Below are 72,089 nucleotides of genomic sequence, written 5' to 3' on the forward strand. Positions count from 1 at the left end.
CGGCAGCATTTAAAAGTTGTGAGTTTGCTGTTTGACTGAAGGCAGCAGTGTTAATGGACATTTGCTTCACCATCTTGTAAGGTTGCATATATAGCTACTCTTTGAATATTAATATTTGTTCCTTACAGGTAGCGGCCTAGAGCATCAGCACTGCCACCTAACGGACGTCCAATGATCGAGAAGACTGGTTTGGCGCCAACCATTACTGGGGGAGCAGTGGGGTGTCGGTTGGTTGTCAGTCATAGCTGGACGGTACATGGCCACGTGCCGTGAGAAGTACTGTGCCTTGTAATGTAGACAATAAACCTTTCAGTTGTGTGAAGTGTTTGCTTTCGACTCCTTTTCATATGTAGTATAACTGAAGGTGAAGATTTTTTATGGCAAGTGTGATGATTTTGATACGGCATTTACCAGTAGGAACACGGTATCTTTTTTAGTCTTCAGATGCATGTTCCTTTGGAGTAAGATGTCTGCACTAAGCTGTGCAGCGTAAACATTGGTTCTATTACTGTGGTTATTTCAATAGAGCTGGCTTAGGCAAAAACTTTCTCGCAAGAGGTACGTTTAAGGGATCAAGAATATTACAATCTGTTACACCTAATTTATTATTCCGAAGGTGAAAATGAAATTCACAAACTGAAGAACTATTTCCTTCAGCATAAATAGCACTGATGTGGCACTCACAGCTTGGAGAGTTGCAATAAGGGGTGTAAAATATCCACACATCAGATTTTTCAAACCGACAACGAACTAACCACCAGCCCGCTAATGAAATTTTTTTTTTGTATGAAGATGGTATCTGTTCTTTCGGACATTTGCGGTATAACAGGTACCATCTTCATATACATATAGTTAAGGCTCACCGAACTCTTACGGGAATCGGCAAAAAGCCGCGAGTAATGAGTATAATGGGCACTATGAATGTAGTGCGGGACAGTAAGTTGAGGCCGGCCGAAGTGGCCGTGCGGTTCTAGGCGCTGCAGTCTGGAACCGCGAGACCGCTACGGTCGGAGGTTCGAATCCTGCCTCGGGCATGGATGTGTGTGATGTCCTTAGGTTAGTTAGGTTTAAGTAGTTCTAACTTCTAGGGGACTGATGACCTCAGAAGTTAAGTCCCATAGTGCTCAGAGCCATTTTTTGAATTAGTTGAGAATGTGGTTGTCACAGGAGGCTTGCCAGAGATAAGTCCTTGCTGTCGCACTATCCTCTGTGTTCTCGGTGGCTAAGATGGATAAAGCGTCTGCCATGTAAGCAGGAAATCCCGGGTTCGAGTCCCGATCGGGACACGCATTTTCAACTGTAACGCCGGTATGCAGCTAGGGATATTCATTTCACTGTAACAAATATTTTTGGCCCTGTGAATGTGATTCCACGTAGATCAGCGTGAATTGTAAGTCATACTGTCCACTAGCATTACCTTCATGTCAACGAACTTCAAGAGTTCTGCAGTCGGGTTGTTGGTATAAGTGAATGAAGCCCAATCAATAAGTTGGAGACGTATGATAAATCTAATATTTTGCCTGCAGTAAAAGTGGTACAATACTGGCGGTGGCAGTGACGAATATTTTCCCGATTACTAACTAAGGTTCTTGAAGTTACGTGCTGGAAATGAAACTGCGAAGAATAATGAGGGGTGTGGTATTTCCGAAGAATGTCCATCAAACTTAGTATGGGCAGAGGTCATTGTTGGCAACCATAATAAAATAATAATTGGTTTCTATTACCGACCTCCCAATTCAGAGGATATAGTTGCTGAAAGGTTCAAAGAAAACTTGAGTTTGATTTCAGGCACCTACCCTACTCATACGATAATAGTTGGTGGTAACTTTAATTTATTCTTAATATGTTGGTGAAAATGCATGTTTAATTCCGGAGGTACGCATAAAATATCATCGAAAATTGTGCTAAACGCACTCTCTGAAAATTATTTCGAGCAGTTAGTTCATGAGCCCACGCGAATAGTAAACGCTTGTGGAAACAGACTTGACCTCTTAGTAACAAATAATTCTGAGTTAATAACGAGCATCAAAACCGTTTCAGGGATTAGTGCCTAAAGAGTTGTCGTAGCGAGATAGGATATTATATCCCCAAATCCCCGAAAAATAAGCGAAAAGTATAGCTGTTCAAAAAAGCAGATAAACATTCAAATGGTTAAAATGGCTCTAAACACTATCGGACTTACCTTCTGAAGTCATCAGTCCCCTAGAACCCTAGAACTTAGAACTGCTTAAACTTAACTAACCTAAGGACATCAGTCACATCCATGCCCGAGGCAGGATTCGAACCTGCGACCGTAGCGGTCGCGCGGTTCCAGACTGAAGTGCCTAGAACCGCTCGGCAATTCTGGCCGCCGATAAAAATTCACTTGACGCCTTCCTGAGAGACAATCTCCACTCATTCCAAAATTATAATATAAGTGTAGACCAGATGTGATTTAAATTCAAAGAAATAGAATCGGCAGCAATTAAGAAGGAGCTAATCATCCTTGGTACATAAAACGGGTTAGAACACTGTTGCAGCCAGCCGGCGTGGCCTAGCGGTTTTAGGCGCTAAAGTCAGGAACCCCGCGACCACGACGGTCGCACGTTCGAATCCTGCCTCGGGCATGGGTGTGTGTGATGTCCTTAGTTTGGTTAGGTTTAAGTAGCTCTAAGTTCTAGGGAACTGATGACCTCAGAAGCTAAGTCACATAGTGCTCAAAGCCATTTGAACACTGTTGCAGAACCAACGAAACAAACATGCCAAATTTAAACAGACGCAAAATCCCCAAGATTGACGATCTTTTACAGAAGCTCGAAATTTGGAGCGGACTTCAATGCGAGATGCTTATAACAGTTTCCACAACGAAACTTTGTTTCCATACCTGGCAGAAAATCCAAAGAGATTCTGGTCGTATGTGAAGTATGTTAGCGGCAAGAAGCAATCAAAGGCTTCTCTGCGCGATAGCAATGAAGATACTATCGAAGACAGTGCTCCCAAAGCAGAGTTACTAAACGCGGCCTTACGAAATCCCTTCACAAAAGAAGACCAATTAAATGTTCCAGAATTCTAATCGAGAACAGTTGCCAACATGAGTAACGCAGAGGTAAATATCCTCGGAGTAGTGAAGCAATTTAAATCACTTAACAAAAGCTAGTCTACTGGTCCTGACTGTGTACCAATTAGGTCCCTTACGGAGTACGCTGATGCATTAGCTCCATACTTAACAATCATATACAACCGTTCGCTCGACGAAAGAACCCCACCCAAAGATTGGAAACTTGCGCAGGTCACACCAACATTCAAGAAAGGTAGTAGGAATAATCCACTAAATTACAGGCCCATATCGTTAACGTCGATATGCAGCGGGAATTTAGAATATATATTGTGTTCAAACATTATAAATTACCTTGAAGGGAACGGTCTACTGACAACCTGTCAACATAGGTTTGGAAAACATTGTTCCTGTGAAACACTACTAGCTCTTTACTCGCATGAAGTGTTGAGTGTTATTGACAAGGGAGTTCAGATCGATTCCGTATTTCTGGATTTCCGGAAGGCTTTTGACACTGTTCCACACAAGCCGCTCGTAGTGAAATTGCGTGCTTATGGAATATCGTCTCAGTTATGTGAGTGGATTTGTGATTTCCTATCAGAGAGGTCACAGTTCGTAATAACTAACGGAAAGTCATCGAGTAAAACAGAAGTGATTTCTGGCGTTCCCCAACGTGGTGTTATAGGCCCTTTGCTGCTCCTAATCTATATAAACAATTTGGGAGACAATCTCAGCAGCCATCTTCGGTTGTTTGCAGATGACGCTCTCATTTAACGACTAATAAAGTCATCATAAGATCAAAAAAAATTGCAAAACGATTTAGAAAAGATATCTGAATGGTGCGGAATTATCAGTTGACCCTAAGTAACGAAAAGTGTGAGGTCATCCAAATGAGTGCTAAAAGGAATCCCTTAAACTTCGGTTACACGATAAATCAGTGTAATCTAAAAGCCTTAAATTCAACTAAATACCTAGGTATTACGATTACGAACAACTTAAATTGGAAGGAACACATAGAAAATGTTGTGGGGAAGGTTAACCAAAGACTGCCTTTTATTGGCAGGACACTTACAAAATGTAACAGATCCAATAAGGAGACTGCCTATACTAAGCTTGTCAGACCTCTTTTAGAATACTGATGCGCGGTGTGGGATCCTTAACAGATAGGAGTGACGGAGTACATAGAAAAAGTTCAAAGAAAGGTAGCACGTTTTTTTGTATTATCGTGAATTATGGGAGAGAGAGTCAGAGAAATGACACATGATTTAGGCTGGAAATCATTAAAAGAAAGGCGATTTCGTGGCGACTGAATCTTTTCGCGAAATTTCAATCACCAACTTTCTCCTCCGAATGCGAAAATATTTTGTTGACATCGGCTTACATACGGAGGAACGGTCACCAAGATAAAACAAGTGAAATCGGAGCTCGTACAGAAAGACATAGGTGTTCGCTCTTTCCGCGCGACGTGCGGGATTGGAATAATACAAAATTGCGGAGGTAGTGCGATGAACCCTCTGCCAGGAACTTAAATGTGATTTGCAGAATACCCATGTAGATGTAGAAGTAGATGTAGGAATTATCCATCTAAAAACAAGTAAATGTTTTTATGTCATATCAAATACGATAAAAGAAAAACGACGAAATAATTTACTCACAAAAAGCGCTAGCAGCTTCAGCCTACGAAAAACCTTCAGGCTTTATTCAAAGATAGTTGGTTTTCCTATTTTAATACATGTTCATTTTCAATGCAATTTTTTGGGGGGGGGGGTGGGGGGCTATCCCTCTGCCTGATTTGCTCTGCCTGATTTGAAACACCCCTCCATGAATTTCTGTCCTGTGGTAACCTCTTCATCTCAGACTAGAACTTGCAACATACGTCCTCAATTACTTGCTGGTTGTATTCCAATCTCTGTCTTTCTCTACAGTTTTTCCCTCTACAGCTCCGTCTATTGCCGCGGAAGTCATCTGATGTCTTAACAGATGTGCTATCATCCTGTCCCTTCTCCTTATCAGTGTTTTTCACATATTCCTTTCCTCTCCGATGCTGTGCAGAAGCTGATGACGCCTTACCTTACCAGCTGAGCTAATTTTCAACATTCGGCTGTAGCACCAAATCTCATATGCTTCGATTCCCTTCTATTCCGGTTTTCCTACAGCCTATGTTTCACTACCATACAATGCTCTACTCCAGACGTATATTGCTAGAAGATTTCTCTTGGATAGGAATACATTTTTTTTGCCAGTGCCAATCTTCTTTGATGTCCTCTTGCTCCGTCCGTCATTGATTGTTTTTCTGCCTAGGTAGTATTATTCTCTAACTTCATCTACTTCGTGATCATCAATTCTGATGTTAAGTTTCTCGCTGTTCACGTTTTTGCAACTTAGTTTCGTCTTCTGCGATTTACTCAATCCATATTCTTTATTCATTAGATTGTTCATTCTATTCAGCAGATCATGTAATTCTTCTTCACTTTCTTTCAGGATAGCAACGTCATCAGTGAATCGCATCGTTGATATCTATCACCTTCAATTTTAATTCCACTCCCGAACTTTTCTTTTATTTCCCTAATTGCTTCTCCGATGCACAGATTGAACAGTACGAGGGAAAGACTACATCCCTGTCTTACTTCCTTTTTTATCCGAGCGCTTCGTTCTTGATCGTTCATTCGCATTATTCCCTCTTGGCTCTTAAACAAGTTGTGTATTACCTGTCTCTCCCTACAGTTAACCCTATTTTTCTCAGAATTTTCAACATCTTGTACCATTTTACATTGTCGAGCGATTTTGCAGGTCAACAAATCCTTTTAACGTGTCTATATATTTCCTTCGTCTTGCTTCCATTATCAGCCTCAACTTCAGAATTACCTCTCTCGTGTATTTGCCTTGTCTAAAGCCACACTGATCGTTATTAGCACATTCTCAATTTTCTTTTTTCTTTTCGCTTTTTCTGTGTATTATTCTTGTCAGCAACTTGGATGAATAGGCTCTTGAGCTGATTGCGCGTTAATTCTCGCACTTGTCAGCTCGTGTAATTCTCGGAATTGTATAGACGATATTTTTTCGAAAGTGACATGGTATGTCACCAGACTCAAACATTTTACAAATCACTGTGAATAGTCGATTCGTAGCCACTTTCCCTAATGATTTTAGAAATTCTGAAGGCATGTTATCTATTACTTTTGCCTTATTCGATATTTAGTCCCTCAAAGGACTCTTAAATTCTGATTCTAATACCCTGTATTCACTGCCTCTTCTAAATCGATCCCTGTTTCTTCTTCTATAACATCACACAAATCTTCCCCCTCATAGAGACCTTAAAAGTACGCTTTCCACCTGTTGGCTCTTTCCTCTGCATTTAACAGAGGAATCTCGTTGCACTGTTAATGTTACCGCCCTTTCTTTGACTTTCCCATATGCCATGTCAGTCCTTCCGACAATCATGTCTTTTTAGATTTCTTCACAGTTTTCATGCAGGCATTTCTTCTCAGCTTCCCAGCACTTCCTATTTATTTCACTTGGATTGCTGTATTCCTGTATTTCCGAGCACTTCCTTCTTTCATCTATCAACTGAAGTATTTCTTCTGTTACCAGTGGTTTCTTCTTATTTACTTTCTTTGTACCCATGTTCTTCTTTCTAGTTTCTGTGATTGCCCTTTTTAGAGATGTGTATTCCTCTCCAACTGTACTGCCAACTGAGCTATACCTTATTGCTCTATCTATAGCCTTAGAGAACTTCAAGCTTGTCTCGTCATCCCTTAGTAACTCTGTATCCAACTTCTTTGCATATTGGTAATTCCTGAGTAATCTCTTGAACTTCAGCCTTCTCTATATCATTATTACATTTGTCCTGAGTCTATATCTACTCCTGGGTACGCCTTACAGTCCAGTATCTGATTTCGGAATCTCTGTCTGACCATAATATAATCTAACTGATATTTTACCGTATCTCTTGGTCTACTACGTTTTGACCTGAGTATATACCTACTCCTGTTTACGCCTTACTGTCCAGTATCTGATTTCGGAATCTCTGTCTGACCATGATGTAATCTACTTGAAATTTTACCGTATCGCTTGGTCTTTCCCAAGTATATCTCCTTCTCTTCTGACTCTCAGTATTTGCTATCACTAGCTGAAATTTATTACAGAACTCAATTAGTCTTTCCCTTCTCGCATTAGTTTTGCCAAGACCATACTTTCCTGTAATCTGTTATTCTACTCTTTCTCCTACAACTGCATTCCAGTGCCCCATAACTATTAGATATCCTCATATAGTTTCTCTGTCTCTTATCATCAGCTTGCGACGTCACATGTATATCTGAACCATCGTTGTCGGTTTTGTTTTGTGGCCGATTCTGACAAGAACAACCCAATCACTCAACTGCTCACTATAGCATCCTCTCTGCCCTACCTTCCTATTCCTAACGAATCCTACTCCCGTTAGACGATAGTCTGCTGCTGTTGATATTACCATATACTCATCTGATCAGAAATCCTTGTCTTCATTCTGTTTCACTTCACTGACCGCTACTATATCCAGATGGACCCTTTGCATTTTCTTTTCCAGATTTTCCCTACGGCATTCAAGCTCCTGACATTCCACGCCCCGACTCGTTGTCCTTTCATTGGTTATTCAGTCTTCTTGACAGGGTCACCTCCCCTTTGGCAGTCGCCTTCCGGAAATGCGAATGTGGGACTATTTCGGGCTCTTTTGCCAATGGAGAGATCATCATCAATCTTTCTCAAATACACCTATCCTGTCGATACACGTTATGTCCCTTTAATGCAGTAGCGTCCAATTCTGTCTGCATCCTCATGCCACTGATCATTATTAAGTCTTCCGCTTTTAGGGGAAGTTTCCCACCCCGGGACAAAAGAGCTCCCTTAACCTCTTTCCGCTCCTCCGCCCTCTTTATCAAGGCCGTGATTTCTTACGTAGGAAGTCTTCGGCAGAGACCGCTGAATATTAATCAAAATTTAAGCGGTGGAGCGTTTCGAACTCGGGCTCGAGGCCGTTTTGATTGTAACAGGAAAACGCTACGACTATACCATTAAATGTACAGGCGTACATTATCAGTTTTATTCCTTTACCTCAGGAAAGATGAGTACTACTGCTATTAATTTCATTCTGATACAGGTATGTAGTGCCTGTTTCTTCGGACGAGCCTAAAAGAACAGGCACGACAATGTATGTCTATGTCAAAAAGGTGACGGTCACCAAAGGTTAATTCTCTCAGTGCGGATGCACACCAAGGCGAATCCTTGCAGGAATAACCTAACCTAACCTAATCTAACCTAACCTAACCAACGATAGGAACTGAGGTCATCTGTCAAAAGGTGGGTTGAAGAATAGACCGATAGAGCAGTCCACAAGAAGGCTATGAGAAGTGATGTACAAAATATTGATGTCGGCATGTTCCTGAATGTTATAACATTTTATGAACTGATACATAATGAGACAGCTGAACAGAATTATCTCAATGAGACGACATACATCGATTCAGAACTCGCATATTTCTCAGATGACAGCAAGGAAGCAGGAGGCTGTAGTATTTGTAGTCTTTGAGAAAACGCTTCATTTGGTCCCTCACAGACGCTTATTAACGATACTAAAACTACATCTGGTTTCCAATGAAATTTGTGTCTAGGCTGAGAATATCTCGATAAGGAGCACGCAGCATGATATCTTGTATGGAGAGTCCTTACAAGACGTAAAAACAGCTTCATTGAGAAAGTTTTTTTTAGAAGAATTACTCTCCATGTTGCCTATTAAAGAAATGGAAAACAATATTAGTAGTAAACACCAACTTTCTGCGTATTATGTAGCTATTTATAATGAAGTTACGCCGGAAAAAGGCTGTCCAATTAGTCAGTCAGATCTTGGTAACCTTTCAGTGCCGTGCAAAGATTAATCACTTTCTTTAAATGTCCGTACATGTAAAGCTATGCCTTCCGTAAAACGAAAAGAAAATGTATTCTATTACTTCAATATTGACGAGTGACAGCTGGAATTAGATGACTCATACTGGAATGTGATAATTTGTGTTGATGTGAAATTGAAAGATGACGAAGCCTCAGTCGTAGATAATGCATACGCCTGCTTAGATTCTTTGCTATGATATTAGGAAAATGCAGTTAGTTTGCAGTGAGGACTACTTACAAGTATTCGTGTGATCTGTTGTAGAATATAACTCAAGTGTGAGGAATCTATACCAGATAACAATGTCAGGGGATACTGAGCGTACACAAAGTGGCACGAAGGGTCACAGATATATTCGACCTGTCTATGAGATGCTGAATGAAACCTGAACTGGGTGTCGCTGGAATACGGAAGGCAAGTATCTCTCTAAAACGTATTCAAACAATTTGAAAAAGCAGTATAGACCGTATGATGTATTGCTCGAATAGGAACCACGAAGTATAGCCTGAAGTCATTTTCAAAATTTTTCTTCTTGCGCGTCTTACGCGAACAGGATACAACTGAACCGTCATACGTATATAATAGGAAGCACTCGCTGCAATTTATTTGACATTAGTTTCCAGAGTATGGTATGGATGAAATTATTCAATAAAGAGATGTTACCTACTAAAAACAACCTGCAAGTTACGTATTACTCATTACAGAGGTGTAATCATAGAGAAAATGTTTGCTTTTTTATAGCATTCGTTCTCCATACTACGTTCCTAGTACATCTTTACTGGACAGCTGAGAAGATACCTTCATAAAAGGCCGCGTGGTTTAGCCTGCTCGTTTACTGTTCTGGTAACTTATATTAAACGAAAATGTAAACATGGAAGCAGAATTAATTGCAGTGCTGAAATCTAGTACAATTTGAAAAACTGTTCGACATGATAACATCAGACCTGAACTATCATATCTGAGGCCAAACTCTTGAATGACGGTCGCTGATTCTATACAGGATATCACAAAAGGAATAGCCAATATTCAAGGATATGACACGAACGATCATTAGAAACAAAAAATGTGTAATATGTAAGTGCTCTAAAATGCATGCCTACCTTAAGAGCTATGAGCAGTTATTCAGTGGAAGAGATGTGTTTCACAGTAGCGTAGATGAACAACGGCTCACAGCTCACAAGGAATGAGTTTTAGAGTCCAAGTTTGCGTGACTTTTCGGCTTCGAATGATCGATCATTCCTCCTGGAACATCCTGCATATAACGCAGACAGTTAAATTTAGCGTAACGATAGAATGAAACAAAATGAAACGCATTTCAGTTGTTAAGATATTTTTAAAATAAGGTGACAAATGTTGTGGAATACTGATTTACTCCTTCATTCTCAAACATGTAAATTTTACATCAGTGAAGATTCGCTGGCGATTTTATAAAGCAGCGTGTTGTACATGCTAAGAATCCAGTATGACATCAAGCACTAAGGTATTGTCATCGTCGCTTTAGCCACTCATAGTCATCGTGGCATGAAATCATGGGGGATTTAGCAGCACATGGAAAACCTTCCTCCTTGTGATCTGGACTGGGTGAAAAGGCATGAGGTGTCTGAAGACCGTAACGAACAAGCTGATTGCCACCAAATGTCAGACTGGCACGAGACGTACAGTTACCTTACTTTCACATTCGTAAAACCGAAAATCATATGTAGGCTATTTAACTAACTTTCTGCAACTTTCAGGGAAAGTTCTGTATGCTACCTGAAAAGTCTCTGATTACTGGAATAATAACAGAAAACGGGTGACAGACAGAAAGAGAAATCTTGTGTCTAATCTGAAATCATGACTCTAGATGACATGTTCCGTAGACGAATATTTCAACAGTCGCTGATAGTGTGGGTAGTGTACTTCACAAACATGTTTACTTCATTGTTAAAATTGTTTGAGTACAGACAGGGAATAATGTGTTATCTTTCTTATAAAATTTAAGCTACTACGCTACTTAACAATCTGTAAACGCGCAGCATGCACACTTACAGACGAACCAATCAGGTATGCGTAAACTGTTAAGTTATTCGTTCCCCAACATTTCGACGGAAAGGGTCAAAATTAAGACAGATGTAAGAAACTAATTATGAATTTTCCATGATTTAACTTATAGCAATCGCGATGTTGCCGATGACTCAAGGGATAGTCCTAATGGCGCTACCTACACATCGCCTCTCTGTTTTCTTAATTATTTATTGCTTTATCAATTCCCTGCGCATGTTCCAAGATCGGTCTCTTTGTGGCAATCCTTTAAATATGTTGCAATGTTTACAAACACTGCTATATTCTCAGCCGACTCTGAAATTTCATCTTGACTTAAAGTTCTCAAGAAAGCACAAGTCTGTGATTATGTAGAAACATTCTAACGGGCAACGTAGTGTTGGCCTATGTGCTACAAATAGACAGGATCATTTATCAGGCTTGCTGAGTTCGTACTTCAAATGGCTGGCTGTTTTTGAAAAAGAAGTCGTTTTATCGGAACAATTATTTTTTGTAACTATACAACCTTCACAGGACTTTAATTGGCACTTTAAATTCCCCCAAATTATCCGTTGTGGGTATATGAGGCAAAAAACGAATGTCATGTCGCGTTCGAAGGAATCTGCAGTGTCAGGGTGACTCGCGCAGTCTTATCAGCTAAGTGTTAGCTGTCCCGGATTAAGATGAAGAGTGAATCGTAGATAATACGTTACAATAAAATGCTCTGCTCCTCTGTATCACACAGAGGATTCTGCTGCCGTACGTTGTGGATCTACTATTGTGACTTGAGGCTGTCATACAATACGACATGCGTTCTCTTTACCGCCGAAGCCTGACTACAATGAACGGTAAGTCACAATTGCTCTCCAGCCTGTGTCTGGTTTGATGTCTTTCATATTTGTTCCTAATCATTTCTGCGTAACTACTACACGCAACAGCTTCTTTAATATGTTTATTATATTCTACCCTGTGTCTCCTCTGCCATATTCGCCGTTTACTACTACTTTTAGCGGATATCGCAGCAGAAATCACGCTAACTTTCCCCTTCCTTTAGCAAGGCCTTACCGCAGACTTTACTCCTTCCTTAATCTGTTTAGTACATTTTCATTATACACCTTATTTGGTCACTCGTTTTTTTGCCTTCTAAAGAAGCACTACGTTTCAAACACTTCGTCTTGTTCTCCGGATTTGAAATTTTCGTCATTTCAATTCCGAACCATGTTACTGCAGACGGTCATTTCGGAAACTTTTTTCTTATGTCTCTATTTATGCTGGCTTCATTGTGTTATAGTATCTATAACTTACTAAAAGTGAAGAGAACCTTCAGTATTTAGGAGATTCGGTATTTTACACGGGTTCAGATAATAATTTACAATATATTCATCTTTTCTCATGCCAATCCGGACGAATTTTGCGATCTGTCCCACTGATAAGTCATAACTACATAAATCTTATCTTTGGACTTCAAATTACAGCAATAGCCTGTTCTTTATTATTATATTTGTTTATTATTGTCTCGATTTTGAAATCTCACAATTAAACAAATCATTATTATACTGAATTTCCTTTATCTTAAAATGCTTGGGCTACCTTGTATAAAATTATGTGACTGAAACAGAAGCTGAATGGAATTAAAATTAACACATAAGAATAACGTAGAATTAACGTACGTGTAAGATGAGTGTGAAATATGGTAACCAATAATGAAGATCTGCTAACGGTTGATGCAGCCTGGGAATCAACGTTTTTAAACCAACACGATAAAAAGTTCCTGCTGCCCCGGGGAATGGATGTCAACCATGACAGCAGTTAACTGCCTAACATTAGACATAGAAGTCAACCATAAAATGTAACTTCGTCATATTAGCTTCAAAACGATGACAGGGAGCGCACAACGATGTCCGCGTAATTTTCAACACCTATTATAGTACCAAATCTCAAAGGCTTCGATTTTTTCATTCCTGGTTTCCCCACAGTCCATGATTCACTGTACTCCGAACATACATTCTCAGAAATTTCTTTTTCAAATTAAGGCCAATGTTAAATAGTACGAGAGTTATTTTGGCCAGAAATTCCCTCTTTTCCCGTGCTAATTGCTTTTTGTGTCGTCTGTTTTCAAGGAAGAAGAAATCCTTCACTTCATCTACTTCTTGGTGCCCAATATTGACGCTAAGTTTATCACTAATTTCATTTACGATACTACTTTCATCACTCTTCCATTTACTCTCAGCCCTTATTCTGAACTCATTATACTATTCATTACATTCAACAGAGCCTGTCATTATTCTTCACGTTCCTGACGACAGCAGTGTCACCTGCGAAACTTATCACAGATATCCTTTCACCCTGAATTTTAATCCCACTCTTGAACCTTTGTTTCATTTCCGTCTGATTCATCTACGTATGGACCAAGCAGTGGCACTGACCGACTGCACCCCCGTCTGGCACCCTTTTTAGTTCGAGAACATCGTTCTTCATCCTATTGTTTTATGGCTGTCTCTTGGTTCTTGTACGTGTTGTGTGTTACCCGTCTTTATCTATAGCTTACTCTTATTTTTCTCAGAATTTCGAGCACGTTGCACTATTTTACATTGTGAACGATTTTTCCAGGTCGACGAATCCTATGAACATACCTTGATTTTCCTTCAGTCTTGCTTCTACTGCCTTTACCTGTCATAATGCCAAATTAATCGTCATGTAATAGATCCTCAGTTTCCTTTTCCATTGTTGTGTGTATTATTTATGTCAGGAGATTGGGCGCAAGACCTGTTGATGTGATTGTCGCGGTTGTTCTGACACTTATTTGCTCCTGCAATCTTCGGAAATGTGTGACTTATATTTTTCCGAAAGTTTACTAGTATGTTGCGAGTCTCTTAGATTCTACACATTAACTGAAAATATCATTTGGCTTGCACTTTCCCAAATGATATAAGAAATGATGGAATGTTTTCTATCCGTTCTGAATTATCCCAAGTTTTCCGAAGCTCTTTTAAATTCTAATTTCCGGTCTTTTCCAGAACAATATGCAGAAGAATAGAAATAAAATTTCAAGACATATTAGACGACAAGCAGTTAAGTTTCACGAAGGGCAAAAAAGCAACAGAACCATTTCAGACAAAGCTCTTAGTAGTGGTAGGCAGATTGAAGAAAATTCGACACCGTACCAGCATTTGTGGACCTGGAAACCGCCTCCAGTAATGTGAAATGGAATTCACAGTCCTTGTAAGATTTTTGATGAAGTACAGAGACACTCTAATAATTTGCAGCATAATCTACCCAACACTCCCGTAAGATCAACGAAGTTAAGCACTGTTGGTCAGGGCTAGGGGTGAGCATCCGGTCTGCCGAGCGCTGTTGGCAAGCTGGGTGCACTGAGCCCTTGTGAGGCAAACTGAGGAGCCACTAGACTGAGAAGTAGCGAATCCAGTCGCGTAAACTGACATACGAGCGGAAGAGTGGTATGCTAACTACATGCCCCTCCATATCCACGTCCAGCGACGCCTGTGGGCTGAGGATGACGCGGCGGCCGGTCGGTACCGTTAGGCCTTCATGTCCTGTTCGGGCAGTGTTCATTTTGTTTTTCTAACCCAAGAGGAATAACAAAAATAGAAGTCAAGAAAGGCAAGTAAGATTAAAGCAGGTGTAAACATAGTTGCACTTTATCATCAACGTTCGGCGTCAAAGAAGCAATGAAGGAATTTAAGAAAAAAAATTCTGATAGAGGGATGAAAGTGCAAGGAGAGCGGATACCATTGACGTGTTTCGCTGGTGACGTGGACCTACTCGCCAGAAATAAAGCAGCTACATTAGTGGTACGAGTGAATGTTTTCTCCTGTCTAGGAAAAAAAAGGTTACTCAGGATGGTCGAAGCAAATAAGACATTCAGTAGCAACAGTTATGAAAGATTTCTTCAAAGAAGAAGCACTGTCGGTATCAAATGTCGAGGTGGAAATGTGCAAGTAAGACCAGACGAATTGTATAAATGTGAAAAGTGGCGTATCTTGAGTCAGAAGTGGAAACTCGAAGCTTTTGGAATTGGGTGCAATGACAGCGTGTTAAAAATTAAGTGAACCGATAAGGTACGAAATAAAGAAGTACTACAACCAATAGGTGAGGATATAAGTCTATGGGAGACCCTTATTAGATGAAGTGGCGCATCTGCCGAGGCACTTCGATATTGTAAATTTGGTGCTGCAAAGCTTAATAGAAGGAAAAATAATAGGGCTAGACGAAAGCTAGAATATGTAATACAGATTGCGGTCAGTGTTGTGTGTTGTAGTTACGTACAGATTAATAACGTGCCGCGGGTTACGAAGGCGAGGAGGTCAGTAGTAAATCTGCTGAAAGACATGGATTAGAGAAAAAAAAGTAATCGCAGGCGAGTTTTCCTCATCAGGTATAAAATAAAGAACATTTATATGTACATGTTTCATCTTGATAAACAGTGTGTTCGTAGAGATTCCGCCATCATGGTAATGTAGTGGGCTTCCGCAGGTGTATACACGTGAATGTGTGAGGTAAAATGTTTTCCTGAAAGCAGTCTTCATTGTTTCATCCGTTACATTACCATCGATTTCAGGCATACAAGTTCCATTCAGCTGGTAGTGGAACTACATATTCCGAAACCAGCGATATTCTTCAGGTGAGATGCTACAGGCATTTAGAAAATAGTTTTTGTGTAACCAAGTTCGTTTACACTCAGTAAACTATATGATGAGAAATGAAATTTTCTGTAAGAGCAAATTCTATGATTGAGAACCAATAAAAAAAATGAAAAAGAAGGAAAAACAGGGACCAATAAGGACTGAATACGTACTTTATGAGACTAGTCTCAATCGCAAAGTGGCTTAACCACCAAAAGAAAAAGATGGACGTGGCTACTTCGTCGTAATTGAGTGTGAGACCTTCTGTACCTTGCTTTGGACTGACTGTCAGGTGATACTGCCATATCAGAATATTGTTTAACTTTTACCTTAGAATAACCTTAAGATTAGCGACAGTTTCGTTTCGGACCAATGTAGTGTATTTGTAGTATTGTTTATAGCTTTTGTCAATAATGGAAAATTGCTGTACTTGTTGCCTGTATCCTGCACGTGTTATTATGATGTGTTTTGAGCTTTTGTGAAGTACTTACGTAATATTTAATCATTAGATGTGCAAAATATGTAATAAATATGGGTTGCATAGTATGTACCGACAACTACAATAAAAAATATAAAAGTAAATGAAATGTTGTTTCAGAGGGTGTGTTTCGTGTAGTTCTCCTATTACTGGTGTCGACAAACATCACATCAGCCTCGAAAATACTAGTGGTGGCTCCAACAGCGTCCATTAGCCACCAGAAGGCCTTCCACGTTGTGACAAAAGCGCTACTAGAGAGGGGTCATGAAGTCACTTTGTTCACATCGGACCCACTCAAGGTGAGATTTCCCAAAAGTTTTCTCAGTAAGTTTAAAGTATACATAAAACGACCAAAAATCAACATCCGGCGTGATTTCCGAATGCATGGATTCAAAACGGAATTATTTCTTTCGATTAAACTACACAAACCAACTTCTTTCTCAAAAAAATTGTCGTATCTGTATTGGGAAAGAACCAGGGCTCCAAGCCCTAATAGAAAGCAGTGAAGCTCAAAAAGTTGTAGGTACAGAGAGCTAGCTAAAGCCGGAAATAAGTTCGGCCGAAATTTTTACAAACGATCTAACAGTGTTCAGAAAAGATAGATTGAATACAGTTGATGGTGGAGTAATTATTGCTGGCAGAGGTAGTTTGCCTTGTAGCGACATTGAAGTAGGTAGTTCGTGTGAAATAGTATGGGAAGAGGCTCTACCTGACAATCGGACTAAACTACTAATTGGATCTTTTTACCGACCCCCCCCCCCCCCCCCCCCGACTCAGAAGATATAGTTGCTGAACAGTTCAAAGAAAACTTGAGTCTCATTTCAAATAAGTACCCCGCTCATACAATTATAGTCGGTGGTGACTTCAATCTTCCCTCGATGTGCTGGAAAAATTATACGTTTAAAGCCGGGGGCAGGTATAAAACATCATCCGAAATTGTACTGGGTGTTTTCTCAGAAAATTACAACTTCATGAGCCCACTCGAAGCGTAAATGGTTGTGAAATCATACTTGACCTTTTAGCAACAAATAATACTGCACAAATAGGGAGTATCGTGACGAATACAGGGATTAGCGACCACAAGGCAGATGCTGCTAGGCTGAATACCGCAACACCTACAACCATCAAAAAGAAACGCAAAGTATATCTATTTAAAAAAATGATAAAAATGCTCTTAACGCCTTTTTAAAAAACAGTCTTCACTCCTTCTGATCTGATCATGTAACTGTAGAAAAGTAGTGGAATGTTTCACAAAGAGATAGTATCGACAGCAATTGAGAGATATATACCACATAAATTAATAAGTGATGGTACTGATCCCCCATGGTACACAAAACCGGTCAGTTCGTTGTTGCAGAAGCAACGAAAAAAGCATGCCAAATTTAAAAGAACGCAAAATCCCCAAGATTGGCAAAGTTTTACAGAAGTTCGAAATTTGGTGCGCACTTCAATGCGAGATGCTTTTAATAGCTTCCACAACGAAATTCTGTCTCGAAATCTGGCAGAAAACCCAAAGAAATTCTGGTCATGCACAAAGCACAGCAGTGGCAAGACACAATCAATAACTTCACAGCGGGATAAGTCACTGATGACAGTGCCACTAAAGCAGAGTTAGTAAACACGGTTTTCCGAAACTCCTTCACAAAGAAGACGAAGTAAATATTCCTGAATTCCAGTTAACAACAACTGCCAAGATGAGAAACGTAGAGGTAGATATCCTCGGAGTAACGAAGCAGCTTAAATCACTTAATAAAACCAACGCCTCCGGTGCAGATAGTATACCAATCAGGTTCCTCTTAGAGTATGCTGATAAAATAGCTCCATATTTAGCAATTATATACAACCACTCGCTCACAGAAAGATCCGTACCTACAGACTGGAAAACTGCTCCAGTCACACCAATACCCAAAAAGGGAGTAATCCGCTGTATTACAGGCCTATATCACTAACGTCGATTTGCAGTAGGGTTTTGGAACATACACTGTATTCTAACATTATGAAGTACCTCGAAGAAAACGATTTATTGACACATGGTCACCACGGTTTCAGAAACTATCTTTCTTGTGAAACACAACTAGCTCTCTATAAACATGAAGTAACAAATACTATCGACAGGGGATGTCAAATTGATTCCATATTTTTAGATTTCCAGAAGCCTTTCGACACCTTTCTTCACAAGCGTCTTCTAAGCAAACTGCGTGCCTAACGGAGTATCGCCCTAGTTGTTTGACTGGATTCGTAATTTCCTGTCAGAAAGGTCACAGTTCGTAGTAATAGATGGAAAGTCACCGAGTTAAACAGAAGTAATATCCGGCGTTCCCCAAGGAAGTGTTATAGGGCCTCTATTGTTCGTTATCTATATTAACGACATACGAGATAATCTGAGTAGCTGTCTTAGATTATTTGCAGACGATGCTGTCATTTACCATCTTGTAAAGTCATCAGATGATCAAAACGACTTGCAAAATGATTTAGATAAGATATCTATATGGTGTGACAAGTGGCAATTGACCCTGAATATGGAAAAGTGTGAAGTTATTCACACGAGTACAAATAGAAATCAGTTAAATTTCAATTACGCGGTAAGTCATACAAATCTGAGGGCTGTAAATTCAACTAAATACTTAGGGATTACAATTACAAATAAATAAAATTGGACGATCACATAGATAGTATTGTGGGTAGAGCAAACCAAAGACTGTGATTCACTGGCAGAACACTAAGAAGGTGCAACAGGTCTACTAATGAGACTGCTTACACCACGCTTGTCCGCCCTCTTCTGGAGTACTGCTGTGACATCGAAAAAGTACAAAGAAGGGCAGCTCGTTTTGTATTATCGAGAAATAAGGGATATAGTGTCACAGGCATGATACGTGAATTAAAGTGGCAACCATTAAAACAAAGGCGTTTTAGAGTGGCAACCATTAAAACAAAGGCGTTTTTCGTTGCGACGGGATCTTCTCATGAAATTTCAATCTCCATTTTCCTCCTCCGATTGTGAGAACATTCTGTTGGTACCCACCTACATAGGGAGCAATGATTATCACGATAAAATAAGAGAAATAAGGGCTCGAACGGAAAAATTTAAGAGCTCGTTTCTCCTGCTGCCGTTCGAGAGTGGAATGGTAGGGAGACAGTTTGAAGGTGGTTCATTAAACCCTCTGCTAGGCACTTTATTGTGAATAGCAGCGTAATCACGTAAATGTATATGTAGAAAGGATGGCAAATATTGAATTTTTCTCTTCAGATTCGAAAGTAGTTCCAAGGTATAATTTGAAGTACAGATCCGATGTCATCTCAACCATATTTATAAGCCGAGATATGCGAATCGGAGTTTAACTGTGTGTTAATTGTTATACCGGCTGATTTTGATGGCATAAAAACATCCTTTGCTTATATGGAATTGTTTATAAAGCTGAGGAACCTTCAGTTCCTTCTGCAGATACTGGTTGCTTGAACAGAGCAATAATGCTGCAAACGACAATTTTAAACAATGATTTTCTCTAAAACCACTGTCCATTTTCTGAAGAACAGTTTCTCAACCGTAGCACAAGTTTTTAGGAATCCGTACCTCAAATGAGTCTATGTAAAGAAGACAGTGTTTACTAACGACGCTCCGTCCCAATTTTACGCATTTGGTCACAGAGATTACACATATGTTTACTCAGACACGCAATTGGAAGCTATGCTCTGAAATGGAAGTAAGATCGAATAAAAATTCTCGGGTTTCCAACGATGTCAAGTAATTAAAACTACGCAAGCTTTCGTCCAAGCACTCCATGGCAATTGCCAATTGGTTTGACTGCCAGTGGGCTGCTGGTATGCCCCTTATATACACTAGCTGTCGTAAGTGACGTCACTGGTGCCCGCCGCTTCATGGTATATTGGTGTACACTGGCTCGGCGTTCGATGCGCCCGCTTCATCGACGCGATCTATGGATCGCACGCCGTACCATGCTGCAGGTCACCGTCTCTATTTAGGGTGTTATTGGTGATTTTTTATTTCAATGACTCCTTTAGTTAATCAATCCCAGAAGCCGTTCGTACGAGCCACTACGGATGGTTCGTCAAATTTTATCCGATGTCCGTGTTCTAAAGCGTACTCAGCTGAAGCAGATTTCTCGGGGTAGCGTAGGCGATAAACCCTCTCATGCTTCTTCCTGTGTTGTTCCACAGCTGGTACTGTTTGATCGACATAAGACTAAACACACTCGCAGCGTATCTTTTAGACCGTAGGTGTTCTGACGTCTACTGCGTCTTTAACTGGTCTCAGTAATGGACGGATTTTCGTCGGAGGCCAGAAAATCGATTCACCTTGCGTCATTTCAGCAGGCGGCTAATCTTGAACGAAACGGTGCCACAGAATGGCAAGAAAGCAAGTTTATTTTCCTGCTGCTAATCGGTGATCTTGTTGTGACTCTTTCTCTAAATCACTTCATTTATTTGACGGACGTTACAGTCGTTGATCCTGAAGATTTCGCATAGGTGGCTCAGGTCAGGGGTCAGGTTATCAGCGTCCTGTATCATTCTTGCACGATGCACCAATGTTTGTGAAACAGTGCGCATGTGTGCCGGGATATAATGACTGATGGTGTCCAATTACAGATCGGTGTTTATATATATATATATATATATATATATATATATATATATATATATATATATATATATATATATATAGACGCTGTGGCCATGGCACCCATTTTGTTTACGGCAGACGACAACGTAAAGGAAGGACAATCCATTGTCTTTTCCTATCTCCATGGTACACTGGATGTTACTGTTAATGCCCTGATGTCCACATCGAGTCTACATCATTCTCCGCAAGCCATCTAATGGTGTGTGGCGGAGGGTACCTTTGGTACCACTATCTGATCCCTCCAATCCTGTTCCACTCGCGAACACTGCGTGGGAAGAATGATTGTCGGTAAGCTTCTTTATTGGCTCTAATTTCTTGAATTTTCTCCTCGTGGTCAATAGGCGAGATGTATATAGGGAGGGGGGGGGGGGGGGTAGCAGTATGTCTCCTCCTGAGGCCAACCGCTGTGGTCGAGAGGTTCCAGGCTCTTCAGTCCGGAACGGCGCCACTGCTACGGTTGCAGGTTCGATTCCTGCCTCGGGCATGGATGTATGTGATGTCCTTAGGCGAGTTACCTCGGGCATGGAAGTGTGATGTCCTTAGGTTAGTTAGGTTTAAGCAGTTCTAAATTCTAGGGGACTGATGACCTCAGATGTTAAGTACCATAGTGCTCAGAGCCATTTGAACCATTTTTTTTTCTCCTCCAGAAGTGCTGTCCCGAAATTTCAATAGTAAATCTCTCCGTGATGCAGAACGTATCTCTTGTAACTTGTGCCAGTGGAGTTTGTTTAGCATCTCCGTTACGCTCTCTCGCCAGCTAAACGATCCCGTGACGAAACGCTCCACTCTTCGTTGGGTCTTCTCCATCTACTCTATCAGTGCTACCTGATAGGGATCCCAGATAGATGAACAATACTAAAAAATCGGGCGAACATGCGCCTTATAAGCCACTTCTTTCGTGAATGAGTTACATTTCCTTAAGATTTTTCCTATGAATCTGAATCTTGTGTCTACTTTCCCCGCTATCTGTTTCATAAAAGGTCGTTCCACTAAAGTTCGCCCTTGATAGTTACGCGTAGATGTTTTACGGCAGACGCTGTCTCCAGCTGTTTGTCGTCAATCGTGTAGCTGTACAGTAGTGGATTTCTTTTCCTATGTCTGCGCGGTATGCTACATTTATTTACGTTCGGGGTCAACTGCCAGAGTCTGCACCGTACATCAATTCTCAGCAGGTCGTTCTGCAAATTCTTACTATCTTGTAACGTTGCTACTTTGGTATAGACAACTGCATCTTCTGCGAATAGCCTTAAAGAGCATTCGAAGCTTTCTAGTAGCTCATTTATATATATAGTAAATAGAATCGGTCCCATCACACTTCCTGTGGTACTCCGGATATTACCTTTACATCTGTCGATTTAGTTACTTTAAGAGCGACATGTTGAGTTCTATCAGCAAGAAAGTCTTACATCTAATCGCACGTCTGGTCCGACACTCCGAAAGCAAATTTTTTTCTTCATTAAACGTCAATGCGGGACGGTGTCAAATGCCTTACTAAAAACAAGGAGGTCTCACGTCCGTGGAGCCAAATGGCGAATGTGTCGTCAAATTTGCCGAACAAAAAACTAGGCTTTAATGGCCCCGTGTCTAAGGCAACATCCTCAAAATTCTCCGTGAACAGGTTTGCAACACCCTAAAGTTTTTCACCACAGTTATCACTGTAATTTCTTCGGCATTGGAGATGAGGCAGTGCACCGGCCCAACTGCTTCTTAAGAAGTGAGTAAAGGTTATAAGTTAACGGCCCTTCTACGGTATGGCCATTCGAGATGGAGCAGGAGCTCTGATGGGAAAGAATGGGAGAAGACATCGTCCATGTCTTTTGCATACGAACCATCGCAGCATTTATCTTAAGCGGTTTCGAAAAATGACATAGAACCAAAATTGGGGTGTTCAAATGGTGTAAAATGTCTTCTCACAGATTAGTATCCATAACGGTCCTCTCTAAAACCACGTGTATTGATATAACTGCGGTGATCGGACTAATGTTTATGAAGCACAGCATAGAGTGGACACCTTGCTCCCAAGGAACATGCACCTGAAGACCAAAAATAGGACCATGTACCTACTGGTAAATGCCCTATCATAATCACCAAACTTGCCATTAAAAATCTTTACATTCCGTTCTAATAGATGTGGTTCAAAAATGGTTCAAATGGCTTTAAGCACTATGCGACTTAACTTCTGATGTCATCAGTCCCCTTAAACGTAGAACTACTTAAACCTAGCTAAACTAACCTAAGGGCATCAAACACATTCATGCCCGAGGGAGGATTCGAACCTGCGACCGTAGCGGTCACGCGGTTCCTGACTGTAGCGCCTAGAACCGCTCGGACATCTCGGTCGGTCTAATAAATATGAAAAGTATTTGAAAGGAGGCACTGATTTCATAGAAATGAATGTTTCTACACGTTCCTAACGTTTCTACCCACACATACTAACGTTCACTCTTTTTTTACCTTGATGTTAATTTTATGATGTAATAATAGCTTCTACCGATCTTTGCTAACGACTCGTTTCTAATATTGATGAGTTCTCAATCCCGTGCACGAAAACTGTAACATTCATCGTTTTAGTGAACTTCTTATGGCACGTGGGCATGTATCCTGCACAAATGTCTGGCCTCCGCCTACAACTACACTGACTTCCGCACCATCCGCAAATCCTGGGGAAAACCGAGCTTTTCGATCTTTGGGGATTCCCCTGCTGACAATGCTACTGCGCTAGGCCGCTGCACATAATATACAGATATCGGTGCTCAAAGAGTAAACTATATCTGTAAGTTTACAACGAGGATTTGACGGACATCACCTGTAATGTAAGTTCTGGCCCTTATACGCTGCACTGCCTCGCTCCGTTCAGTTGTTTCTTGTTTTCTGAGTCACAGCCACAAAACCGCCTCGCCTCAGTGTTTTCTTTTCCAAAAGTTTATTTTTAGGTAATTGTTCCGGTTTGTCTGCAGCGGTAAAATTTCTCACCACATGAACAATGTTTACGAAAAGAATCACTCTCAAGTATACTTGACTGAAACTTCCTCGTTGATGACAGCTGATGAGCTGACTCAGTTGGGACGCCCAGCGGTGGAGACCTTCAAGGAATTCTAACAGCGTTCTCAGCGCCTGCACCCTTCTCCCTTCCCACTCTGGGCCATAAATAGATTTGTACAGACAGCTTGACATAAACACACAGAGATGTCAGGAAGTAAAGGGTTCAGCAACCAGTCGCAAATAGTGTATATTGTGTATCCAGATTTGAGTCACTGTGTGGCCTTCTTCAGTGCTAAAAGACATAAAAAATCAGTTACAATAACTTAATAAGTGTGCCTTATTAAATGTACAGTTTTACATGTTAGTCAGTCATCAAATACATATCAATAAATGTAACCATTCAAACCCCATACATGCACAAAGGTTCAACTCGACTATTCACGTCGTAGGTTGAGTTTCCGAAGAGGCCACAGTTTACGATTAGAACACAACTGTTTGCAGTGTACGTCATGCCAATCTACAGTGCCCTAATTAAACGTGCGATGCGTTGACATCATGGTTTAACTTTATTTTACAATTAGTATATATCATTAGTTTTTCTTTTTAAAATTTAAATACGCAAAACGAAAATGAGGGTTGTAACTACGTGTAACAGAAGTGACTAATGTGTCACGGTTATCCATGGTGGTAGTTGTGTGAATTAGTGGCGTCCGTTATTGCTGCATACTTTACAACTGAACTTAGCTTTAAAAAATACAAAACATCTTCTCCAAAACACCTAAGTTACAATGTTTATTAAAATTGTGTGACATAGTAAGCGCAGCTAAGGGAGCTGGAACAGTCAAGATGGGTGTTGTAAGTTATCGTACCAGCTGCGATTTATCAAAAGGACCAGAAATCTTTTCGCTTAAATATTACCTCCTAAATTACATATAAAAATACATTGTAATTTACACGTCTTCGTGTTTCAACTAGTAAACTTTCAACTACATCATGCAATAATGTCGACAATACATCGTGTTTGTCTCCAGAAGCTTCGTACTCATAAGAGACCTGAAGGAGTGTAGTCATATCTAGATTGTTATTATCATTTCAGTGTGTCTGTTAGGACCCGACCGATGTGGACGAATACCGTAACTGGGTGTTTCTCGTGGCCATAGTCTGGAACCACGCGAATCCTGCCTCGGGCATGGGTGTGTGTGATGTCCTTAAGTTAGTTAGGTTTAAGTAGTTCTACATTCTAGGAGACTGATGCCCTCAGAAGTTAAGTCACATACTGCTCAGAGCCATTTGAGCCATTTGGCTGTTGACAAAAGGCTTCCAATTCCTCCAAGAGGTCCATACGCCTTTATCGCATTAATGGACCATCTCCATGTATGAGAACAAAACTGGTGCACTAGACCCACTTTCAAGATGGTGGACACCGAGAATAGATCTCTCTCTAACTTCATTGCACACTTTATTGAAATAGAGCATAGTGTACCAATTTCATCCTCAAACGGTTTTAATGAAAATTTTGTTGACTTAGGTAGTTTGAACAAGATTTCTTGTGTTGTTATACACTGTGCTTAGTTGTAAAATGTGCAGCAGCAACGGATGCCTCTGGTTATTTCTGACAACTACCAACATGTATAATAGTAAAATACTGGTCACTGTTGTCAGTTACAACCACCGTGTTTGTTTTATGTACTTAAGTTCTACAAATTGTAAACCAGAGAAATACGCGAATGCCAAAACAAAGTTAATCCACGTCGTCGACGCATCACACTTTTTATGAGGGCGCTGCAGACTGGTATGACGTACACTGAAACCAGTGTGTTGTATCTGCAGACAACGGTCCCAGTCGGAACTCATCTACATCTACATCCATACTCCACAAGCCACCTGACGGTGTGTGGCGGAGGGTACCCTGAGTACCTCTATCGGTTCTCCCTTCTATTCCAGTCTCGTATTGTTCGTGGAAAGAAGGGTTGTCGGTATGCTTCTGTGTGGGCTCTAATCTCTTTGATTTTATCCTCATTGTCTCTTCGCTACATATACGTAGGAGGGAGCAATATACTGCTTGACTCTTCGGTGAAGATAAGTTCTCGAAACTTTAACAAAAGCCCGTACCGAGCTACTGAGCGTCTCTCCTGCAGAGTCTTCCACTGGAGTTTATCTATCATTTCAGTAACGCTTTCGCGATTACTAAATGATCCTGTAACGAAGCGCGCTGCTCTCCGTTGGATCTTCTCTATCTCTTCTATCAACCCTATCTGGTACGGATCCCACACTGTTGAGCAGTATTCAAACAGTGGGCGAACAAGCATACTGTAACCTACTTCCTTTGTTTCCGGATTGCATTTCCTTAATATTCTTCCAATGAATCTCAGTCTGGCATCTACTTTACCGACGATCAACTTTATATGATCATTCCATTTTAAATCACTCCTAATGCGTACTCCCAGATAATTTATGGAATTAACTGCTTCCAGTTCCTGACCCGCTATTTTGTAGCTAAATGATAAGGGATCTATCTTTCTATGTATTCGCAGCACATTACACTTGTCTACATTGAGATTCAATTGCCATTCCGTGCACCATGCGTCAATTCGCTGCAGATCCTCCTGCATTTCAGTACAATTTTCCATTGTTGCAACCTCTCGATACACCACAGCATCATCTGCAAAAAGCCTCAGTGAACTTCCGATGTCATCCACCAGGTCATTTATGTATATTGTGAATAGCAACGGTCCTATGACACTCCCCTGCGGCACACCTGAAATCACTCTTACTTCGGAAGACTTCTCTCCATTGAGAATGACATGCTGCGTTCTGTTATCTAGGAACTCCTCAATCCAATCACACAATTGGTCTGATAGTCCGTATGCTCTTACTTTGTTCATTAAACTACTGTGGGGAACTGTGTCAAACGCTTTGCGGAAGTCAAGAAACAAGGCATCTACCTGTGAATCCGTGTCTATGGCCCTCTGAGTCTCGTGGACGAATAGCGCGAGCTGGGTTTCACACGACCGTCTTTTTCGAAACCCATGCTGATTCCTACAGAGTAGATTTCTAGTCTCCAGAAAAATAATTATACTCGAACATAATACGTGTTCCAAAATTCTACAACTGATCGACGTTAGAGATATAGGTCCATAGTTCTGCACATCTGTTCGACGTCCCGTCTTGAAAACGGGGATGACCTGTACCCTTTGCCAATCCTTTGGAACGTTTCGCTCTTCTAGAGACCTACGGTACACCGCTGCTCATCGTCCGGCATGAGTAATCTAGTTTGGACATTTCACATGTATTTGCTTGTAACGTCTTGGTACATTTAGCGGCATGTATTTTATGATTAACTCACATTTAAAGCTGGTACAACTTCACGTTTAAGAAGGCATCCACGATACCTTACTGTAACCGGTTCTGTACGTCTTTTAGCATTGTAAGAGGCCGCAGAGTGACCGAAATCTGGGTATGCAGTAAGCATTATTTGCCACTGACTGCTCTGCCGTTTACTGGTTGATGTAAACAATGTCGGTGGGCACATCTGCTTCCCAAAGGAATCAATCCTGACAACACAGAGATACAGCCGTCTTTTAGTTACATTTGACGTGTAGTGATCCAAACAGGTCAATAAATAAACTTAAAACAGGCGCTCGCGAAACAACTATTGCACGTTGTTGTTGTTGTTTCTGTTGTAGTTGTGGTCTTCAGTCCTGAGACTGGTTTGATGCAGCTCTCCATGCTACTCTATCCTGTGCAAGCTTCTTCATCTCCCAGTACATACTGTAGCCTACATCCTTCTGAATCTGCTTAGTATTTCATCTCTTGGTCTCCCTCTACGATTTTTACCCTCCACGCTGCCCTCCAGCACTAAATTGGTGATCCCTTGATGTCTCAGAACATGTCCTACGATCCGATCCCATCTCCTAGTGACGCTGTGCCACAAACTCTCTTCTCCCCAATTATATTCAATACCTCCTCATTAGTTACGTGATCTACCCATCTAATCTTCAGCATTCTTCTGTAGCATCACAATTCGAAAGCTTCTATTCTCTTCTTGTCTAAACTATCTATCGTCCACGTTTCACTTCCATAAATGGCTACACGCCATACAAATACTTTCAGAAAAGACATCCTAACACTTAAATCAATACTCGATGTTAACAAATTTCTCTTCTTCAGAAACGCTACCCTTGCCATTGCCAGCCTACATTTTAGATCTTCTCTACTTCAACCATCATCAGTTATTTTGCTCCCCAAATAGCAAAACTTCTTTACTACTTTAAGCGTGTCATTTCCTAATCTAATTCCTTCAGCATTACCCGACTTAATTCGACTACATTCCATTATCCTTGTTTTGCTTTTGTTGATGTTCATCTTATACCCTCTTTTCAAGACACTGTCCATTCCGTTCAACGGCTCTTCCAAGTCCTTTGCTGTTTCTGACAGAATTACAATGTCATTGGCGAACTTCAAAGTTTTTATTTCTACTCCATGGATTTTAATGCCTACTCCGGACTTTTCTTTTGTTTCCTTTACTGCTTGCTCAATATGCAGATTGAGTAGCATCGGGGAGAGGCTACAACCCTGTCTCACTCCCTTCCCAACCTCTGCTTCCCTTTCATGTCCCTCGACTCTTATAACTGCCATCTGGCTTCTGCACAAATTGTAAATAGCCTTTCGCTCCCTGTATTTTATTCCTGCCACCTTCAGAATTTTAAAGAGAGTATTCCAGTCAACATTGTCAAAAGATTTCTCTAAGTCTACAAGTGCTAAAAACGTAGGTTTGCCATTCCTTAATCTTTCTTCTAAGGTAAGTTGTAGGGTCAGCATTGCCTCACGTGTTCCAACATTTCTACGGAATCCAAACTGATCTTCAACGAGGTCGGCTTCTACCAGTTCTTCCATTCGTCTGTAAAGAATTCGCGTTAGTATTTTGCACCTGTGAGTTACTACACTGATAGTTCGGTAATTTTCATATCTGTCAGCACCTGCTTTCTTTGGGACTGGAATTATTATATTCTTCTTCAAATCTGAGGGAATTTCGCCTGTCTCATACATCTTGCCAGGACGCTCTCCCAAGGCTGTCAGTAGTTCTAATGGAATGTTGTCTACTCCCGGGGCCTTGTTTCAACTTAGGTCTTTCAGTGCTCTGTCAAACTCTTCACGCAGTATTATATCTCCCATTTCATCTTCATCTACATCCTCTTCCATTTCCATAATATTGTCCTCAAGAACATCGCCCCTGTACAGACCCTCTATATACTCCTTCCACCTTTCTGCTTTCCCTTCTTTGCTTAGAGCTGGGTTTCCATCTTGATATTCATACAAGTGTTCTCTTTTGTCCAAAGGTGTCTTCAATTTTCCTGTAGGCTGTATCTATCTTACCCCTAGTGAGATAACCCTCTACATCCTTACGTTTGTCCTCTAGCCATCCCTGCTTAGCCATTTTGTCCATCCTGTCAATCTTATTTTTGAGACGTTTGTATTCCTTTTTGCCTGCTTCTATTGCATTGTGACATGGTTATGTCTGGGAAAGAGAGTGTTTAAACCCTGTAACGTGTTGTGTGAAGTCACGTTGGAACACATATTGATAACTACTGAGTAAATTTCTGTCTTGTGTCAGCAGTTTCGATGTACTACATCACCACTAGGCTACTAGGTATCACATTACCGTTTATAAGCACTCCTGACAAAAAGAGAAACATTTTGATAATAGTAACACAGCTTCTAGCTATGAAAATGGTTTCATTTTCGCTATAAAGAGAGTAATAAAAGATTACTTCAAGTATGCCACATCCCGATAAAGCCATTCACTGGCTATTATATCCAGTACAGCTGCCCTGATTGCGAGGGTACTGATTGCTGCTTTCTACCCGCTTTTCCAGATGGAAACAGACCTTTTCTATGGCATTAAGATCCGCTGATTTAGTGGGGCAGAAGATGTGCAATAGAAAGCCTGAGTTTTCGTCAAACCTACAAGGTGCGCGCTCAGCCATTCTAGACACAGTCCAAATCATGAGCAGAGACTGAGGTGGTAAAAATCATGGGATACCTCCTACCATCGTGTCGGATGACCTTTTTCCGTAGATACTGCAGCAACTTGACCTGTCATGGTCTCAACAAGACGTTGGAAATCCCCTGCAGAAGTACTGAGCCAAACTCCGTAATTTTGAAAGTGATGCCGGTTCAAAGAGTTTTGTGCACACACTAACCTCTCATTTATGTTTCACAAGCTGCGACGTCGTCGCAAAAAAACAGGATCCGTATATGTAATAAGTTTCCTTTACTTTATGTCTATGGTCATAAAATGTTTTGTTAACAGATTACCGGTTTCGGTCTTTAATGACCATCATCAGATCTGTTTGTTTTTATGAAACAGATCTGATGATGGTCACTAAAGACCGAAACCGGTAATCTGTTAACAAAAAATTTTGTGACCATACACGTATATTAAAGGAAACTCTCAAGTATGTCCCACAAATGTTTGGTGGGATTCACGTCGGACGATATGGGCGGCCAACATTCGCTGGAGCTGTCCAGAATATTCTTTAAATCAATCGCGACAAATTTTGGCTCGGTGACATGTGCATTGGCATGAGGTCGGTGAATGACTGCATATGGTTTCGAAGTAGGCGAACATAACAGTTCGCAATCAATGATCCATTTACAAGACCCAGTCCATTCTATGTAAACATAGACCTTGACATTCTGTAGCCACCACCAGCTTGATGACAACTGAGTTCCTGACTTCATAGGTTCTCACAGTCGAAGCCTACCATCGGTCCTACCAGGTGAAATCAGGACTCATCTGAACGGGTCACAGTTTTCCAGCCGTCTGGGGTCCAACCGATGTGGAATCTAGGAGAGGCGCTGCAGGCGATGTAGTGTTGTTACCACAGCCATTCGCATCTATCGTCTGCTGCCATAGCCTATTAAAGCCAAATTTCGTCGCAATGTCCGAACTGATTTGTTCATCGTACGTCCCACATTGATTTCTACGGTTATTTCACGCATTGGTGCTTGTCTGTTAGCACTGACATCTCTACACAGCGCCGCTGCACTCTGTCGTTAAGTGAAGGCTGTAGGCCACTGCGCTGACGTAGTGAAATGTAATACCTTAAATTTTGTATTCTTGGCATACTCTTGAGACTATGAATCTCAGTATACTGAATTCTCTAACAATTTCCGAAATGATACGTCCCATGCCTCTAGCTCCAACCGCCATTCCATGTTTAAGGTTTGTTAACTACCGTCGTGCGTCCATAAACACGTCGAAAATATTTTCACGTGAATCATCTGAGTACAAATGAAAGATCCAGCAATGCACACCATATAACAGATTCTGAAGTCTATACTACCAACATCTGTATAAGTGCATATCCCTATCCCATTCTTTCGTCACTTCACCGTACAGTAGAAATGGCAGCACTTGGTCTGAAATAAACCTGTGGTTCAGTCTGCCGATAGCCATAATAAGTCGTTCCAAGACATGGTTCGAAAAAGACTCTCAGAGCATAACAGAATCACCTGTACATTCCACAAATGCGGTTTAAATGCATATGGGTCCGTCGCTACACTTGACGCATCGCATCACCTGAAAATAGTGAATCCTCGGACCACGCTGTATGCCCCCAGTAAGCTATTGTCCGTTTTCTGTGTTCTTTGGTCCAATGAAAGACATGAAATTTTGTTTTCAGCTGTGAACAATGGCCTTTATCTGAGCACCGAATATCCTTTGCAAGACGATCCTTTCGCAACGTTCGCTCGGAAAATGGATGACATAGACCTGTATTCACTGACAACAGTAATACTTGTCGAGTTTCAGTGCTTGGCAATCGTCTCCGACAACTGTCTGTCAGAATACTTTTAGGGGCACTGTTTTCATGCCGTGTCACGTGGCCATGCAGCACTCCTTGTAGACAGTTTGTACATTCTGCGTTGAAACTTCAAGGTGCTGAAAATGAGTTTTAAGTGCAAAATATTCCAAAAAGCGGCACAATTAAAATGTACAGCTTGCTCTGCCAAGTTTGAGGTAAATGACGAAAATAGAGAAGTGTTCGAGAAGGTACTGGTTTTTCAAATAAAGGTGTTTTGTGTCAGACGTCACATGCATTCATTTCGAATGTCTACTCACAGCAAACACTTCAAAGATAGTTACCCTCAATGGGATATGGTTCGGCCTTGAGAAAACACAATGTTTCTTGTTTCAGTACCCACATATATTTGGGAGAAATTTCTCCAACTTCAGTGGATTCATTTATTCTCTATTAAATAACATATAAAGAATTTACGCATTGCGGGACATACCAGTTTTTGAAATTAGAGTATTTACATTAATAAAAGCTCTGACACAGTTATTAGCAGGAAAAGTAAATGTACACCTTCGTGTTACATTACGGTGTTCATGTGCCTATTTGATAGTTGGGCAATACAGCTATAATTAATGCCTTGCAGTATATCATCTGCTGTTGATAAGTGTTTACGAATATTTTGCTACGTAACTTAGCAATTTTTAGGCCCAATTTGAAATACCGATATAATTTTCTTTTCTAATGATTTTTCGTTTCTCTATTTCCTTCTTTATAGTATTACTCTTCTTATATTATGTTGTGTTGTGAACACAGATTTGCTATTTTACTCTCTGATTAACGTTTCTAAGTTGCAATGCTATTTTTCGGTAAATGTTTAGATGAATGTACTGATTGCGATTAGGCCTTGTGAAATGGTGAGTGGGGATGGGGAGTATGTCTGTGTGTGTAATTACTTTTATAGATGTGGCCTTTTCATGGACTCACTTCCTGGGGGACGACAGTACAAATTCGCGTGTGGCCATCCTGATCGAGGTTTCCCGTGATTTCCCGAAATCTCTCTAGGCAAATGTCCAAATGGTTCCTTTGAAATGGCGTGGTCGATTTCCTTCCTCATCCTTAACACAATCCGAGTTCGTGCTTCATCCCCAATGACCTCGACGATACGTTAAATCCAATCTTTCTTCCTTCCTCCTATAAAACGCTCTTTCACTGATTGTGTGATGTTCACTCGTTCCGATAACTGGTTCCGGCTGTTCTGGGCGGAGATTTTGAAATCTATAGTAACATTGGGCTTTGGGTGTATGTTTCTTTGCTTGTTAATTGGTTTGTTTGTTGCTTTGTCTGAGGGTATGTGTTTGTGTTACAAGTGTTTTAGAGCTGAGAATAGGTTTTCAACGAATAGTGCTGTGTATCCAAAACTGCAGCACAGAACACCATTTCACAACGCCTGGTCACAAATACGTACATAGGCCAGCTTATACACAATTTTCGAACAATAGTTCTGTAACCTAAAAACACTCGACGAAGAGCGAATCTGCGTTGACAATACGACATAATATAATAATAGTAATGGTATAAAAAAGGAAACCGAGAAACTAAAGAGAAGAAAACATCAGTAGCTTCATATTAGGTCTAAAATTTGGCAAATTACTTAACTGAAGAAGTATAAACGCTTATTGATTGAGAATGACGTACTGGAAGGCAATCAGTACAGCTATGCTGTAAATATCGAAGAGTCTCACGAACACCTAGAACGGAATGGCGGAGCAATACTTCGTCGCCCCTCTCCCCACTTACAATTTCACAACGCCTGATCGCAATTCGCACATAGGCCTGCTTATACACAATTTTCGAACAATAGTTCTGTAACCTAAGTACTGTAATCTTAACAACTTAGGTGTATCACAACGCATAAATTCTTTATATATTATTTAACAGAGAATAAATGAACGTACAGAAGGTGGAGAATCTTCTCCGTAACATGTACGAGTGAGAAAAAATTGTGTTTGCTCAGGGTAGAACAACATTTACTTATTAGATGTCAGAAAGAAAACGCGGACATGAAAAGAGCTTCACGAACAAAATGATAGATATCCTCGCTTGTTTTAAAGCAAACACCTATCAAGGCATTTAAAACGTTCCTAATGCACTACTAGCGTCATATGCAACCACCAGAAGAAAGACAATAACTTCTTAGTGAAGGACAAGTTACATTACTGGCAATTAAAATTGCTGATATGAGGAAACTTTCCAACCGATTTCTCATACACAAACGGCAGTTGACCGACGTTGCCAGGTGAAACGTTGTTGTGCTGCCTCGTGTAAGGAGTCCTGTACGGGCCTTTCTGGATACAGAAAATGTTCGACTGCTACCCTGGTCAGCACATGTTCCAGATCTCTCACCAACTGTAAACGTCTGGTCAATGGTGGCCGAGCAACTGGCTCATCACCAAAGGCCATTCACTACTCTTGATGAAATGTGGTATCTTGTTGAAGCTGCATGGGCAGCTGTTCCTGTACACGCCATCCAAGGTCTGTTTGACTTAATGCTCAGGCTTATCAAGGCCGTTATTACGGCCAGAGGTGGTTGTTGTGGGTACTTATTTCTCAAGATGTATACATCCAAATTGCATGAAAATGTAATCACATGTCAGTTCTTGTTTAATATATTTGTCCAATGAACACCCGTTTATCATCTGCATTTCTTCTTGATGTAGCAATTTTAATGGCCAGTAGTATAGATTTGTCTGGAGCACGGAAAAGTCAATCGTTTAATTACAAGTTTCTGTTGTAAATAAATTTGATTTTTGAAGTATTCATGCATTCTCTTCACAGATAAATCACCAGAATCTAACCGAGATCGACCTTTCTTCTTCATATAAACTGATAAGGGATATAGACATTATAGGCCTGGCTAGCAAGACACCTCTGGACAGTCTCTCTATCATGGTAACCATGCCATCGCCGGTCAAGGCCCAATTGAAAGAACCAGCAGTACAGGATTTCATCAGGTGAGTGTATGTATTTACGTAAACAAAAAAAAAATGATTCAAATGTCTCTGAGCACTATGGGGCTTAACTTCTTATGTCATTAGTCCCCAAGGACGTAGAACTACTTAAACCTAACTAACCTAAAGACATCACACACACCCATGCCCGAGGCAGGATTCGAACCTGCCACCGTTGCGGTCGCGCTGTTGCTGACTGTAGCGCCTAGAACTGCTTGGCCACAGCGGCCGTCATTTCGGTAAACAGCTTTTAATTGCAAACAGTTAGTGTGCATTAAATGTAATATCTTACGATCGCGATATCGATTTGGTGCAGATGGCAGAGATACTATTATGTCAAAGAATTTCAGACTGTCTCGTGAAGAACGGGCAGAACGAACGCAAAATCAACGCCATTGATGGTCCGGACGCAGTGGAGGTTGCCCCATGGTTGCAACTCTCTCTGCATTATTTCTGTGCCAAGTCGTTACTAAGCCCCATCCACATGCATGGCATACTGCGTCTTAGCTTTCGTTTCGGGGGTCTTTCTACCGACGTTTGTTTAGTGATTTTTCTGACGTTTCGTCAGCATTCGTGGCTGGCATTCTCAAAGACAAACTCTCCATTGCTGGTGGCGACATGAGTTGAGCCCGCGAGGACGTGCCCAAAATTTGCCAGAATATCGCCGCAAAAATCAGAAGACATATCTCACACTTCATATTTCAATGTCACTTTCAAAACAGTCCCCTAGCGTCTGTATACAACCAGAGATTTTTTCATTGTGGCAATCAATAATTCATGTTCAACTCTCTTCTATAGAGTGAAAACGCGTACGTGTTAAATTAAATTTTATTAGGACTAAAATTTTATTACGTTCTTTTAATTACATGGTAGTAAATCTTCCCTGTGACTGGACATATGGAAGGAATTTTTTTATGGATATTTCCAAGGATGTCAGAAATGAAATCATTAGAATCGACTTTACACTGCTGCTAACTTGCAGTATTGGCGCTGTTTAGAACCACATGGACGATGCTGCCTTCTACTGCTATGATTGTTCTTTTTCTTTTCTTTCAATATCATAACCGTGCACCACGAATTCTTCGGCACTTACGACAATGAACGGGAATATGGTATCATCTCCAATTGTTGTTCACAGTCCAAAGCACATCTCAACTCGATGATATTATTAGTTGACGAACATCGTTGTAATTCGGCTCATGTTCAATTTATCAACTACACTACTGGCCATTAAAGTTGCTACACCACCAAGATGACGTGCTACAGACGCGAAATTTAACCGACAGGAAGAAGATGCTGTGATATGCAAATGATTAGCTTTTCAGAGCATTCACACAATCTTGGCGACGATGGCGACACCTACAACGTGCTGACATAAGGAAAGTTTCCAACCGATTTCACGTACACAAACAGCAGTTGACCGGCGTTGCCTGGTGAAACGTTATTGTGATGCCTCGTGTAAGGAGGAGAAAGGCGAACCTTCCGACATTGATAAAGATCGGATTGTAGCTTACCGCGATTGCGGTTTATCGTATTGCAACATAGCTGCTCGCGTTGGTCGAGGTACAATGACTGTTAGCAGAATATGGAATCGGTGGGTTCACGAGGGAGATACGGAACGCCGTGCTGCATCCCAACGGACTCGTTTCACCAGCAGTCAAGGTGACAGGCATCTTATCCGCACGGCTGTAAAGGATCGTGCAGCCACGTCTCGATCCCTGAGTCAACAGATGGGGACGTTTGCAAGACAACAACCATCTGCACGAACAGTTCGACGTCGTTTGCAGCAGCATGGACTATCAGCTCGGAGACCATGGCTGCGGTTACCATTTACGCTACATCACAGACATGAGAGCCTGCGATGGTGTACTCAACAACGAACCTGGGTACACGAATGGCAAAACGTCATTTTTTCGGATGAATCCAGGTTCTGTTTACAGCATCATGACGGTCACATCCGTGTTTGGCGACATCGCGGTGAACACACATTGAAAGAGTGTATTCGCCATCGCCATACTCGCGTATCACCCGGCGGGATAGAATGTGGTGCCATTGGTTACACGTCTCGGTCACCTCTTGTTCGCGTTCACGGCACTTTGAACAGTGGACGTTACATTTCAGATGTGTTACGACCCGTGGCTCTACCCTTCTTTCGATCCCTGCGGAACCCTATATTTCAGCAGGATAATGCACGACCGCATGTTGCAGGTCCTGTACGGGCCTTTCTGGATACAGAGAATGTTCGACTGCTACCCTAGCCAGCACATTCTCCAGTTCTCTCACCAATTGAAAACATCCGTTCAATGGTGGTCGAGCAACTGGCTCGTCACAATACGCCAATCACTACTCTTGATGAACTGTGGTCTTGTGTTGAAGCTTCATGGGCAGTTGTACCTGTACACGCCGTCCAAGCTCTGTTTGATTCAATGCACAGGCGTATCAAGGCCGTTATTACGGCCAGAGGTGGTTGTTGTGGGTTCTGATTTCTCACGATCTATGCACCCAAATGACGTGAAAATGTAATCACATGACAGTTCTAGTATAATATATTTGTCTAACGAATACCCGTTTATCATCTGCATTTCTTCTTGGTGTAGCAATGTTAATGGCCACTAGTGTAGAATACGGTAGCATTTCCCTTATGGTATTATATCAACGTCACAGGTAACATGTAGTGTCATCCTTGCCGCAGTGCTAACAGCGGTTCCCGTCAGATTACCGAAGTTAAGGCTGGGCTACCACTCGTATGGATGACCATCCAGTCTGCCGAGCGCTGTCGGCAAGCACTCAGCCCTCGTGAGGCAAACTGAGGAGCTACTTGATTGAGAAGTAGCGGCTCCGGTCTCGTAAACCGACATACGGCCAGGAGAGCGGTGTGCTGACCACACGCCCCTCCCCATCCACACCCAGCGCCGTCTTTGGGCTGAGGATGACACGGCGGCCTATCGGTACCGTTTTGCCTTCATCGCCTGTTCGGGTGGAGTTTATTTTTAGTTTCTGTCAGTTGGAATCACTTCATACACTTTCATGAGCGTTCCAGAGCTATGCATGATGAAGTTCAACCTGAGTATTGGTCATCTCTATCCATTCAATGTTAAACAGCCTAGACCACTCAAGTGTTTTAGCTTGGCTCAGATCTTGCTCACTTAAAGCCAGGCTTAGTATGCAGTGAGTTTCAGCTGCAGTTTCTGGCAGGTTAAAACAAAACTTAATACAGATCCTATATTGCTTTAAAACAGCCAATTCGAAATTCTCAGACACAGTAGAACACGGTGAACAGAAAATAAGCTAAAACGTTCACACTAACAAGCTTAACATATATCAAGATCGACAAGGACCCCACTAACCAGTGGAACTGTCAACTTCCAGTTCACTACCAAAGGAGGACATTAAGAGACTTAGACAACATAGTTCAAAGTCACATAATCTGCATAGGTTGCCTAAGATCCATAAAGAAGGTGTGCATCCGTGACTATTGTGAGTAATGTCCAGACAGCTATCTACAATGTAGTTAAGTACTTGGTGTCTTTAGTATTCACATTGTAAAAAGTGTCCATATCATATTAGAAATTCTAGAAATTTTATTTACAGACCTGAGTAACTTAAACTGAAATGCAACAACTTACTGGTCAGCGGTGATGTTGTCTCACTTTCTACAAAAGTGTCTATAGTGTAATCTCTACATCACATTCATGGGAAAAATCTATGAGACTGGCGACGTAACATTAGACTTTCGAAAAAATATCAGCCATAAAATTCGAAGTAGCAAGGTCAGATAATCGCGAGAGCTATCGCACAATTAACAACTCATGCAGCCAGGGTGCTGACAAGACTGGAAAACAAAACTGAGCATCAGAAGATGATCAGTTTGGCTTTAGGAAATGCAGAGTCATCAGACAAGCAGTTTTGATGTTGTGCTTGACAATGGAAGCAAGAATGAAGGAAAATCAAGACACACTTATTGGAATAGTCGACCATGGAAATGTGTTCTACAGTGTGAAATGCTGTACGATGTTCGAAATTCTGAGAGACACTGGAGTCATCAACAGGAAAAGACGGCTGATACACAATGAGTATAAGATTCAAAAGGGAACAATGAGCGTGGAAGAGCAAGAATGAAGTACTCACATTAGAAAGGGTGTAAGAAAGAGAGCTGTAAGATGTAAGACGTACCCAGGAGCAGATATAGACTGAGATCACAATACAGTAGTCACAAAGAGTAGGTTGAAATTTAAGAAAATAATCAGGAAGACTCAGTACGCAAAGAAGTGGGAAACAGAACTACAAAGAGATAACGAGACACGCTTGAGGTTCTCTAACGCTGTAGATATAGTAATAAAGAATAGCTGAATAGACAGTACAGTTGGAGAGAAATGGACATCTTTAAAAAGGGTAACAGCAGAAGCTGGAAAGAAAAACATAGGTGCAAAGAAGGTAACAGCAAAGAAATCATGGGTAACAGGAGAAATACTTCAGTTCATCGATGAAAGAAGGATGTGCAAAAATGTTCAGTGAAATTCAGGAATACAGAGGTACAAGTGACTGAGGAATGAAATAAACAGGAAGTGCAGGGAAGCTAAGACGAAATGGCTGCATGAAAAATATGAAGGAATTTAAAAAAATAAAAAGAAAAGGTTTTCGGAAGGGCTGACTCAGCTGATTGGGAATTCAAAACAACTTACGGTAATATTATAGGAAAGGGTAAGAGTGCAACAGGAATTTCATTGTTAAATGCCGAGGAGAGAGTGGATAGGTGAAAAGAGTACAATGAATGCCCCTTTGACGGGGAGGATTTGTCTGATGTGATAGAAAAAGTAACAGGAGTCGATTTAGAAGAGATAGAGGATCCATCATTGGGGAGAAGTGGCAACAAAACGAATATTCACGTTGATGTGTATGAAGTGGCAACAAAACGACCATTCACGTAGGTGTGTGGAATCTATGAGTCTGGCGACATAGCATCTGACTTTCGGAAAAATATCATCCACACAGTTTCGCAGAGGGAAAGAGCTGGCAAATGTGAGAATTATCGCATAATCAGCTTAACCGCTCATGCACCCAAGTTGCTGACAAGAATAAAATTCAGTAGAATGGAAAAGAAAATTGAAGACGTGATAGATGAAGATCAGATTTGGGGAAAGGTAGAGGCAGGAGAGAGGCAATTCTGAAGTTGCGGTTGCTAATGGAAGCAAGACGAAAGAAAAATCAAGACTCTTTCAAAGGACAAAATTTTGAAAAACACAGTTCTCACTGGCGAATACAATTAATTTGTAACCTAGGTTTCGGTGTCACAAGGGACACCTTCTTTGGACCAAATTAAAACTAAATGTTACAGCATAACGTACCAAAAAATACGAAAGCTGCGGTCATACCTTACAGTGTCAGATGGTCAGACTTAAAATAAAGTGCAACATTCTGACTATCTGACGCTGTGAGGTATGACCGCAGCTTTCGTATTTTTTTGTATGTTATGCTGTAATATTCATTTTAATTTTGTCCGAAGAAGGTGTCCGTTGTGACACCGAAACCTAGGTTACAAATTAACTCCATTCGCGACTGAGGGCTGTGTTTTTCAAAATTTTGTATTATACAACAGTCGCTGATTGACAGCCATGTTAAAAACCTTAAAAAACTTTCTTAGAATTTGTATACCTGGAGAAAACGTTCGACAATGTAAAATGTTGCAAGTTGCCCGAAATTCTGAGAAAAATAGGAGAAAGCTATAGTGGGGGGTGGATAATATACAATATGTACAAGATCTAAGAGGGTATAATAACAGTGGACGATCAAGGACAAAGCACTCGGATTAAAAAGGGTGTAAGAGAGGGATGTAGTCTTTCACCCCTACTGTTCAATCTGTACGTGGATGGAAATAATAGAAAGGTTCAAGGATGGGAGTAAACATCAAGCTCAAAAGATATAAATGGCACGATTTTCTGATGTCATTTCTATCCTGAGTGAAAATGTAGAAGAATTACATTATCTGTTGAGTGGAATGAACAGTCTAATGAATACAGAATAAGGACTGAGAGTAATTCGAAGAAAGACCAAAGTAATCAGAAGTAGCAGAGATGAGAACAGCGAGAAACTTAAGACTGATGGTCACGAAGTAGATGAGGTAAGGAAATCTGAGACGTAGGCAGGAAAATCACCAATGACAGGCGGACCTAGCAGGACATCAAAAGCAGACTAGCACTGGTGAAATGGTCATTCCTGGCCATGAGAACTGTACTAGTATCAAACATAGGCCTTTATTAGAGGATAAAATTTCTGAGAATGTACCTCTGGAGGACAGCATTTCATGATAGTGAGATATGGACAGTGGGAAAACCGAAACAGAAGAGAATCAAAGAATTTGTGATGTGGTGCTTCAGTAGAACGTAGAAAATTAGGTGGGCTGATCAGGTAAGGAATGAGGAGATTCTGCACAGAATGGGAGAGGAAAGGAATATGTGGAAAACACTGATAAGGAGAAGGGTTGGGATTGTTGTGGGGGAGGAGACCAGACAGCGAGATCATCGTTCTCATAGGATTAGGGAAGGACGGGGAAGGCAGTCGGCCAATTCGTTTCAAATTAACCATCCCGGCATTTGCCTGGAGTGATTTAGGGAAATCATAGAAAACCTAAATCAGAATGGCCTGACGCGGGATTGAACCGTCGTTCTCCCGAATGCGAGTCCAGTGTGTTAACAACTGCGCCACCTCGCTCGGTTAGAGAAGAAGAACGGATAGGATGATAGGACATGAGTCAAGACATCACTTCCATGATACTAGAGAGACCTGTAGAGGGTAAAAGCTGTAGAGGAAGACAGAGATTGGCATACATCCAACAAATAATAGAGGACGTAGGTTGCAAGTGCAACTCTGACATGAAGAGGTTGGCACAGGAGAGAAATTCGTGGCGGGCCGCATCAAACCAATCAGGAGACTGACGACTCGGAAAAAAAAGACCGGGGTACTGTCTTTTGTTACGTGACAATTTTTCACTTAAACTTTTCACGCAACATATTTCGTAATTTAATCAAAGTAGTCATTCTCTTATGCTGCTTCCTAAGTGCAGACAAAACTGTGTCTTTGCACTTAGCACTTCTCTTATATTACGGTAAGGGACAGCAGAACTGAGAGGTTACGAGCTGGCTGGCCAATGACGAGTTTTCTTTAAAGGAACGAGCAGAGACGTAAGCTTGGTTGTCCAGGGCTGAGTATTAGGCTCATTGAGGCTGCAAAACAACAGCCATCCCCACCACCAACGCCACGCCAACAACCATATTGCTCGCAGTCCGGGCTGTTCACGCTGTGGTATAACAGTTTCCTGAAACGAACGTTTCTGTTGGTTCATAGCGTTCTTTTCTACGGATTGTTCTCTTCCTCATGCTTTCTTATTAGTCGGCTTCTTCCCCACGCCGCAACTGTACTGTTAAAATAATGACGAAATCCCTAAGAGTAGAAGTTCGTTGAACATCATTACTAAAATTTTCCCCTACTGAACTCGCAGCGTCTGCTTCTATTGGCTGGGGAGATTCCTGCTTTGACGAAAACAGCCGAGCCGCTGAAGTTTAGAGAGAGAACGCTTGCTGCTGGGTAATGGAAGACAATACTTACCTCAACGAGGCAGAGGAGTAAACACTAGGCTACTGGGGAGAGGAGCCTCGCTGTCGTATAGAACGTTGTCTCCTCCTCAGCACTGAGTACAGAGACAGAACCACTTCACACTCCCCAGCCGGTACCGCCGATGTCTCCTGCATTCACGATACGAAAACCGATTCGGTAGGCACACGACTTCAGTTCACTCCCAGCAAGTTTGTTGGTTTCATGATGTGCTTTGATGAACATTCTGCTGTTAATACCTATTTTTTCGTATTATTTCACTTATCTGCTAACCATTCTTGCTGTTACTGGTCATATCTACGATATATTCTCATAACTGTGCTTTCATCACGCCCACCCACTTATACCAAAGTTAGATTTTAATGTTCCAAACTCATGTCCCACTATTAATGTTTAATTAGCTGGCCGTGCGGTTCTAGGCGCTCCAGTCCGGAGCCGCGCTGCTGCTACGGTCGAACGTTCGAATCCTGCCTCGGGCATGGGTGTGTGTGATGTCCTTAGGTTAGTTAGGTTTAAGTAGTTCTAAGTTCTAGGGGACCAAAGACCACAGCAGTTGAGTCCCATAGTGCTCAGAGCCATTTCAACCATTTTTTTTAATTAGTTATATCGGTGGGTAACTCATGTGTTGATGTTTATGATAATAAACCTGATTGTTATAGCGAGCACTTATATTCCTTATATCATTAATTGATAAGTAATCAGCATGGTTTCAAAAACATCGTTCTAGTGCAAAGCAGCTAGCTCTTTATTCGCACGAAGTAATGGCCGCTATCGACAGGGGATCTCAAGTTGATTCCGTATTTCTACATTTCCGGATAGCTTTTGACACTGTTACTCACAAGCGACTTCTAATCAAGCTGCCGGCCTATGGGTATCGTCTCAGTTGTGCGACTGGATTCGTGATTTCCTGTCAGGAAGGTCGCAGTTCGTAGTAATAGACGGCAAATCATCGAGTAAAACTGAAGTGATATCAGGTGTTCCCCAGGGAAGCGTCTTAGGACCTCTGCTGTTCCTGATCTATATAAATGACCTGAGTGACAATCTGAGCAGTTCTCTTACGTTGTTCGCAGATGATGCTGTAATTTACAGTCTAGTAAGGACATTCGAAGACCAGTATCAGTTGCAAAGCTATTTAGAAAAGATTGCTGTATGATGTGGCAGATGGAAGTTGAGGCTAAACAACGAAAAGTGTGAGGTGATCCACATGAGTTCCAAAAGAAATACGTTGGAATTGTATTACTCGATAAACAGTACAATTCTCAAGGCTGTCAATTCAACTAAGTACCTGGGTGTTAAAATTACGAACAACTTCAGTTGGAAAGACCATACAGATAATATTGTGGGGAAGCCAGCCAAAGGTTGAGTTTCATTGGCAGGACACTTAGAAGATGCAACAAGTCCACTAAAGAGACAGCTTACACTACACTCGTTCGTCCTCTGTTATAATATTGCTGCGCGGTGTGGGATCCTTACCAGGTGGGATTGACGGAGGACATTGATAGGGTGCAAAAAAGGGCAGCTCGTTTTGTATTATCACGTAATAGGGGAGAGAGTGTGGCAGATATGATACGCGAGTTCGCATGAAGACATTAAAGCAAAGACTTTTTTCGTCGCGGCGAGATCTATTTACGAAATTTCAGTCACCAACTTTCTCTTCCGAATGCGAAAATATTTTGTTGAGCCCAACCTACATAGGTAGGAATGATCATCAAAATAAAATGAGAGAAATCAGGTTTCGAACAGAAAGGTTTAGGTGTTCGTTTTTCCCGCGTGCTGTTCGGGAGTGGAATGGTAGAGAGGTAGTGTGATTGTGGTTCGATGAAGCCTCTGCCAAGCACTTAAATGTGAATTGCAGAGTAATCCTGTAGATGTAGATGTAGATGTATCTATGTACAAGGTGTGGCACCCATATTTTCATGCGCCATTGAGTCACCTCCACTAATCCTAGATTACTAAGCCCTTGTAAAATGTACGATTGCAGTAGCGTTTTAAATAGGACGTATTGTACTTAATTCAGTATGTGACATACCTCCCGCCGGAGGTTCGAGTCCTCCCTCAGGCCCGGGTGTGTGTGTGTTGTTCTTAGCATAGGTTAGTTTAAGTTTGTTTAAGGAGCGTGTAATTATAGGGACCGATTACCTCTGCAGTTTGGTCCCTTAAGAACCTACACACATTTTTTGTAACATACCACTGGAGATCTAATAACGATAATTAACTCGTGTACTATCAACAAATTATGACTTACTTCAAATAATTTGTTTAGTAGTAAGCTTTAAGATGGTTTAGAAGCAATGTAACATTTCCCTCATTTAATGCTCCGGTGTTAATTATCATTTAAGTAATACACTTCGTTTGGTGTGACATTATCATTACCTTTAAATTAATTTCCGTATTCACATGTGGTGCTTCATTTCTCTATAGGTCTCCATAGATCTGATTATAGTGTCTTGGGGTATTCTAAATAGCAAAACCGATAACCCACTGGAATGAGGCGTCTAATGAGTACAGAATATGGCTTGAGAGGAAAACCTGGAAAAAACAAATGAAACGAGAAATAGCAGAAATGAGAATAGTTGGAAACAGTAGAAGAACCAAAGTAATTCTGCAAAATAACCCATGACGGACGAAGGTAGGTTGATATAAAAAGATCAGCAAACAGAGAGAGGGCATTCATGGACAACAGAAACTACAGGTATTAAAAATAGGCCCTGACTTGTGGGAGAAACTTCTGAGAATGTAGAGAATTGTAAGGTAGTGAATCATGGACAATAGGGAAACCAGAACAGAAGAGAATCGAAGAGCTTCAGATGTACTGCTACAGAAGAATGTTGGAAATAAGGTGGCTTAACAACACAACGATTGAGTAGGTCTTCTGCAGAATCGGCGTAGAAAGTAACATGCGGAAAACCTCTACAAGAGGAAGGGACACGATTGTAGGACACGTGTTATGACATTGGGTAATAACCACTGTGGTACTAGAGGGAGCTGTAGAGGGTAAAATCTGTAGAAGCATGACATGAGAGATTGGAGTAATTCCAACAAATATAGATGTCTTAAGGTGCAAACGGAGCTCCAAGGCGAACAGATTAGCGAAAGAGAAGAAATTCGTGGCTGACCTCACGAAAATTCACACACGGAACACTACGTAGTCAAACACTAAAAAAAAATTTAGCTGCCGTCTGTTATTACTAGGTTGTCATGTGGCACTAAGCTTATGTGTGAGATGACAGTGAAGTGATCGTTGCGTGCCAGTCGGTTTCACGGAATCACCGCGCTAAGTGAGAGATGTAACAGTGTCAGGAGCAGGATATCGTGTTCTGACGTGCCCCAGACCACACTGTGAATGAAGTAACATGTAATACGGCGTGGAATGATTATAACCGAAAGGAACTGGAGTTGAATGTCAGGGTCTGTCAATGACAACCGTTTTCAACGGCGACAGGAATTACTGTTGTCGTTGAACGCCGGTAGGTCTCATCCAGTTTCGTGGGCGAACACTGCGATCAGCGTGCAGTGAACATCTGGTGTCGACTGCCTCGCCGTTGCTCACACTGACACCCGGCCTGCACGTATCTCATTGGCCAAACAACATACAAAATGAACAGTAAATGAATGGAGGCCTGTAGCACGGTCCGGTGAGACACGTTGCCTCTCTTTAAACGATTCAAGGCGTCGATTGCACCGACGAAACAATGAGGCGTTTAACATCCAGTTTTTTCTTCGTGTAGTTCAGCCAGGATGTTTATTTCAACATTCTCAGTGACCGAATGTTGCCCTTCCTTCAACATTTTCATGATAAGTGTGCTATGGATACACATGCCTTCCAATATCATGAAATCCATGTTTACAGGGTTCTTAGGCGAAAACGTTACTAATTTTGTAATTAAAACTTTATACATGGTGCTTCAGCCGTCTGTAGCTATGAGTGTTTTGCAACCAGCATCGCCATCAAAAACCATTCGCGACATATTCATATTCTGTCGTTCACTGTGTGTTAACTATTAGTCCAGCAGAAAAAAATTATGGGATCATTTTGTAGGAAATTTAATGTAGTTAAATTTTGTACTGGGAAACATTTTCGGTGGAGGCCACAGCTTAGGACTTATCCAAGTAAATCTTGTTAGAAGGTTACTTTTGTACGTTTTTCTTCATTAATTCCAAAGCTAATTTCCAGTGAAAATGTATCGCAATACACAATTTAATTACATTACATTTCAAACATAAAGGTCCTGTTCATTTTTACTGTGGCAGTAATAGGTAGCATGTAGTGAGAGAATGTGAAAATTGGGCGCGTATTTGAAGGCGTTGCGGGTTGCATAAAACTCACTTGGTGGGGGTGGCTGAGTCATCCTGTACAATAATGATTGAGCTCTGCCGTTTCGATTGAGATGTTTGTCACGTTCAGGCAGGAGAAACCACACCTCAACTAGCACTCTGAATCATCAAACAGAATTCCACCGAAAATGACTAGGACCATTTGAAACAGAGTGTGAAACGTAGCAGTCAACATCCCCCAAATCTCATGGGTCCACTACACAAAACAATCAACTAGAGCTTAGCATGGACCTGGCGTACCTGAAGAAATTTATCGTTTCTTTTCCTCGTCGAACTTCCGTAATCTGTGGTAGAGGCGGAGTTACTCACTATTAGAGCGATGTCTCCTGTTCGTTAAAATTTTCTCCTGTGTGATTTGCCATATCTGACTGTTACTTCCGAGCAATGATTGGCTACTTTTGATCAATAGTAATTATGACTTTGTATAATGTTTAAGCGCTATCATTTCAATTGAGACATATGTTATGTTTACGCAGGAGAAACCAAACCTTTGACTTGATGATCATCGAGCGTCTGCCTTACCAAGGCTACTATGGACTGCACCACAAGGTTGGTTCGCCACCACTCGTCGGGTTCGTGACGTTGTCTGCGTTCTCGCCTGTGTATTACGCCTTGGGGAACCCAATGAATCCAGCCTACATCCCTGAAATCTGGGAGGGCTTCTCTGATCACATGAACTTTTGGCAGCGCCTGTACAACACGTACTTTGCACTACGTTTCAACTATATGTGGTTCTACGAAATACTTCCGATACAGGAGACAATTATGAGGGACCATTTCGGAGCGGAGCCACCTTCTGTTTACGAAACGGAGCGCAACTACAGCCTTCTCATAGTCAACAACCACTTTACCACGGAGTATTCGCGGCCGCATCTACCGAGCGTCATAGAAGTGACGGGACTCCACGTGTCGACCAAGGCCGAACGATTACCAGAGGTGAGTATCGAAATCATCAAGGCTGCTTATTCATGACAAAAACAATTTTCGTAATGACGTGCTGTTTCAGGTATGTACTTTTGCACGTATAACTGCAGCTATAATTTAGACCAACACTGGTTCCCCATACCAGCGTCAGCAAAATCATCTGCCACTAGCGCTTCTGGAGACGCCATTTTATAATATAGCCAACTACACCATTCCTGTCACATATCGCAGTCCACACCAAAAGATGCTTTTTACAAAGTATGACTAGGAGTCTAAAATCCAGGTTGTATTGATAAACGAAGAGAACATCGAAAGAAAAAGAGTCGCAGTATGTTTGGTAGGTGTGAAAGTCTCATGGAGAAGCCTTTATAACTCCAATGGCATAATCCATCACCGACTGGCTTATTGAAATTGCAAGTACACAAATCCCTAGAAAGTTTTCCTTCCTGCTACGAATATTTGCTGAAAACGCCGTGAAGGTAAAATTAGATTCTAACTCATGCAGAGGCTTATGGACAATAATTGTTTTCTCGCCCCATTCGCCACTGAAGTAGCAAAGGCGTGAAATAACAGTGAAATACAACGTACCCACTGCCGTTCAAAGGCGTGAAATAACAGTGAAATACAATGTACTCATTGCCGTCCTTGCACAGCAATGATGTGGATTTTTCTTCCTGAATAAAGTGTTAACAAGGACACACGCAGACATTAATATTTGTAGTGAAGTAGCTTCACTAAATTTCCTCCACTTTTCGCGTATGTATCATTACAGTTAATAGACCATACATCTATACTAATAAGCCCATAAATCTATATTGTTTCTACGTTAGGAATTTTTTGACATACTTGGAATTAATGCGTCATTTACAATTGCACACAATGACATTTATTAAAGCACTCCATCTTCAGGTAACAAGTGGCCCATCGGGACCATCCGACCGCTGTGTCATCCTCAATGAGGATGTGGATAGGCGAGGCGTGGGATCAGCACACCGCTCTCCCGGTCGTTATGATGGTTTTCTTCGACCGGAGCCGCTACTATTCGGTCGAGTAGCTCCTCAATTGGAATCACGACGCTGAGTGCACCCCGAAAAATGGCAACAGCGCATGGCCGCTGAATGGTTACCCATCCAAGTGCAGGCCATCCCCGACAGCGCTTAACTTCGGTGATCTCACGGGAACCGGTGTATCCACTGCGGCAAGGCCGTTGTCCCCAATGGTATTTATTAAGAAAGGTTCTTATTGAAAACCATTGTATAGGGACTGTGTCATATTCTACATTTGGGTTGTACAGGGGCTGAGTGAAAATTTGGAAACAATGCGAGAATCCATGCATCAACACAAATGCAGACCTGCAGTGTGCATGTTTTTCAGACAACCTTGTAGGTGGGGCAACCGCAGCTGTAAATATTCATCTTGGGTATTAATAACCGCTTCAGTTGTATTTAGTCCTTTATTACTGAATCACTACCGGTTCTGTGGCACTAAAAGCCACATCTTCAGGTGATCGTATGAAACATTAGAGCGAAAAAGCTCGGAAACTTTTTACCCAACATTCGCTGTCCGTCGAGACAAAAATGCCGCTAAAAAACGGTACGCCATAGATTAAAAACTGCCAGAGTCCAGTATAGTGGATAGGACTAAAACAAATCGTTCCATAGTGATCGCTTCTCCGATCTACACGGGACCTCGTTTGTGTGGGGTTCCTAAACCAGGTAAGCGAGGTGTACTCATTCATCCACTTATCATTCACAGCTCCATCTTACAAAAATTGGATACCTTAGTTAAAATCAATACTAAATTCAAATCAAAAGCATGTTATTCCAGACTCAGTGATTCGTATAAATAATGTAAAAATGTCTCTCTCTCAGAAATTAGTATCCTTTGATGTCTGCAGTTTGTTTTTCAATATCAATAGGGAAATGTGTTAATATTCTGACAGAGCTGGTGTACAGAGTCTCCTTTAGCCCACTTTTGGCTGAAATATTGATAGACCATTTCGGAAAAAAATTAAGTGAAACATTTTCGAGTGCAAATATGACATTCTTTTTCAGATACGTAGACGATGAAATGTACGCGTGGACAGTCACCACAAAACAGCTCAACACATTTTTTCGTAACTTAAACACTCAATGCAAAAATACTTAGTGCAAAATGAAAATTGGTAATAAATACATAAACGTCCTAGATCCAACCATTGACACCAGTACAGAAACCCATTGTTTCGCATCTTATAGAAAACGACATTTACAGACACAGACACCAACACCCAGTGACTCACAAAGTAGCTTTCCAATCAGTGGTGCGCGGTCTCACATCTCTCTGCATGTTCCAAGAAAATTCCGAATCACAGTTGGACGCAATAAAATTTTTTTGCCTCAACCAGTGGTTACAATCCTCTCTCGATTTACCACATCTTACATAGGAAACAAAAATTGACAATTATATCCTTCCTGTAAGCTGCTTCTGCTGCTACTTTCGCTGTCTACAGGAAGTGGTGTACAATATCATACCTAGAATAAGTATAAGAGCGTATAGCAAAAGCACAGAAATCCAGTAACTATAGCATTTCCTACTACGTAAGGAACATCAAAGGCCAGCGTCTTTTCAATAGCAAAGATAAGGCCCAGTTACTAGCCAACAGTGAGGAATACAAAATTACGTATCCTGATACTGATAAGTTTTATATTGGTCAATGAGACAGAGACATAACATCTGCACTGCCTGAACATAAATGTAGCTAGATTCCACACTGTCTGAGCGCGTACTGATCGTCAGCCACGGCTACAGTCCCATTTCCTTCACTTAGGAAACAAAGGCCGAAAACACAACCTGCTGGAAGTCCTGGAAATCGAAAAACATCTGGCTCACAATCCCGATTTAATATTAAATGACCAAAAGCAGTATAATACTTACTCTTCTAAACTTCGCTCAATCCTCTCAGGTTGCCATTACTTCTCACTTTCCTTGATACTATTCTTCCATTTTCCAGAATTTATTTATTATACTATTATTGCCTATTGTGCCACATTTGGCACTATGTCATAGGTTGGAAGCACGTGAACTGTTTTTCTACTCTGGCCATGCTCCCGCTCAACGCTGCTTGTGACATCTCTGACGAAAGGAAGATTTATCTGCATGAGCGCAGTACGGAAAGGTTGGAGGGGGGGGGGGGGGGGGCTAGCACAGCGATGGCGAGTTGGAATGAATACTGAGAGTAAGTAGGAAGTTGTCGCTGACTGTGGAGGAATGCTTGACTGTGCCTAAGCAGAAGTTACTGTGGTCTGTCGCGCAGAGGGCTGTCACTGTGTACGTTTGGCATGAATGCAGTATGCACTTACGGAATCTAAGCAAGCCGGATGCATAGAAATTGTGTCTCGTCACTGTATCAGACACCACTTCTTCAGACATTCAGTTCCTTGAGGAACTTTCTACTGATAGTTGTGTCTCTATTTCATGATTTGTCATTCTTATGTCATTTCATCACAAAACCGTTTCTCTATATTTCACATGCTACGGGAGCTATAAAGATACAACAATTTGTAAGCACACTTTAAACAGAAGTATTTGCCTGATTTAAACTACTCATTGGTATAATATGCCTTCCGTGTATGATATTGGATATGGGTATTTCAATACGAGGTGCAAGGTATAAGAGTTCCCATTTCTTAGTTCATGACAATCTTGTGAGGAGTGCATGTAACAGTTAAACCTAGTAGTATTTATTTCTAACACTGGCCTATTTCAAGTACACTACGAGATTTTGTACTCTGCCGGCCGCGGTGGTCTCGCGGTTCTAGGCGCGCAGTCCGGAACCGTGCGACTGCTACGGTCGCAGGTTCGAATCCTGCCTCGGGCATGGATGTGTGTGATGTCCTTAGGTTAGTTAGGTTTAAGTAGTTCTAAGTTCTAGGGGACTAATGACCACAGCAGTTGAGTCCCATAGTGCTCAGAGCCATTTGAACCATTTTGTACTCTATCTGTAATATGATAATATGAAGGAACTCGAAGGTTGATGATATAAATACCGGAGATAATGACACAACGCTTCAAATCCAAACAAGCTACTCAAAAAGGGAAGGGATCATTCCAAATATTACTTTTATGTTCACTAGTGGATGATATATCAAACCATTTCGAAAGTAAAGCATAAAGAGCTCTTTACAACCTACTGTTATCCTTCTTGAGATTTTCCTGAGAGTACACAGTGGTGGAAACCCGCTGGTCACATAGCCCAGAGGTCTATTGATTGAAACCACACTCTGCTACCACTAGTCCAGAATTTTCCGGAGCCATTGGAAAAGAAAGTATAGAAACAATTGATTGTGTCACTGCTACATTTACATTCGCACATGTATTGACACCTCCATAGTTTTTACAAATTTAAAACCTGTGCTCTAAATCAATAACTTCTCCTAAACTTTATATAGAATCCAGACAATTGGCAAATTAATGGAGCTGAGTCATGACAATTACTCTGTACAGGAAACAAGAAGTAAGAAAACTCTCAAGATTGGTCAAATAACTAAAACTGACACACTTACTCTGGAACCTAACAGATCTACAGAAATTAAAGAAGTTGCTTAAATTGCCTGAAGGCCATACGAATGCAAGACGTACTCTTACAAAACCCACAACAAGAATAACGGTAAGTTGTACACAGCTCTTCAGACTTTACTTAACTCGCAAATAAACAAACTAAATGGCTTGGTACAGCATCCACTAGTGAACATAAAAGTAATATTTTGAATGAGTCCTTTCCTTTTTGAGTAGCTTGTTTGGATTTGAAGCGTTGTGTCATTATATCAACTATTTATATCCTCAATCTTCGAGTTCCTTCATATCAAAGATAGAGTACAATATGTCATAGTGTACCTGAAACAGACCTTGTTAGAAACAAGCACTAAAAGGTTTCTCTGTTGCATGCACCCTGCAGAAGGGTGTTACGCATACTCTGTGCACCTTTGAATGAAATGTCTATATCCAATATCACACACAGAAGGCAGATATACCACTGAGTAGTTTAAATCAGGCAAATACTTCTGTAACGAAGTTTGTTTACGAAATCTTTGTATCTCTACAGCTGCCGTAGCACATTAAATATTTACAAACGGTTTTGTGATGTCTGAAACAGTGGCGACACACAATCCCTACACATCCTGCTTTACACTCGATAAGTACACAGTACATTCATGCCAAGCATAAACATCTACAGTCCTCCGTGCGACAGACAAGTGACTTTTGCTTAGCACAGTCAAGTAAACACATCGTCGATTCATGTCGGGTTTTCCTTCACATTCAGCGACAGCGTCCTGCTTACTCGCAGTATTCACTGTAATTCGCCATCACTGTCACCCCGTTTCCACCCTGCACTCGTGCAGATGAACCCTTCTCTAAAGTCAGAGAGAAGCAGCATCGATAGGGAGCACGGCCAACGTAGAATAACAGTTCAGATGTTGGCAGCCTAGTCAATAGTGCTGGACACGGCATACCATGTACTCCACATATTCTGTTGTCAGAATTGTCAGTTTCAGCTTTTACTCTTTTTCTGTAGCACTTTCCATGTGTAGCAGCTCTTCAAACTTGTCTTTAGTAGTCTTGTTAATTACTAATGTATAGTAGTGAGATTGGTAATTTACCGTAAAATATTATATAGGCACTTCGTTTCGTGTGTTAGTGTGAATGCCTTTCCTAGTTTGCTCTCTTTTACATTTATTTACTTTTCAGCTTTTTCATTTTGTAACTGCTCATGATGACCTGGTGTTAATCCAGTAGAACGTTCACAGTATTGTGTTTTTCATTTATTGTTGTTCTGTTCTACCAAGAAGAGACGAAAGGACCAGTTGACATGAAATTCCATTTGTTGTGTGTATACAGTATCCTAGGAAACAAAGAATGGTTCAAATGGCTCTGAGCACTATGGGACTTAACATCTTTGCTCATCAGTCCCCTAGAACTTAGAACTACTTAAACATAACTAACCTAAGGACATCACACAACACCCAGCCATCAAAAGGGAGAGAAAACCCCTGACCCCGCCGGGAATCGAACCCGGGAACCCGGCCGTGGGAAGCGAGAACGCTACCGCACGACCACGAGATGCGGACAAAATAAACAATAGTAAATTGTATATGTTTTGGAGAACTCAAGAGTGCGAAAATAAGTACACACAGCTGCTACTTCTAGCAGCAGCAAAGGCTTCAACCCTTCTGGCACTGAGTTGACCTTAGCTTGTTTGAGCCTCTGATTCAGATCCTCCACTCGGCTGTGTACCGCAATCGGTCCTGTAGACTGTGCTGCAAATGGTCAGCTCTGCTTTCATCTTGCAAGCAAGACTGGCAGCCTATACCACTTCTGTTAGCCGCTCCAAACCAGAGAACATTTCTTCTGATCCAAAGTGACACGCATTATTGGTACTGACGTGTGCAACCACCTGCAGTTGGCTGCACCCTCTGCTCTTCATGGCATCCGGGAGGACTCTTTACACATCTGGAATGACTCCACCCGGTACGCACACGGAGTGCAGATTGGTTTTGTTACCCTTCTTGTCAGCCAAGTCCCTAAGGGGCCCCATAACGCGCCTAACACTGGAGCTCCCAGCTACCAATAATTCCACCCCCTGTGGTTTCCCAGGTCTTGCAGGACATGAGACAGCATCTGGCTCAGCGACAGTCAGCCACAGACAGCACCTGGAACCTGTCTGTCAGACAAACTGGGGAGGAACTCGGCTCGCATCCGTACACAACAATCGCAGTCCCTTTCCATACTTAAGACCGTGGAAAACTAGACTATGCAGATAAACGGACTATCGGCAAGTGCTGGGCAACTCTACAGTAGGCCCTGACAAAAACGCGCGAACTGTGTTTAGTAATAAGCAGCTATTCAAAAACCTAACTACCGAAGCACTCAGGTGAAACTAAATAATTTGTCCCTGATCAGGAACTTGTAATACGTCACAAAATCGGTTTACTTTCCGACTCAAACGAAAACGCCAGAACTGTGGCTATTATATGTGAAATTTACATGCAGAAACTCAAGAAACTAAACTATTAAAGCACACAGATTATATAATGAATTTCGCTCCTGGTTAGGAATTCGTAAGTGTCACAAAAGCAGTCACTTTCCAGGTGCTGCGTCTTCCTCGGTCGGCTACTACTGAGTGATTATGGCCGCAGGACGTAAATCAACATATTTTCAACCCAAAATGATAGTTGGAGGTAAACGCATTAGGAATTACATTTCGGAAATCGTTAGGCGATTCAATATTCCGACATCCTCAGTGTTGAAAGTGTGTGGAAAATACCAGATTTAAGGTATTACCTCTCACCATGGTAAGGCAGTGATCCACGCTCTTCACTTAACGACCGACAGCAGCTGAGTTTGGGTGGAGTTGTCAGTGCCAACAGAGGAGCAACACTGAATAACATAACAGCAGAACTTACGATAACGTATGAGTTAGGAGAGTGCAGTTAAATTGACCTTAACAGAGTATGGCAGCAGATGACAGACGCGAGTGCCTTTGTTAGCAGCACAAAATCTTCTACAGCGCCTCTTATGGGCTCTTATGTATATCTGTTGGTCCTTCGATACCTGGAAAACCATGCCCTGGTCAGAGAAGTCTCAATTTCAGTTGGTAAGAGCTCACAGTAGGTTCCGAATATGGTGCAGACCCCACGAATGCAGGGACCCAAGTTGTCAACAAGGCACGGTGCAAGCTAGTGGGATGTGTTTACATGTAATGTACTGCGTCTTCTGATGTACTGCGTGAGATCATTGACTGGAAATGGTCGTGTTCGGCTAGCTGGAGACCATTTGCAGCCATTCATAAGCTTCATGTTTCCAAACACCTATGTTATGTCACATGCCACAATGTCGCCACTGGTTTGAACATCAAGGCAACTGGAGCGAATGATTTGGCCGCCTAGATCGCCCGACAAGAATTTCGTTGAAAATTTATGGGACATACCCGTGTACAAAATCCCACATGAGCAACTGTTTCTCAACTATGGACGCTATAGAGGCAGCATGGGTCGATACATAGGCTGGAGACTTCCAACAACTTGTTTAGTCCATCCCACGTCGAGTTATAGCCCTGCAGTGGGCAAAAGGAGGCCCGACGCGATATTAAGTAGTATCTTATGACTTTTGTCACCTCGTCGTATCTGTCCTTTTGGGCGTAAGTAGCCTGTGTTAGTGAGGTCCAGCACGGCTCTGAGTGTGGCTTCTTGAAATCATTATTTCCCTCTTACCTTGACTGTAATGGGATCCAGACCACAGTGAGCACCAATATCTTGGAATGATATACCAAAACGTCCCACCACGGACAACACGGTGGTCCAGACCCTTCAGTCAACGACCGAGAGCTGCGGCTTTTGCGCAGTGTTGTCAGTGCTAGCAGACGAGCAACACTGCATGAAATAACTGCAGAACGTACCACGAACGTATCATTTAGGACAGTGCGGCATAATACGGCGTTTATAGACCATAGCAGCAGACGACAGACAGGAGTTCCTTTGCTAACAGCACCACATGGCATGCAGTGCCTCCCCTTAGCTCGTCCCTCTACTGGTTGGGTCCCAGATGGGTGGAAAATCTCGATCTGGTCAGATGAGTCCCGAGACCCCATGAATCCATGGCACCCAAGTTATCAACTGGGCACTGTTCAAGCTGGTCATAGCTCCATGACGATGTGTCTGTGTTTACATGGTGCGGACTGGGTCCCCTGGTCCAAATGAACCCATCATTGACTGGAAATGTTTGTTTTCGGCTACTTGGAGACGAATTTCACCCATACGTGGATTTTACATTCCCTAACACCTATGTAATGTCAATGGGAAGCAATAGTTCACCATTAGTTCGAAGAATACTCTGGGCAATTGGAGTGAATAATTTAACCACCCAGATCGCCGGACAAGAATGTAATTGAAAATTTGTGGAACATAAGGAAGACGTCAGTTCATAAAGAAAATCCTGCACCTTCGCAATTATACACCACAGCTCCAGAGGCAGCGTGGCTCGATATTTCTGCAGGAGACTTGCGACGACTTGTAGAGTCGATGTCACATCGGGTTTCTGCCCTGCGCTGGGCAAAAGGAGGTCCGACACAATATTAGGGGGTACCCCATGACTTTCGCGCGACGGCCTTGCCGCAGTGGGTACACCGGTTCCCGTGAGATCACAGGACTTAAGCGCTGTCGGGCGTGGTCGGCACTTAGATGGGTCACCATCCAGGCCGCCATGCGCTGTTGCCATTTTACGGGGTGCATTCAGCCTAATGATGTCAAATGAGGAGTTACTCGACAGATTAGTAGCGGCTTCGGTCAAGAATACCATCATAACGATTGGGAGAGAGGTGTGCTGACCCCACGCCCCTTCTATCTGCATCCTCCAATGAGGATGACACGGCGGTCGGATGGTCCCGGTAGGCCACTCGTGGTCCGCAGACGGAGTACCCCATGACTTTCGTCATCTCAGCGCGTCTGTCCTGTTGGGAGGTAGTAGCCAGGCTTGCTGAGGCCCAGCATGGCGTTGGGTACTGCTCCCCTGAAATCATAGTTTCCCTCTTCCATTGACGGTAATGGAATCCAGACCACACTGAGCATCAATATTGTGGAACGATAAACCAAAACGTTCCTGCCATTGCCGAGTTACGAACTGCTGCCAGAAGACATTTTTCGATCTTACACCTGCCATAACACCCAACTGTCTCCCACTGAAATGCTAGTGGGTGAATGTTGATAGCTGCATGATATAGCACAAATGTCAGATATGAAGTAGAATAAAAAATAAATAAATCAAATTTTGTTGCAAGCAGTTGCCAGTTTTATAACAAGTTAATCTTGTATGTTGTAGAAGCTACAGAAATTCATAGACGGAGCCGAACACGGCGTCATCTACGTCAGTCTCGGATCAAACGTCCGGAGCAACGCACTGCCCCAAGAGAAGTTCCAGGCTTTTCTGGAGGCGTTCAGACAGCTGCCGCAACGCGTCCTCTGGAAGTGGGAGAACGACACACTACCTTCCCAACCGGAGAACGTGATGGTCAGCAAGTGGATGCCACAACAATCCGTGCTGGGTGAGATTTCATTCTGCTAGTTACATCAAAACTTTAAGGTAGTTATCAGTGGAAGAGAGTTAGTGTTTTACACTCCTTTGGTGAAAAGGTCATTACAGATGGAATACAAGATTTGACTGAGTAAGGAGGGGAAGGTAATGGATTGTGTCCTTCTGTAGGGAGTCATTCCGGTTTTCAATTGAATTGTGTTTGGAAAATAAGTGAACACCTGTATCTGGATGTCCGAACAGCATTTGAACCCCACGTCTCTGGAATGACAATCCACTGGTTGAGGACCGCTCCAGTTCACACGGCCTTCTTCCTTTTCTAGCGAGAAGTATTGTTAAAGAATCAGCTATCGATCTGTCTACCTGAAATCTTGTCGAAGAAACCATCGAGAAACTAGTCTTGAAAAATTTAGGTAACATATTCATGACACAGCCCTCCTATTCGGTTCTAGGATAGTCTCAATTTTGCTGACTCATCTATACTGAATTGTTAACTGTCATTTGTATGACAGCTGCAGATAAACGATTGTTAAAGCTTTACGAGTTTATCGCGTAGATAATAGAAGACACAGATTAAACTCTTGTTGAACCAAAATATCTTTTGTGGTACGTACCTCCATTTTATAAAAATGAAGAAGAACTCATTTGTAAACGTCAGTGGAAATCGTACTTACTCTACTGTATTAAGATCTTGATAAAACTTGTAAAATTTATTTCTCAGTGTTTTCAATACATCAAAGGAGCTCAAAGATAGTCCCTTCCGATACAACAAAGGTGATTTCCCTTCTTTTCGAAGGAGGGAAAATGTTCCACCGAGCTTAACACTGTAGTGCAGTAAACAAATACGTGCCTACAGAATCAAAGATACGCGAGATATGAATTACGGTGGAATATTTTTGGGAAGGACTATGATGGCAAGCCGTTGTAATACAATGTGAAAGATACTGCATTACGAAGGCGCAGCAAAACCTTCTCGTACAATAATGTGCTTACGTCCTTTCCACATAGAAGTGAAGGTAACTCAATGGAAACAAAGGTCTATAAATGTATGATTGTGTTGGAAATTTAGTCGGTTCTAAAACAGTTTAAAACGTATCGTTTATCCTCGTACAGTAGTTGAAGTTCTTTGTAAGCATGTGGAGTTCCACATCATGTCACAGTCCAGCACGGCTTTCTTTGCCCGCAGCTCATCCAAACGTCCGCCTCTTCATAACGCAAGGAGGTCTTCAGAGCATGAATGAGGCGACGTACCACGCTGTCCCACTTGTGGTCATACCTTTCTTCGCCGACCAGCCGCACAACGCCGCCAAGATTTCGCAGGCGGAGATCGGCGTCAGGCTGGACTACCATGACGTCACTAAGGACAACCTGCTGGCCGCTGTACGAAGCGTTTTGGAGGAATCAAAGTAAGTTACTCAAGGCTCCAAGGCAATATACTGTCACTTATGTTATTTCAACTGTGTGACACACGGTTCGTCACATCTAAACTCGTGAATAATAATGCTTAACCTCTTCGATCCCGAGGAAAAAAAAGGCAGCAATTTTTCTTTTCATATTTTGGAGCACGCTAATAAACAAACATGGCATTGATGCAAACGAAATTTTTTATGATTTGGTAAGGTATAAATGGAGGTCCACTTATGTGAACCTCAAGTTTCAGTCATCATGAAAACTTACTAGTTTTTGTTTTGTATTTGCTTTTCCGCTTCTTCGATGAAGTCATTTTATCCAGCAATACATATTTTTCATTTGAAGTAGTAAGATAAAGAAAACTGTGATGGCGAGCTACTAAGGGCTGCTCGTTACGTGCGTGGTGCAGGTTGCAAAACGGATATTCTGATCATCTACAAAGGACCCGCTTAGGGTGTTGATCGTACCTTTAACCTATTAAATGATCTGCATGAGAAAATTTCTTTCACTATAGAATCTGAAAATGAGACCCGTCAATTAAATATCCTTGACTTAACGCTTACTATAGAAACAAATAAAATTTCTTTCAATATTTTTCTTAAAGTAACATATACTGACCAGATAGTCCCTGCATCTTCTACTCCTCCAAAATCCACTAAAAAAGCCTTCTTTCATTCTGCTGTTCACCGAGCCATTTCCATCCCACTTTCTACAGAAAACTTTAACGACGAAATCAATTTACTTAAAACAATAGCAGTTACCAACGAGTATCAACGTAACATAGTAGATGACGTCCTTAAAAAGAAAATTGCTAAAAGACTTACTACGCTAGGCACTTCTGATATCGAGTCAAACTCAAAAAAATTTTTCTCTGTTCCTTTCGTGGGGCCTATCTCTTATCATATCCAATGCATTCTTCGAAAGAAATACGATTGCAATGTTGCTTTTTCTACTAATAACAATTTGAGAAAAACATGATTCATAATTTACATTCTATGCGTTCCCCTTTAGAAAATTCTGGTGTCTACAAAATTGTCTGTGATACTTGCTCCTCTTACAATGTAGGACAAACAGGACGTGTCTTCACCACCAGATATAAAGAACAATTGTTAAGAAATAATGGCACTTGCCCCCAAAATTCGTCTTTTGCCGACCATCTTCTAATTACAGGTCTTTCACCTAAAGCCATCTGCGATAGCAACATTTTGCACACCGAAAAAAAAGGGCGTAGAAGAGATATTCTAGAAGAATTAGAGATTTTCAAGCATTTTGCTCGAAGTGATAGCCTCGTCCTTAACGAACAGCTACAGCTAGGTGACAAAAAATTTTTCAGCGGTATAAAGCCGTTACTCGATATCTGACTTCGGGTCTCCTTGTGCAGGTTACCGAAATGTTCTTTTCCTTCTAAGGTAGTCCTACGTTTTTCAGTTATCAAATGTTTCTTGGCTGCATTTGACGTCAGTATTGCTGTATACAAGTTGTCATTCAGTCCGATCTACATTTTCATAATGATGTTTTCATGTTTTATCTTATTGTTATAAGCTCTGATGATGTAGACAAAATGTTATATTGTATGCTACTATCAAACAAACATTGCTTTCCATTATGTACCAAATACTGTTCATTTATAATTATTTCTGAATATATTTCAATGTGAAGCAGCCTAATTGTATCTACGGCTACTAGGTGGCGCGCTCGTTGCAGTGCCGTGTTCACCTGGCCGCATTTGTTAACGCGGGCACCTCTGTCCGTTTTGCAACCTGTAACCGCGAAAGTAACGAGCAGCCCTTAGTGGCTCGCCATCACACTTTTCTTTATCTTAAATAGTCTTTTACGATGATTCCGTACTTATGCCCTATTATACGTTTTTAGTCATTATTCTGTGACCATGTTATAGAATATAGATCATTCTTTGTTTTAAATTCTGAAGAAGACACTCCTAGCAGTGTTGAAACCAGGTTAATTTGTTAAAAATATAGTGACCGAGGGCTATTTCTCTTTCAATTGCAACTATTCACGGTCTCTGAACGTGCAGCCATGTACAAAATTTTGCTCTCAAATATCTTCATAATTGCAAGACAGTAATAATCACACAATAATGTCTGGCAAGTAATAATTTGCTACTGGCAGTAAATAAACCTTTACGTTTTGTGATAACCTTAAAAATAATATTTTTTTTACAGTGCATAAATACATTCCACATCTATCCAATGTCTCTCATATCTTGTAATTGCAGCCAGGTTTCCTGCATTTTGAGGAATTACTTCACTCAACAAATTCTGGCATTTGTCCAACTTTGTAAGACCTAATATTCGAAACTGGTTGCAGCTCAGTTCTTGTAGCCTTTTTATTCACATTATCTGCATCAACTACAACTTCACTCACGGAGGAATTCACTGAACAAGGAAGTCCTGTTCTCCTAGCTACTGGAACCACATTTTAAAGTTCTTATTGTTTATCAGTCTGTTTCATCCATCCCAGCAGGACAATCTTCAGTCTAAATGAGAATTCGGCATCTCACCAGTCGATTCCGCACTGATATCATCAGTTAATACTTAATGCAGTGCTGCAGAGTTCAGAGAAAACAGTTACTTCAGTATCACCTTATAGAAATCCAAATTGAAATTAGCAAATATTCATTATAACCTGAGCTCCACATACGAGGTCCTCGATAAAATAGTAACGAAAAAAATTTGTGCAAATCTAAATTAATTCTGAACATCTAGAAAAGTAGCGAACGTAGGTAAGACACACAGATTGTCATCCCAAAATTCATGCATAATAATTAGTTACCTACCGTTGTTCCTTCTAAAAGCAACAATTTTGTGCGTACGACCACGATATATTGGTGTCGTGCTGCTGCTTTCAACAGTGGTGTATTGAACGCTATCGCACGTGTAAACTAGGTTCTTAGCATTGTACAGATGCACATCAAGATCGACGCGTTGTGGGAGCATCAGCAGCCGACGGAACATCTAACAGGGATTAAATCTGGGCACATATGGCACCTGATGGTTCACCAAGAACAACTGGGAATCTGCTCTTTCAGCAGTTCTAAGATCTCGTGTACGTGTGGTCAGGCTATACTGACACCGTGATACGACCAAACGGTTGAAAGCGTCGTCTGGAGAGTAGAATGGCACTCTGTTGTCTTCAGTGACAATAAGAGTAGATGCGGTAGTTTTGTATGGAGTGATGGACGTGAGCAGACTATTCCGGAGGTCACTCGCTCGCGACACACAGATCCCACCCAAGGCTTTATGGTGTGTGTGTATTTGGGGGGAGGGGGCATAACTTTCAACTCGTGGTCACATTTGTCACACTACTGGCCATTAAAATTGCTACACCAAGAACAAAATGCAGATGATAAACGGGTATTCATTGGACAAATATACTAGAAGTCACATGTGATTACATTTTCACGAAATTTGGGTGCATAGATCCTGAGAAATCTGTACCCTCTGGGCGTAATAACGGCCTTGATACGCTTGGGCATTGAGTCAAACAGAGCTTGGATGGCATGTACAGGTACAGCTGCCCATGCAGCTTCAACACGATACCACAGTTCATCAAGAGTAGTGACTGGCGTATTGTGACGAGCCACTTGCTCGGCCACCATTGACCAGACATTTTCAGTTGGTGAGAGGTCTGGAGAATGTGCTGGCCAGGGCAGCAGTCGAACATTTTCTGTGTCCAGAAAGCCACGTACAGGACCTGCAACATGCGGTCGTGCATTATCCTGCTGAAATGTAAGCTTTCGCAGGGATCGAAAGAACGGTAGAGCCACGGGTCGTAAGATATCTGAAATGTAACGTCCACTGTGCAGTGCAGTGAGCTTCGCCTTCAAAGTGCCGTCAGTCCGAACAAGAGATGACCGAGACGTGTAACCAATGGCACCCTATACCATCACACCAGTATGGGGATGACGAATACACCCTTCCTCTGTGCGTTCACCGCGATGTCACCATACACGGATGCGATCATCATGATGCTGTAAACAGAACCTGGATTTATCAGAAAAAGTGACGTTTTGCCATTCGCGAACCCAGGTACGTGGTTGAGTACAACATTGCAGGCGCTTGTCTGTGATGCAGCGCCATGGGTAAACGCAGCCATGGTCTCCGAGCTGATAGTGCATGCTGCCGCAAACGTCGTCGAACGGTTCCCGCAGATGGTTGTTGTGTCTTGCAAACGTCCCCATCTGTTGACTCAGGGATAAGAACGCGGCTGCACGATCTGTTAGAGCCATGAGGATAAAATGCGTCATCTCGACTGCTAGCGATTTGAGGGCGTTGGGATCCAGCACTGCGTTCCGTATTGCCCTCCTGAACCCACCAATTCCATGTTCTGCTAACAGTCATTAGATCTCGACCAACGCGATCAGCAATGTCGGGATACGATAAACTGGAATCGCGATAGGCCACAATCCGACCTTTATCAATGCCGGAAACGTGATGGTACGCATTTCTCCTCCTTACACGAGGCATCACAAGAACGTTTCACCAGGAAACGCCGGTCAACAGCCGTCTGTGTATGGAAAATCGGTTGGAAACTTTCCTCATGTGAGCGCGTTGTAGATGTCGCTACCAGAGCCAACCTTGTGTGAGTGCTCGGAAAAGCTAATCATATGCATATCACAGCGTCTTCTTCCTGTCGCTTACATTTCGCGTCTGTAGCACGTCATCTTCGTGGTGTAGCAATTTTAATGGCCAGTAGGGTATTTATGCAGAATAAATTAACCAGTGCCCGGTACATTGGACAAGTGCCATTTGCCGTTAGACAATACAATAATCGTTTCTACGAACAGTTGCTGTAACACAACACGCACCTCATACTGTGCAACCACCCTCGTTAACAACAACACCAGATCTCACCAATTGGACGCTGCGCTGCGGGACCTCTGCCCCTCTGCAGAGTCCGAAAGAGCCATCGCCGAATTGCAGCAAACTGTTGAAGGTGTTTGAGACAATATATTACTCAGTCGCATTCAACATCTTTTTGATTATTTTCCTGTCAGAATACACGTGTGCGCTGCTGCCAGGGGGGGATACACTGTGTATTGATGTGACTGTTGAGGCACCCGTTTCTGTGACCTGTGTTTCATTTGGGCTGAATTAGATATGGTATACTCCTGCAGTGATGACCTACCTGTCAGAGCACTTTACAATATATTGGCCTTGTCCTTCAGGGTGCTGCAGTTTCGTTTTTTTTAGGGTAGTACTGAAAAAATACCCTAATCTGAGGAAGAAATTTCCGAGAGTGTGCCCTTGGAGCAGAGGACTGTAGGTAAGTGAATCATGGACTGTGATAAAACCAGAAAAGATGACGAAGAGCACTGAAACTGAGGAGATGTCATACTCTAGAAGAAATATGAAAATTAAGTGGTCTGATAAGATAAATGAGGACACTCTCCGCAGAATCCACGAAAAAAAGGGGTATGTGGACAAGAAGATGAGTCAGGTCTATAGGACAGGTAAAATCTGTAGAGACAGAAGGAGATCGAAACATATCTTCAAATAACTTATGGCGTTGGGTGTAAGTGCTAGCCGGCCACAGTGGCCGAGCGGTTCTAGGCGCTTCTGTCCGGAACCGCGCTGCTGCTACCGTCGCAGGTTCGAATTCTGCCTTGGGCATGGATGTGTGTGATGTCCTTAGGTTTAAGACGTCGGCACACGGACCGTGCAGTCGAACGTTAACGTTGAGCGTGCCAAGTCCGACGTGCTGCTGAACGCTCAGAAACGATGCGACTTGTACATACGGTACGTGGGCCCCAACGTGGGATACGCGATCGCAACGCACTCCAGCGGCACTTGAGGGATGTTTCTAGTTCGTAAATCACACTGTTTACTGAACGGGCGTGCGTAAATTTGCCACGTTACCTCTATTAAAACGCACATTTCCTCCATCGTCCACGAAAAGGAAAGTACCCTGTCCAATCAATAAGGACAAAGACATATAAAAGTTCCATTAGAAACAGTGCGGTAGAAATTTGGAATACTTCTGAGCATAAGATAAACATTATTCATCATTCCCACATTTTAGTAAAACCCGAAGGTCAGTGTTACTTAATCATTGTTCCTACCCAGAAGGAGAGTCTTTGCAACATGTGAATTACGGGGCGTAAGAGAAAAAGGAGCAAAATATCTTTATACAAGCAGCGCAAGCTCTCCTGTAGATTAAGCCAATCTAACAAAGTCACTCCTCAAAAAAAAAAGGTGAACTTATATTAACGTAACATCAAATATTATAGTATATATTTATATTAAACTAATAAGTTTTATATTAAATAATAAGTGTCAGAACCTAATAAAAACGCGAATGTTAGGAAATAAAATTTAAGAGTGTCAAGACGCGAACCTCCGCCCCCCCATATCAAATCAATATAATACAATGACGCTAATCATTACGCTAAAACAACAATCCACACATTATGAGTAATCACAGTATGTTACCCGTTGCAGAAAATCTTATTGTAGATATGTTACTAACTGAAATTTAATTATAACAAATTGTACCAAGAACATTCCGTTTTCGGTGGATCTTCCGTGTGTCGCTGCCTTCAAATAGTCTACTCTCATAATACGCAAGTTACAATAATTATTTAGCCACGAATACGATGTTTCTCGCTATTTTCTTGGAACGAATCACACAGTTAACAACGGGTTTGCCAGTGATCCTGAATTTTCTGGTGCTCAGAAACGGCACATATACATAGAAGCTTGAAATGAATGCCAATATGGCGCCTCACAACTCTGTACTGGAGGGAGACGGCGTGCGCGTGACGTAGGTGGCGTTGAGCCACCTCATTGGTCAACGCACAAACGCACGCTCAGAATATCTGACATGCCAGACATCGTTCTGCACGTTCGGGAAGATTCCCCAACGTGCTATTCCACGCTATGACGTCAGAAACTCGGCACGCTCAACGTTCAGATGCACGGTCCGTGTGCCGACGGCTTTAACTACCTCTGATAACCTCAGATGTTCAGTCCCAAAGTGCGCAGAGCCATTTGAACCATTTGTAAGTGCTACTCGTCGATGAGCAGACTGGCGCAGAAGAGCAAGTCGTGGCGGACCGCATCGAACTGGTCTGAAGGTTCTCGGTCGAAAATTACTACACTGCTCAACGATCGTATATTCTTCGATCTACTGTTTTCGATTTTGGCGCAGTTAGCAATTTAGAATCATGGTGTTCTTGAGCAAGTATTTTTTTTTTTAAATCAGCCATTGTGTATTATCTCCACAGGTACAAGGACAACATGAAGAGGCTGTCGGCCGTGTTCCGCGAGCACAAGGCGGACTCCCTGCAGCGCGCCGTGTGGTGGGTGGAGTACGTGATCCGCCACAGGGGCGCCCCTCACCTGCGCAGCGCCGCCCTCGACCTGCGCTGGTGGCAGCTGATGCTGCTCGACGTCATCGCCTTCCTGCTGGCGGTCGCCGCCCTCACGCTCTGCCTCGTCTACTTCGCCACGCTGCGGGTAGTCTCCTTCTTCAGAGGCAGCAAACAGAAGCAGAAGCAGAAGAAACAGTGATGTTCTCAGGACAACGTTTAAGCAGTCACTGATGCTTAGCCAACTTATTACATTTCTGACAATTTCAAGACTTTTGGAGAGTGAAATCATTACATGCATCATATGATAGGCATGTTGTTGTTGTGGTCTTCAGTCCAGAGGCTGGTTTGATGCAGCTCTGTCCTGTGCAAGCGTCTTCATCTCCCACTACCTACTGCAACCTACATCCTTCTGAGTCTGCTTAGTGTATTCATCTCTTGGTCTCCCTCTACGATTTTTACCCTTCACGCTGCCCTCCAATACTAAATTGGTGATCCCTTGATGTCTCAGAACATGTCCTACCAACCGGTTCCTTCTTCTTGTCAAGTTGTGCCACAAACGTCTCTTCTCCCCAATCCTATACCATACCTCCTAGTTAGTTATGTGATCTACCCATCTAATCTTCAGCATTCTTCTGTAGCACCACATTTCGAAAGCTTCTATTCTCTTCTTGTCTAAACTATTTATTGTCCACGTTTCACTTCCATACGTGGCTACACCCCATACAAATAGTTTCAGAAACGGCTTCCTGACATTTAAATCTATACTCGATGTTAACAAATTTCTCTTCTTCAGAAACACTGTCCTTGCCATTGCCAGTCTACATTTTATATGCACTCTACTTCGACCATCATCTGTTGTTTTGCTCCCCAGACACCAAAACTAATTTATTATTTTAAGCGTCTCAGTTCCTAATCTAATTCCCGCAGCATCGCCCGATTTAATTCGACTACATTCCATTATCCTCGTTTTGCTTTTGTGATGCTCATCACATACCCTCCTTTCAAGACAGTCTCCATTCTGTTCAGCTGCTATTCCAGATCCTTACCTGTCTCTGACAGGCATAGGCCAACTGATAAAGGACTATTAAATTTATGTAGCATTAAATTAAGACAGCGGTGGTGCGAAAATCAGACACCAGTCGCGACTGAAAAAACAGTATAGTCTTCACTGTTTTCAGTAGATCTCAAACTTGTACAGTATATTCTTAACTTACCTGTATTTATTTATTTTTCTGTGGTAGAATGTAAGTTGCTTCACTAGTCATCCAGTTTCAGTAACAAAGCAAATTGCTAACAAGATCTCTGATTCAATTCACAATTACTTTGTTACCAAACTGTACGCGTTTCATAAATACAGAACAGTCAAAACTCTGCATTAGAAGAAATATCAAATCTTCACACAGTTAAAGTTCTGTTACACCAACAATAAATTACTTTTGAAAGATGACTGAATTATTAATACAATATGAAACTTTCTTATAAAATAAATGAATTGAATACAGCCATTTTGTCAGATCTTTGCCTTATTTTCAGGTAACTATATGGAAAGAGACATATACACTTATTGTCTAGAGAATGGTACAATTTATCTTTCTGTCACTAACGAGACCTGTATTCATTTTTATGAAGTACTTTCTTCTAATCTATGTGATCAGTTCATAGGGAAAACAAAAAATTATAGAATGAAGTTTTCACTCTACACCGGAGTGTGCGCTCATATGAAACTTCCTGGCAGATAAAAACTGTGTGCTGGACCGAGACTCGAACTCGGGGCCTTTTCCTTTCGTGGCCAAATGCTCTACCAACTTTTTTTTTACCGGTACTCCTTTTTTTTAATCTCATTTTGTTCGTTTTCGTTCGTTGTATCTGCTCGTGGTGGACGTCGAACGACACCCATTTCAGTTCGTTGTTGATCCATTAACTCAGTTTTTTTTTGTTACAGAGGGCAGCTAGCCCTCTGACCAAACACGCTGAGCTACCGTGCCGGCGTCATCTGAGCTACCCAAGCACAACTCACGCCACGTCCTCACAGTTTTACTTGTGCCAGTACCTCGTCTCCTACCTTCCAAACTCCACAGAGCCTCTCCTGAGAACCTTGCAGAACTAGTACTCCTGGACGAAAGGATACTGCAGAGACATGGCTTAGCCACAGCTCGGGGGTTGCTTCTAGAACAAAATGTTCACTCTACAGCGGAGTGTGCCCTGATATTAATCTTCATGGCAAGGTAGGAGACGAGGTACTGCCGGAATCACAGCTGTGAGGATGGCCGTGAGTCGTGCTTGGGTAGCTCAGTTGGTAGAGCACTTGCCCGCGAAAGGCAAAGGTCCCGAGTTCGAGTCTCGGTCCGCCATACAGTTTTAATCTGGCAGGAAGTTTCAAAAAATTTTATATTTCAATCCTTCAGTGAACTATTGTCATACTCGTGTAAACTGAATTTCTTTAGTCTTTCGTGATGACATACATTTTGATTTGAGAGATGATGTAACCTCTCAATAGACCTTTCATAAAAATTAATCGCTACAGCGCTACCGCTGTGTAAAAATATGTCTGAGATGGCTGCGTGCGATATCGCGCTTTGGCGGCAAGGAGGCGGGTGCTTGATGCTTGATTCTGATATGAGCTGTGGACATATGGTACAATTTTTGATTTAGCCTGAACCAGAGGGCGTTTACATATTCAATCGACCACCTTAACTGTAGCAGTGTTACGGTATATTAAGCAAGGTTCGAGAGGCAAACTGGAGCTGGCGCCCCAACAAACTGTGCTAATAGATTAATTTCTTTTATAAAGGACCTTAACTGGGCTGAAATAAATGCTCAGCTAATGGCTCCATTTTTATGTGCACTGCTCGGATTTTATGTGCAAATTCGTGCAAAAAAAACTCATTTTTCTGGAAGGTTTATGAAGTGAGCCGCTTGTGTACGATTCGGTTTTTCGCCCGCTCTCTGCTTTGTTATTGTTCGCGTAACAATTAATATATGAGATAACATATGTTGCTACGAAAAGAGCCCTGAAATTCTTTTTAGGGATGCTGTGCTGTGACTTTCTTTGGATAATTAATTTTCAACAAAACGAAATATATTATGTTCTTATTATTCTGGATCTGGTTTTCTATAAAAGAAACATTGTTTCGTTACTGCAACTCGCTATAAAGTTCAGCATATCTTTCTACTTTACAGTTATTGAAAAGGTTAGTGAAAAGTATTTCGTTATCAATACTGATGTTACAGTACGCAATATTAGTTCAACATTAAAATTTTGCAGTGAATTTTTGTTAACATTAAAACACCAATAAGTACCACAACTAACACGAGAACATGAGACTATTATCAGAGAACAAGATGTTTTTACTATAATGTTTGCCAGACCAGAACTACGCACAGCAAGATTTCTTTTATGTTATGAAGGTAAATTATCTTTTTCCACCGTTAATAATATATCATCCGCAGCCCGCGTCCACCTGTGAAACACATCACAAAATCTGCTGCTATGCCCTGCAATCCAGAAAGCAGAAAGAAATAATTTTAGTTCACTATTACCCGTCCGCTTCATTGCGATATGATTGGTTTCACTTAACGCAGTTTGAATGCGCCGCGGCAGCGGTTCGTGCGTTCGTAGCGCAGCTCTGCACCACGAATAATGTTTAAATAGCTGAGATAGGATGGGATAAAATACCAGGCAAGCTTATTACAATCATAATACAAGTTTTCACTAAGTAGCACCATTCAAAACACTTAGACAGATAAATTCTTAGACATCTTTATAAATCAATACCTAATGGCGTCTTTCTCTCAATCCTGACAAAAGAATGCTACACAAGCATACAATATAATGTCAGAGGCTCTTCCTACTCACGTAACTCCAAGAAGACGACGCAGAAGTTAATGTTCGGTCACTACTATTTATATTCGTTGTGACATGTTCTCATCTTTGTTTGATATTTAATAAGTATCGTCTGTAGCGGTTTTAGTACTCGCTGACACAGATATTATCTTAAAAAAATCGGTACATAATTCTACACAAGTATAAAACATGACACATTATGGTTTCTCTTTATTACATAAAGTTCACACGATCACTGTACACTCAATTACAATCATCCAGTTCAATTACTCTTTTCTCCTTTTCTTCACATAGAATATGTGTTTTGCCAGGAGACGTTACAGGTTCAAACTTTGCACTACTGTAGATAAATGGATAAATTCAAAAATAACCCTTATCCGTTAGGGAGATGCGATGGCTTATACTGTAGCTAAATATAGCATGTAAAATTCGTTCTTATATTAACAGAATGCGCAGAAAGGGTTTAAAGTGATTCAAACGAATAAAAATGCCTTATTTTGATAAAATTGAAAACTCGCTTTGGGAACTCCAGCTTCATTCGAGTTATACATGCGAAAAACGCTGTCGTGATTTTTTTACTCGTCACTTCCATGTTTCAAACTCATTCGAATTAGTTCAAATTCTGTAAGAAGGTATACAAATACATATAATTAATGGTCGCTCTGTTGTTTTGTGAAAGCATTATCCGTTGGCACGGTATAAGCAACATGATTCGCAAGAAATAAAAACAATTCTAGTCAACAAAAGTTTACATAGGTTTCCAAGGGACGGCGGGCTGATGTCAGAGTGATGATACGGTAAAAGTTGGGAACCAGAGTAAAAACGAAGTACACAAACAGCAAACAGTCTTGGGCAGAGTTAGAAATGTAAAAGGAGGGATCTAGGTTTTGAACTTATCTGCCGACCTCAAAGGCGTTTAAATTAAAACATCCTGACATATTCGCACTTTTTTAAGAGTTAACAATACTTTCCCAACGCAGTGGCCTCTCTTAGCAACAAAATGTTGACACACCTACATTTTCAATTTGTAATCTAAGGTCCCTGATTCTGTGTCCAAAATCGAGAAGATTCGCCAGCTGTAGTAAACACTATATAATTCATATAGCTGAAGAGCACACATATAACAGCTAGAAAAGCGTTCTTTGGGAGGGGGGGGGGGGGGGAATAAAATTTCTGGGAGTCGATTTATTCCTAGGAAGATGACATCATAGACAATGTTACTGTACTTTACAGGATGCATTACATCATGTGATATGGGTAATTATACTAACAAGTAAAAAACACGGAAAATGGAAATATGGTTTGATTTAAACGTATTTGAAGTTACGAGATAATTAGAAAAACTCGCTCCCTCTTTTACATCCCTAACTTTGCCCATGACATATCCGCCTTTTTGTGCTATAATAGAAGCACTTTTCATTCTGGTATAATTTATGTTCACTCGTACAGTAGCAAGTAATTTTCCTTCCTCCAAATCTTAATTATTTAAGTAGTATGACTAGTTGCGATTCCCTCTCTCGAGTGTACTGCTCTCGACACAATACTGAGCTGCAGCTTCTGTCACTACTCTATGTTCGATCGTGCATTTCACATCCCAGCATTATATTTGAGCAACAATTAGTGAAGACGTATCGATAAGAAGCAGACTAATCAGATAATACAAACAGCTACCAGCCTTTTCCTTCATCATTTGTGAGCACAGCAATTAAAAAGTAAACTTTTCCTTGAAAGAATCTGCATTAGAAACGAAAAGGAAACTGTGTCATGTCAAATCAAAAGGTAAGGATTTTCTCTTGTCCTTACCCTAGCACTTAAAATTTATGTTCAGCTCATTTCGGCATTAACCATACCAAGGTTAATAATATTTTTTTTATTTGTAACGTGCTTCCAGAGGATTATATTGCCTGAAGAATGCTGAAATAGGTTTTGGTGAAGCTTGTTTGCCTCATTCTGAAGTTAGCTTCAAAAATGGTTCTGAGCACTATGGGACTCAACTGCTGTGGTCATCAGTCCCCTAGCACTTAGAACTACTTAAACCTAACTAACCTAAG

General features: G+C 41.6%; 1 protein-coding gene across 1 annotated transcript; it reads left to right on the forward strand.

Moving 5' to 3' along the window:
* The first annotated feature begins 24,558 nt into the window (after positions 1-24,558).
* Positions 24,559-58,861, forward strand: LOC126336099 (UDP-glycosyltransferase UGT5-like). The gene is made up of 5 exons (XM_049999579.1): positions 24,559-24,567; positions 34,350-34,525; positions 46,942-47,401; positions 57,242-57,464; positions 58,638-58,861. Exons 1-5 carry the CDS (start codon positions 24,559-24,561, stop codon positions 58,859-58,861), a joined length of 1,092 nt encoding a protein of 363 aa, XP_049855536.1.
* The last annotated feature ends 13,228 nt before the right edge of the window (positions 58,862-72,089 follow it).

Source organism: Schistocerca gregaria, chromosome 2, assembly GCF_023897955.1.
Source record: "Schistocerca gregaria isolate iqSchGreg1 chromosome 2, iqSchGreg1.2, whole genome shotgun sequence".
Taxonomy (NCBI): Eukaryota; Metazoa; Arthropoda; class Insecta; order Orthoptera; family Acrididae; genus Schistocerca; species Schistocerca gregaria.

Bases quoted from the DNA above. Each gene is read 5' to 3' on its own strand.
- LOC126336099 (XM_049999579.1), top strand. The intron at 34,526-46,941 runs GTGAGTGTATGT...ATGTTTACGCAG, and splicing joins GCAGTACAGGATTTCATCAG to GAGAAACCAAACCTTTGACT. The intron at 57,465-58,637 runs GTGAGATTTCAT...CTTTGCCCGCAG, and splicing joins GCCACAACAATCCGTGCTGG to CTCATCCAAACGTCCGCCTC.